Source organism: Tenrec ecaudatus, chromosome 10 (genome assembly GCF_050624435.1).
Source record: "Tenrec ecaudatus isolate mTenEca1 chromosome 10, mTenEca1.hap1, whole genome shotgun sequence".
NCBI classification, from domain to species: domain Eukaryota; kingdom Metazoa; phylum Chordata; class Mammalia; order Afrosoricida; family Tenrecidae; genus Tenrec; species Tenrec ecaudatus.
The window spans coordinates 139,673,004-139,742,796 of NC_134539.1; the positions used below are offsets into that span (position 1 = coordinate 139,673,004).

Below are 69,793 nucleotides of genomic sequence, written 5' to 3' on the forward strand. Positions count from 1 at the left end.
TTACACACTACTCACAAAATGCTAAACACCATTAGCGTGTTTGTTTTCAGAAGCAAAGGTAAACATAGCCCCCCTGTAATTTTGTTGACACGATTCATTCAGCCAACCATGTCTTCATGGAGAACAGGGGGAGACTTGTGTGCAGCGGAGGGCCCTGGGCGCAGGCTATAGGCACAGCCCCAGCTCACACCTGGGACCACCAGAAACTCTCTTTGCGGCAGCTAGACTCCTAGAGGTGCCCGCCACTGCCCCCGAGGGTGCAGCGGTAGAACAGGCCTCTGGCATGCATCCCGGCCTCATGACCACCAGAGGCTGGTTCCCTGACACCTGAGTCACCATTCAGGGATCAGGTTTGGGATGGGGGGTGGGGGGTGGCTGCAGGAGGAGGCAGGGTGGGAGTAATTTCTAAACTCAAAAGGAAGCTTCCTGAGGTTCTTGAGGAATGGAAAGGCCTGGTGATCCCACCAGGTGTACAGAGAGCAACCTCGTGCCGAGGAGGGAGACTGTTTATTGATCATTACAATTATAAAAAATTATAAAAAACTCATATCTTTAATTGTGTATGTGTGTATATATATATATATGCATGTATTTGTATAAAGGCCTGGTGATCCGCTTCGATAAGATTATAGCCAAGAAACGCCCCCGGAGTGCAGTTCTGCTCTGGGACCCGCCACGGCGGGGTTGCCCGGAGGGGAAGCTGACCGACGGCAATGGGTTTTATACATATCTGCGCATGCACGCGCGCACACACACTCACACTGAAATAAAAGAACAGGAAGCAATAAACCCAAGTGTTAGTTAGCAACAGTTATAACTAGGTCTATCATGATAAAAGACAAAAGCAATCTTGCTCTTTTCAGATGGAAACCGCCTCATGACCACCATGGGCCACAGGGAAAAGCCCCGCTGGGACTCCCCCACACCCCCAACCTCATCCCTCCTCCACTGGGCAGAGCCCTCGAGTCTCCAAACTCACTGCCATCCAGTAATTCTAACTCATAGCACCCTGAAGGACAGGGTCCAACTGCCCTCATGGGAGTCTGAGACTCTTCGTTCGTGGGAGTAGACAGTCTCGTCGTTCTCCCGAAGTGCAGCTAGTGGATTCCAACTGCTAACCTTGTGGTCAGCAGCTCAGGGGTGCCCCACTGTGTATGCTCCCAGGGCTCCTGAGGCAGGAGACACAAACAGCCACACAGTCTACTTGCACAGTGAGGATGGGGAAAGACGGCCGTGCTCTTTAAAATAGCAACACATCAACACTTGCCACTGAGTACTATACACACACACACACACACACAGAGCGTACAGGGTACAGATTAATAGGAGGGCAGTAGCAGGCTGAATGGCAGGAGGGATGGCGATGCATGGTTGCTGCATTAATCGCTGCAGGTCAGGACCGAAACTGGGACCCGGGCCGGGTGCAGGCAGGTCCAGGAACCCAGTGGGGCAGCTGGCGGAGGGGCTGGAGGATGTAGACACTTTGGCGATGCAGGTTCCCTAACTCTCTGGTCACCAGAGCTGCGGGGACTCAAGGTGCGCTCTGTAGGCCAGTTGGGTGGTGGGAGGGCAGAGAAGAAGGAGAAGAGTGAGGCTTTGTCCCCCCGCCCCTCTCCACCTCCCACTCTCTCTTCAGGGAAGCTCAGATACTTAGAAAGACGTCAGGCTCCTCCGGGCAAGGTCTTGACCCACCTTGTCCTCCCTAATTCCTACTTTCATCTCCCACCCAGGGCCCAGACCCTCCCTGTCCCCACGGCTGTCACCTGGGATTGCTGGGGCCCCCGCTGGCCTCTTTAGGGTGCTGCTGGGGAGGCGGGCAATGCGACTACGACGGGCGTGGGCCACTCTCAGGGTGGTGACCGAGGAGCTGCGGCAGGGGCAGAGAAGGATCGAGGCTGGCCTCTTGGCTTGGTAGGGTGGGGGGGGGGGGGCAGGGCAAGGCGCTGAGTTGGAGAGCAGGTGGGGGCTGAGGTCCTTGAAGAGGTTTGGTACCCAGGCGAGAAGTCACTGGATGAACAGGGCACCCTGAATGTCTCCCTGGTGCGTCCAGGGCCTGTGGTCCTTCACTTGCGGAGGAGGTAATGACCCCACCCACCCAAGAAGTGGCCACCGCCCTGCTCCCAGACCTCAGTAACCTATGGTGGGCCCCTGCTCCCCAAAGTGCTCCCAAGCTTTACCTCGCTGTGCTGTTCTTCCTAGAGGCGGAGGCTCCGGGGAGGGAAGAGGTTGGCTTGGGACCCTTGGTGGTGAACAGGAAGACGGGCCCACTGTGGAAGGAGGGAACCAGAGGGTGGCATTAGCCCCAGCTCAGTGCAGTGGCGGCAGGGCTGGACAAGATGACCTCGGCGGCGTCTTCAGACTTAGGAGGCGCCCGCACGGGCCAGGGCTGACAACTGAGCGACGGGCTTGTTCTGGGAGCACATCCAGCTGTCAGTTTCTGGGGCGTCCCAGGAGCTGGAGGTCAAACCGCTTCACCTTCCACCTGCGCGGCTAGGAGCTCAGCTCGTTACTGAGGTGGTTAGGAGAAGCGGTGGGAAACAAGGGCCAGAGCTTGTCTTCTCACTAAGACACCTCGGACACAAGCTTTCCGAGGGCCCCATTTGCAGTGTCAGAGGGAACTGGGATTTCCCAGGGGGGCCCAGAACTTGCACGCAATCACACAAAGGGCTAGTTAGTGCCATTGTCCCCTGTGCATCCCACCGGGAGGGGAGGGCGGCTCACCTGGGGACAAAGGGCTGCCCCAGCCTCTTCAGCTCCTGGGGGACACTGTCCCAGCCGAGACATTCAGAGACACCGTGCTGGGAGGGGGGGTCCTCTGAGAGATCAAAGGTGGTGTTGAGGTCCCGCGCAGGCAGAGCCAGCGGGGTAGAGCAGTTCTGCAGGGCGGAAGGGCCCAAGGGCACCCGGCTTTTAATGACTGTGGCTGGGCAGAAGCGGGGGGACCGGCTGGGAGAGGGGGTCCTTCCCCGCGGGGGGGTGCAGGGTCCGAGTGCAGGCTGGGCCTCGGGCAGAGAGCCCCTCCCCAGGCAGGGCAGGAAGGATTGGCGCTGGCGTTTGGCCCCCAGCTTTAGGACTGGGAGGTTGTCTGGCTCCGAAGGGCTCGGTTTCCTCCTCCTCCTCTTCCTCGAAGGCAGCTGGCATGGCTGGGCTGGGGTGCAGTCAGGCTCTGGGGGGACCCCCAGAGGGGGCACCAGGCCACTCAGTTGCTTTGCCATGGTCCGGGTCACAGGGCCACAGTATCCTGGAGACCCTTAAGCACAGAGGAGGAGGATGCTGAGGGGAACCAGGCTGGCCAGGGGGGGGAGGACTTGTCAACTATGGACAGGGAGACATAGGACACAAGGAGGAACCACTAATCCCCAGGCTCCCCATACATCTCCGTTCCCATGGGACCCGTCTCCTACCCTTGCCCCCAGCACCGAGACCCCAGCCGAGCCTTGGAAAAGCACCGATCGGCAGGAGCAGGGAAGTGGGGAGCCTCACTTGACTCTGAACACAGCTCCAGTGTGGCCAAGCCAGGAGTCCCAGAAGCCTCCACCGCAACCTCGGTGGTCTCCTCTCGCACCAGCTGCTGCAGGGCCTCAAATTCTGCAACCATGTCCGGGGTCAGGAGGTTGGCGGATTGGAGCAGGGTGTACTGCCGCTGGGCCAGGCACAGCACCTTCAGGGCCAGCCTGCAACGAAGGGGTGGATCTCCAGGTTGGGGGAGGAGCTCCCAGCTGGGGCCCCTGCTCCTCATATCCTGGCCAAAGGCCAAGGCTGGCAGAGCCTTCGCCCACTAAGCATGCCACACAACACAGCCAGTGACAGGGAAATAGTGACAGGTCTGAAATAAAAGGCCTGACTTCCCTCTCAGCCCCACCACTTGCTAGTGGAGTGAACGTGACTACGGCCACTCACCGGAGGGTCAATGCAACATCCCAGTTAGGAGTCTGGGTTCAAATCCTGACTCTCCAGCTCTGTGATTTGAGAGGTGTGTGTGTGTGTGTGTGTTGGATAAATGCACCTACCTCGTAGGGTTGTGGGAAGATGGCACAAGTGACCTTCTCTGCCCTGTGTTTTAAACGGTGCCTAGCAGGGAGCAAAGGAGTCCTGGTGGCTCAGTGGTTACCCTTTGGGCTGCGATCTACGAGACCGGCGGTTTGAAACCACTGAGAGCTCTGTGAGAGAAAGACCCGGCTTTCCACTCCCATAAGCAGTTACAGGCTCGGAGTCGACGGACGGACTCTTGGCGGAGTGTTGGGCAGGGAGGGCGTGTCCTGAGCGGCCCCGTGTGTTCCAGAGGGGAACTGCTCCGTCCGGTCTATGCGAGCAGGCCTTTCTTCACAGTGCCGTGGGGCGGGGTCCAACGCCAACTCACCACCCAGGTTCCTTAGCACAATCCCAAGCCAGGTGACTAAAGGACAGGACAGAACGGCCCCTGTGGGTTTCCCGAGACGGACGTGCTATGGAAGGAGCTTCATTTTTCTCCCTCAGAGCGGCGGGGTGGTTTCAAACCTCTGGCCTTGAGCTTGGCAGCCCAATGTGTCACCACTAAGCCGCCAGGGCTCCCCTCTACGCACCATAAGGTTAGTTTATTCCTGTGTTTTGTGACCTGGAAGTAGGAGCAGCTCCTTTGTGAGACTGAGAGGAGATTCATGGAGAAAGGCTATGCCTATCTTGATTCAAAGGAGATGCCCAGGGGTGCTTGCAGTCAGTGCCCCCCATTGAGAAGGGAGGGTCCAGGAGATATAGCACCTTTCCACAGGCACTACAGGGCTACTTAAAGAGCCCTGGGAGTGCAGGGGTTAAGCTGCAAGCGGAAAGGACACCCCTCCCCCACCCCACCCCACCCCTTAGGAGAAAGGTGGAGTGATCTGCTTCTAAGGTCCATCGCAGCCAACCGGGCTGTCCTCCTCTGTTGGACTCAGGTCGCTCCGGGTCAGAAGCAACTGATGGCCAATGAGTTTGGGCTTTGGTTTGGGGAGCTTTTTAAAGGCAATTAGGAGGTCATCTGATAATTGATGTTGTAAATTTAGATCTAATAAAGTAAATTTTCTTCCAGTAAGGCACACCTATGAGAAACGAATAAACCCAATTATCTCGGTGGGGATTATTCACGGCAAATAGTGTGTCCTCCGGTAGCTCCAGCTGCCCCGACCCTTCTGAAGCCCCTCCTCGGGCCTCAGTGTGCGCGCAGAGAACCTAAACTCATTTTACAGAACAGTCTCCGGGCCTTTCTGAGGGCAGGATATGAATTACAAAGGACACAAGGAAACAAGCTCATTCTACAGCCACCTGAGCCACACAGGATAAGCAAGATTGGGCTCCTGAGCGTCTGTGACCTGGTGTCAGGTGGCCCTGGGTCTCACCCTGGCCCCCTTGCTGCAGGACTCTGGGCAAATGCTCAATATGACCAACGGGGAGCTGATTTTAACCAGGAGGCTTCAGATTCGAGGTCAAATCAACTGTCAGAGTGCATTGCAGATGGAGCGGCTCTGTCCCGTCTGTCCTCCGCATGAGATTTCAGCATAGAATCTGCTTGCTGAAAGGACTTGAAGGGCAAGGAAAATTCTGACAGACCAGTGAACTGAGAAAGCTAAGCTCTCTGCAGTGCCCGGTGGTCTTAAGATTCCAAATTCAAAAGCCCAAGAGAAACCTGATCTAGAATGTTCTGGGTGCCGCCTGCTACTACCATTTGGCTTCTGTTCCCTTTGGGTGCTCCAGCCCCTAAAGGTGGGGAGAAGAAGGCTACGGCCCGTGTGTCACAGGCAGGGCTGATGCCGCAGTTGGAGGGCACAAGACCACCCCGAGGCCAAGCAGTAATGGAGACCCTGGTGTGTCCTGTCTCCCGCCACGGGGGACTCCAAGCAGAGACCCCTGAGACACAGGTGGGCACCGAGGGGATGTCCTGCCAGAGCGCCCGGTCTCTCCGGGGCCCCGGAGCGGCAGCAGGCATCCGATAATGAGCTGATTATTCAGGCTGTGGCATTTTTTGCTGAGTCAGGAACAGACACTCCCCAACAAGAAATAAAATTAAACAGGCCCTTCTGTCTGGAAGCTTTAAATACACTGCCTAGCGTGAAGTGTGCTTGGGAGGGGGGCGGGGGAGCGGGGTCAGCGGTGGCACAGCCAAGTGGCAGGGGACTTATGTACCAGGGGCCAGGAAAACAAACACCAGCCGCACCTCTCCATTAGAGCCCAGGAAGGGTGGCCCCAGGGCCGCTGCCCTTTGGCTGTGGGTGGTGTTATAGCCACAGTCGGCCTGTTAATGGAGACAGGTGACAACACTCTGGCTCGGGAAGTCCCCTCCCCTACGCCATCCTGATGCCCACCCTCTCTGGGCTGCTCCCCCTTGCTGAGGGGCAAGCTTGGCCCGCCTCGGGCCAGAGAGCAGAACGCCAGCCCAGCACGCCTCCCTGGCCCAAGGAGACAGTGGCTGTGAGTGGTGAGGTGTAAGCAGAGGAGGTGACAGGACCAAGACAGCAGATGACAAAGGGAGACTCCAACCAGAGCTTCTAAGACGCCTGCACTCCCACCCGAGAGGCTCCAGGAGCCTGGTCATCTCCCTCCGGGTCCCAGACTAGAGCAAGAAGGCACCTACTGCTTGAAATGGTCCCCGCCCAGGCCTGGCGGGGGCTGTCGATGCAGGCCAGGGGAGCCGGGGAGTGGGCTTCGGAGGCTGTGCTCTGGCCCCCAGCTTGGAACCTGAAGAAAGAGGAGGCGTCACAGGACAAGCCCTCCCCACCCTCGTCTTGCCGTCTGCACGATGGTACCAAATGCTGCCCGCTCCTGTGCGATGGCACAGCCACATGCCGACCTGCTGCCGTGACCCACAGGGCGTTTCTGGGCTGATTTTTGCCAGCAGATTGCCAGGCCTTTCCTTCGGCAGCCCTGCTGAAAACGCGCTCAGCATCCTGACAATGTGCCAGCAGCATCCACTGACTGAGGGGAGGCAGCTCCCGGAGGCACACTGGCTGGGACTCGAACCCCAGCCTGCTGTGTAGAAGGCAAGTGTTTAACCACAGGGCCAATGTCCTTCCTTGACTTACTAGTCTAGCTCCCAAGAGGGTTGCTGGGAAGGGCTTTCTTCGTCCCAGCCTTCCCCCGCGCCCTTCCTGCTCCCCAGCCAGTGATACCCGATACAGCCCCTCACTTCCAGACACACAGGATCTGACCTAAGGGTTCTCCTTCCTGCACAGGCCCCGAGGGCCTCTGAGTGACGAAGCCAGAAGACAGCCAGGTAGGAAACCTGGGGCTAAAGGGACTCGGAATGGGCGGAGTATTGCTCCAAGCCTTCCAAAGGCCCAGGCCTCAGCCCCCACAGTCCTACCTTCTTGGCTGTGTCTTCATCCTGGGCCTCTGGGGGCTGCTCCTTGTCTCGGGACATCCCTTCCTCAGTCCTCTGGACCCTGGGCATGGCTTCCACGCTCTCCTCCCGAAGGGCTCCCGACCCTGGCTGGAGCTCTGGGGTGTGGGGCTGGCTGGGAAGGTGAGGTGGGGCGGGGGAGCCAGGAAGGCTACAGGGAAACGAATGAGAGAGGCAGGCTGTGGGGACAGATGGAGAAAGAAGGCGGGGAAGGCACCCCAGGGGCACAGAACCTACCAGAGAGGGAGCTTGGGTGTTGGATGGGCGTTAGTAGGGTGGGAGGGGGTGTGTGTTTCCGGTTGAGGCCACAGTGACATCAACCCCTCCCTTCCCCCTTCTCTTGGATGACAGGTACTGCTTAGTTAGGCTGGGCTGGGCCTTCACCTCCCTGCACCCAGGGCTGAGCATGCTCTGGGTGACGACGCTGGGCACTGGGTGGGAACCCTTGACCCTTGGTGTGGGACCAGAAGCAAGGCATCCTAGCCCTGGAGAAGCCAGAGACGGGGTGGGGGGCGGGGAACGGGGCTGGCCAGCTGAAGGCTTTGGGCAGGAGAGTGGTCGAACTCACTGTGCTTGGGACAGGGCCAGTTTGGGGGATGTCGGGAGCTCCTGTTGGGGGGCCCGAGCTCCCGCCTCATACATCTGGAGCTTCTCCTTCAGAGTAGCCACCTGGAACAGAAGCAGCCCAGCCCCTCAGAGCCCGAGGGGAGGGAGGTGAGGGAGGCGAGGGAGGGCGTGGAGCCCTGGTAGGACCCCGGAGCTCCCCGACGGTGCTCACCTCGGCCTGCAGCTGCTGGCAGATGGTGGCGTACTGGCTGATGTGGCAGTCCAGGCTGACCACGTTGCTCTTGAGCTGGGACAAGGGCCAGGGGAAAGGTGTGGGAGTTTAGTCAAAGCCGCCGCCATCAACTGGTTCCAACAGCCAGGCTCTGTCCTGGGCACCTTAACCACCTTGCCGGGCTCCCCTTCATGGCAGGGAAGACAGGCAGAGCTGCTTTTGAACCCCAGAGTCCTGACTGCCTGGGGGACAATTCACGCCTTTGGGCTTTCCCCAGCCGTTCCAGGAGTCCTGTGGCCCCTTGGGGAGGCCATAAAGCTGTCGCCCACACTTCACAGAGGGGGACTAACCAAAACCAAACTCACTGCCACCGAGTGGGTGCCGACTCACGGCGACCCCATAGGACAGGGTGGAACCGCCCCGTGAGTGTCCGAGACTGTCATTCTATGGGTGTAGATGAACGGGAGGTGGTTTCGAACTGCCGACCTGGCCGAGGGCAGGCAGAGCACACCCACCATGCCACCAGGGGTCCTCATGGAGGGGGACTCTGGCGGTTGTATCAGGGAATTTCCTGAGGAGGAGGCCAGCAAGCCTCTTCCTGAGGCCTTAGGAAATTCTTGGCCCAGGGATCTGCGGAAGCTGGTGGGACCCTGCCCTTTCCTCCCGCCTCAGGGGGCTGCCCTGGGCCCAGTTGCCACACACCGAGAGCCTGATCTCCTTGGCCCGGTCAGCGTACTTGAGGGTGTTGTACGTGTCCTCGTAGGTCAGACTGGAGGGGCTGACGGCGGCGATCATCACCGTCCGGCAGTTGCCCCCGATGGAGTCTTTGAGCAGGCGGGTCAGCTTGCTGTCCCGGTAGGGCACGTGAGACTTTCGGCCCTGTGGGGCAGGAGATGGGTGTGGGGTCAGGTTGCTGGGCTAGAGACTACAGGCTGGGCCCCAGAACCGTTGGCACAGGGCTGGAGGGAGACCGTCTACTAGGAGTGGGGTCCAGGCCCTCCGCTGGGGGAACCAACTGCACCTTTGCGTCGGCCAGGGCATTGAGGACGTTAATGAGTGCCAGCAGGGAGCGGTTGATGTTGGCGCCTTCCCGCAGCCGCTCCCCCTTTGCGTGGGTGCTGGACGCCCGCTCGGAGCCGGCCAGGTCGATCAGGCTCATCTTGGCCACCTGCAGGGCCTGGGTCAGTCCTGTAACCCGGTCCTGCTGCTTCACGAAGATCTGGCAGCAGAGGGAGATGCTGAGTGGGGCTGCTGGAGCCTCCTAAGGCCCTGCCCCAGACTGTGTCCCATGTGCCACTCACCTGGAAGATGGCGTGGGAGCGGGACGACGTCGCGTTGGCGTCAGTGGGGTGTTGTGTGCGGTTCCGGTTCCCCCTCGTCAGCATCTCTAGCAGCTGTTCGGCGGAGGTTGGCTACAGAGGAGATGTCCAGGGAGGGGGCTGAGGTCCTCTCCACCAGGACCTTGCCCCTACCAGGAAGGGTTGCTCTTCAGAACCAAAGTCACCCCCACCCAACAGAACCCGAGACTGGCCTCCCCAAACTGCCTTGTGAGAGAACCCCAGGGGACCCCTGAGCCCAACCACACACCTGGTGGAAGGAGAGGCCCGGCACCACCACGCCCTTGTCGGGGTCCTCACGGATGGCAAGGGGTCCCTTGGGCTCCAAGAGGTCGTGGATCTGCTCATTGTACACCTGAGAGGAAGGACACAAAGAGGGGGGGTGTCTGAGGGAGGGGCTCCAGTATACCCCTCCCTGGAGGTCAGTGTGTGTGGGGGGGTGAGTGCTGGGCCAGACTGGTGTTAGTACCACCCTCTCCCAGGGGCGGTCAGTGAACAAGACGGGGCGGGCTGAGTTCTCCTGCAGCCTCGCACTGAGCTGCCTCTACCCGCCTGGCCTTATGCCACTAGTGCCCTCCTTGGGTGGCTGTGACGGGGGGGGGGGCAGGGGGTCAGGGGGGCGGTGGTCAGGGCTGGGCCCTGGAACAACCCTACCTCCTGGTAGCTGATGAGCACCTCGAAACGTTTCTCCTCCTGGCGGGCCTCCAGGCGCCTGTACAGCTCCATGGTGGTCAGGTACATGATGCCGGGGTCGCCCTCGCGGCCCAGCATGGTGTGCGTCTTCCCGGCCCCCGTGGCGCCATAGGCGAACACTGGGAAGGACAGAGTTGGAGGAGGGTGGTGGCGAGGGACCAGACTCGCCTTCTCTAGGGCCTTCCCCTGTTGGTTGCTACCTGCTTGGCCCTTCCTTGCTCCCCCAACCCTCTCCTGTGACCTCTGAGCCCACCATGCCACGGCGTCTGGACACTTGTATCCCCCCTGCAGGTCTGAGTGCTCCAGGCGCCTGTCCTGGTCCTCGACGGGTCTGTGGCTGCTCAGGTAGAGGGCTCCCCATGGCTGAGGGGGACTTAGCTCTTCTACAAGGAAGCCGTCCGCCGTCGAGGTCAGCCTGCTCTGCTGAAGGCTCACACGTCTCTCCTGACCTCAGCTGCCAGCCACCCTCTTGCTGGTGGGATTCTGGGATTAGTGGCGCCTGCTGATCTAGCCTGAGTGCCCCAGGGCAGGAACCCTGCCTGCTCGGTCAGCTAGTTTGTCCTCGCTGCCTGGCACAGTGTAGAAGAATGAATGGGAACCAGCAGGGGCTGAAGGGGCAGAGACCTCCCAGCTGAAGGGGGAGGTGGTTGCCAGCCAGAAGACACTGGCCCGTCTTAGAACAAAGTAGGGAAGTTGGGTCACCAAGCAGGCCCCCTCCCGTTCTCACCGGAGCAGTTGTAACCCTGGAGGAAGCCGTCCAGGAGGCTGTGGGTGGTCCCCTGGAACACGTCTTGTTGGGTGGCCTCTTCACCAAAGACCCGGTCAAAGACAAACTTCAGATCTTTGCCCTTCTTCCTGGGGCCATCGTGGGAGCTGCCCCACTTCACGCCGGGGAAGCCCCCATCAGGCTCTTCGGGGTCGAACACCAGCACCCGATCATCTACCACCTGAACCACACGCCGCCGCTGACTCTCCAGCTCCCGAGGGGTGGGCGGTCGGACACGCACCACAACCTGCACCACGCTGTCCTCCACTGCCATCACTGTGGCTGACACCTGGGCAGAGACACAGTGGAGATGCGGACCCCAGGCCTGACCAGGGGCCCCCCTCCGGGTAGCCTTCAAGGGCCTCCTGGCCAGCCCGCCCTCACACGGGATCTCGGTGTTAGACCGCAAGAGAAACCGTACGGTGGGGAGGCCTGGCTGGAAGCCGAAAACCCACGTCCACCACCCATCAGCCCTTGGGCAGACGGCTCCCGGCCCCGAGGCCTGCTGCTTTGCTGGTAAAAATGAGGGGGCAGCACCCACGTGGTGTGAGCTCTGCCAAGCGACAGCAGCCGCTTCCCCTGCAGACTCGTCCTTCATGGTACCCCTCCCCGTGTAGCTGAGCCTTCATTGATCCTGACTCCGAAGTATAATTGATTTTTCCCATTTTTATTTTGACTTGTCCTCTTATTCGTACATTCTTGCTGTAAAAATGACAAATCGTAAAGATGAAGTGCGAGCCTCCCTAAATGCCCGCCAGGCCCCGAAGCTGTTGCTCTTGGTGGTCTCTCGACTCCCTTTCCGGGAGGGCCGCCCTCCATACACTTGGTTGTTGCTAGCTGCCACCCAGTGGGCTCATGGTGGACCACACGAGACAGCCTGAGCCACTGCCCGGCCCTGGGCCATCTTCACACGGCTGGCAGACGTGGCTTGTGGCTACTGATGGTCTCCATCCTTGGGCTCCTCTCTAGCACGTTCTCGGGGCTTTCACTGGCTAATTGCCATCCGCTGTCAAGCCCTCTGCCTTGTCTTATAGTCTAGTAGTTCTGCTGAAAGCCGACCCACCACAGCAACCCCAGTGGTTACTTTAACAGTGACAGCACGGCGCCCCACTTCAGAGCAGAACAAAAACCCAACTCCCTGCTCCCGAGTGGACGCTGTCTCATAGTGACCCCGTAGTTCAGAGTGAAACTGCCCGTGAGCTGCGGAGACTGTAACTTTAAAAAAGTCATGTTATTGGGGGTCTTATAACATTCCATACATCAATTGTATCAGGCATATTTTTACATAGGTTGCCATCCTCATTTCCGAAACATTTTCTTTCTGTTTGAGCCCTTGGTATCAGCTCCTCATTTCCCCCTTTTCCCTGTACCCTTTCACCATCGTGAATCCTTGATCAGTTATATTATTATTATTTCCTATTTTACTTAAAAATATATAAATTGTAAGACAACAGTGAACACGGCATTTGGTGTTTCAACGTTTTTCATGGGCACACCATTTCAGCAATGGCAGTTCTGTTGATACAGGTAATTTAAATGTTCTCACGTAACCACAGCCCCACTGGCTTTCAGGTGTTATTGTTAATACCTCCGATATGCAACAATGCTGCAGAAGCACCCTCTCCACAGTCCAGAGCACACGTGCACCCTGATCTCTCTAAGGGACCTCACCAAGAAGGGGACCTGCAATGTCATAAGGGGGGAACATTCTCATTTTAGAAGAGACGGCCAAATTACTCTTCGTTCATTAGCACCAGGACTCACAGCCCGTTTCTCTACATCCTTACCCAAACACGGGCCGGAGCAGTTTCTGGCCAATCTGGTGGTCGTTCATTGTCGTCTTTGTTTGAATTTCCCTGGATACTCGCAAGGGCATTTATATTTATTTATTTATTTATTCCCCCTCCACCCCCCCTTTTTTGTATTTCTTTTTATCCGAACTGTACCTCATATTTTATTTTACTCTTCTTTTTATTGCTGGGCTGATTGTTCTTTTGTGACAAATTTCTAAGAGCTCTGGACATTATTTAACATCTATATCACAAATATCTTTGCCCAATTTATCATTTGTCAGTTGGCTTTGTCTAGATCTTTGCCTTATACAATGTTTATATGCCTAAAGAGGCAATATGTCCATCTTTTCTTTTAGGGTTTTTCTTTGTTAAAAAGGTCTGTCTCTTCAATGCCTAGATGGACCACAGTCTCTTAGATTTTTTTCTATGACTTGGTGGGTTTTTTGTTTTTAAATTTAAAAATGTTAAGCTTCCGGGAATTGTTTTAACATGCAGTGAGATGGGCATATAAGTTTATTTTCTCCCAGACAGAAAGGCAGCGGTGTCAGCACCACTTAATAAATAGCCTTTCTCGCTTGACAAATACCACTTTTGTCATATTACTATACTATATTTTCTGAAGTCTATTACTGAGCTTTCTTTAATGTTCTCCTAAGCTATTTGTCTGCTCCTTTGCTTAGTTTCTTTCCCCCTCCTCTGTTTTTCATGCCAAACACTCAGGAGTCCTAGTGGTGCTAGGTGTTAGACTGCAAACTGCAAGGTCAGAGGTTCAAACCCAGCAACTACCCTGTGGGGCAAAGATGAGGCTGTCTGTCCAGTGAGGATTTACAAAGCCTCGGAGACCGTTTAGAGGGTCGCTCTGAGTCGGAATCGATTGGATGGTAGAGTTTGGCTTGGTGCGTGCCAACACCACACTGTTCCCAGTAGGTTACTTTATACTATGCTTTATAGCTAGTAAGTAAAGACTCCCTTCACTACTCTTTTTCATAATTTTCTCGGCTATTTTCAGGTATTATTATTCTATATGACTTTAAGAAAAAAATTATCACTTCCTCCTTGCCCCTCTCTATCACCACCAGAAAATACCGGTTGGGATTCCAAGTAGAATCACATTTAATTTATATATTTATTTTATGATATTTAATCTTCTCATGCAAGACCATGGTTATTGTCTTTCTATTTGTTCAGATTTTTTTATGCCCCTCAATAAGATTTTATAATTTTCTATCTCTTCAGATAGGGTCTATAATTGTCCCGTTAATATAATTCCCCAGTATTTTATGGACTTAATTGCTCTTATGAATAGAACCTCTTCCTTCATTTCTATTTCCAGCTGGTAATTGCTAGTACAGAGAAACACGATTGGTTTTTATATAGTCATCACATCCATCACCCTCTCAAATGCTCTTATTAATTCTGATTCTTTTTATTAGCGCCTATTGGGTATTTTATGTATATAATTATGTCCAAAAAGTTTTATATTTTTTATCTTTTATTTTCTATATTTATACCAAACATTGCATTTCTTATCTTATTGCATTCCCTAGAACCTCCCAACCAATGTTTTTTTTTAAAACTGATATGGATGATAATGGCTATCGTTGCCTTATTCCTACCTTAACGGTAAGGACTTTAGTACTTCATTATTTAGAGATTAGTTTTTGGACCAATAGTCTTTATCACAGTAATTTCTTCTATTTCCCTTGTACTTAAAGTTGTTATTAGGAATGTCTCAAATTTTATCTAATGTTTTTCCAGCAACTCTTGATGTGCTTATGTTTTTTTCCTCCCTTCACTTGATATGGTAAGTTACTTGCTATTATTTCTGATATCAAACCAACCATGCATTCCTTGAAAAAAATCCTACCCTAGCCATGCGACATTTTCTACTTTGAAATGCTCCAACGTCAGTCTTTTCCATGATGGGTTTTCTGTTCTTACCTAAGAAGATACTCCTTCCAAAAGGTACAGAAGGACTTTTTAAAAATATTGTCACATAATCCTCTTTTTTTGCCAGTGGAGTGAGGTGATTTCTAAATATATTCTTTCCAAATGGTCAGCAATTATTTCACGATCATTTACTGAATAGCGAATGATTTCTCCATTCACTTGAAACACTGAATTTACCATAACCAGATCCTCATGAATTTGCTTTGGACTTTTCATCCTGTTCTATTGATGTGTCTAATTCTTTTTCTAGAACCTCATGGATGCAGTTACTAGGGTTAAAAAATTATATTAACTCAAAAGACTAACACAATATTTGACCGCTCTGTGATTTGGTTTCGAACTACTGACCTTGCCTTTAGCGGCCTAATGTGTAACCCACTACGCTACTAGGGCTTACCTAACGATTATGAAGTTAGTATGAAAAAGAGTCCTCAAAAGTCTGGTCCTTTACCTTTACCCATTGTTAGTTAAGAGATAGATCCCTTTCACTGAGAATTTGGAGAAGCAGCTCAGAATCTGCTTCATAAGTCACAAGGCAGTGGTTTTGTTAGACTGCCTGTTGAACACGAAATGAAAGTTGATCAGCAGCTTTAGTTGAGAAACAGAAACAGGCTAACAAAGCTATCATCAAAAACAAGGATGAGATAGGAACTTTTAGGTCTGTGGTTGAGGAAAGCCTCTTGACACGAAAGTACAATATTTATTTTTAATAAAGATTGTATTCCGTAATCTCTTCCCCTCTGATCATAGTTCAATTAGAATCTTTAATCACCATGTTTGTATAATATACTAATGCGTTGCACTTTTTCCTGGCTATTCTTGGGCATCTTTTTAAAAAAAAAATTTTATTGGGGGGTCTTGGGCATCTTATATGTGATCTTAGAACCAGATTTTAAGACCATACGAACAAAATCTACGATTGCAATGGAGTTATTTTTAATTTATAAATTAATTTGAGGGGAACTGGCATCTTTACAATATCAGGCTTTCCCATCTAGGAGCATGGTATCTATTTTCATTCTTAGAATAGGCAGTAAAATTCTCCCGTGAGTTTTACTCACTCCTTGATGGGCACTGATTGTACAGGTCTTGTGAATAGATACATTGACACATTTTGCAAAGACAGCTCATGCACTTAGGCCAGGGTAAAGGACAGCTGCCGATTTCTGTACGCTGCCCTTGCATCTTGGCCACACTCCTGAACTCTTGTTAGTTCTAATGGCTTAGATTTTTCCATTGACACCATGTAGTTTGCAAACAATGACAGCTACTTTCTATTCTCAACATCTACTTCAAGGAGCCCTGAGCACCGTGGTCTATGTTGGGCTACTAAAAGCAAGGTGAGCAGTTCCAAACTAGCAGGCGCTCCTCGGGAGACAGAAGAGGCTTTCTACTCCCATGGGGAGTTACCGTCTCGGAACTCCACAGGAGCAGCTCCAGTTCCACCCTGTGCTATAGGCACGCTCTGCGTTGGGATGGCCTTGGTGGGCGTGAGTTGAGTTACCATATGGAATTCCACCCATCGTCACCATTAAGAATGCCGGTCTGCCTATGTGCTTCACTTTTTTGGCCTTTACTGAGATAAAGGAGTATTTCTCCTTTATTCATGTAGAGGGCAGAGGCAGACACGGGGAAATTTCCTGATGTTGCCCATTTACGCTGAGAGCGCTCCCCAGGGTTTTTCAAATTCTCCTCTGGGCTGGCTTCCCACCGCTAAGAAGGGGCTTTTTGAAATGCTGGAGTCACAGCCACCCTGGCAAAGCTCAGCCCAAATCTAGGGACCTGCGCACAGGGGTAAGGAACAGAGATTGTTCCTGAGGAAGGGGACAGAGGACTGCTTTCCCACTACGGACTGGGGCACAAGGACCAAGGTCATTCAACAAGGAAAAATGGGATTTCTACTAACACTCTAGCAAGCACATGCTTTCCTTGGGGAACGAGGCAGAATTAAGCTGACAGGAAGTATCCGTCGGCTGGCCCCCAAACTTCTTGGGAAAGCTATCTATCAGCAATAATCCTTTCCCATGAGTCTCAGTCTCGTCCTGTCCCGGCGAGCCGACTGCCATAAAAATCAACATCCCCAGCAAGTGTTCACTCTCTCAGTATCTCAGGGACCGGCCCCAGCCCCTCCTCTGACCCGGGGCCACCTATGACAGCCAGACCCCTCAAGGGGTGGCCATCTCTGACCCCTCCCCTCTATTAGGGGAACGCTGGTGTTGTCCTTCTCTGGACAGCTTCCCAACTTAGGCAGGTTCTGGCTTTCCCAGGTTCCCCCTTTGCCGTTCCACAGACAGAAGAGATGCTCTTGTTAAACCCATCTGGCAGTGAGACAATCGGGAGGGCGGAGGGGCGGAGCCACTGGCCTGAGGTCCCTAAGCTAGGGAGGGATGGAGGCACGGCCTGACTGCAGAGCCTGCTCTACGATGGCCTGATGATCCCGCTGTCCCGTCCCTGCGCTGGCATGACAGTCTTAACCAGTCACGTAGCTTCGATCCTTCCAGAGATGGACTCCAGGGGCTTTTCCAGTCCCCAACTCCCCACCCAGGGGGAGCGATGACACAGGGTCTACATGGGCCGCCTGAGGGACAGTCCGGCTCCCCGCTGGGAAGGCTTTCTCTGCGGAGGAGCTCCGGAGCAGCCTCCCATTCTAAGCAGGAAATTAAAAAGGGCAGTGCCAACGGAGTGCACATAACCTTTACCGTTCCCTCCTCCTGCCGCCCAAGGCCGACGAGGCTGACTGTTTGCCTAATGAGATGTTTTCCTTCTTCCAGAGACAGTGCGGGGGGGGGGGGGGGGGCCGGGGAGGGAGGTGACCTTCTGTGCAGCCAGGACGCCTGGGTCCCAGTCGCTGCTCGGCGTCTGAGGCTGGGGGGCTTTCCAGGAGCCACACCACAGCCCCGTCATGTCAGCTCCGCTCTTGGAGTCAGAGAACAGTGAGCGATCTGCTGCCGCCCCAGGGGGCTGGGGAGATTAATGAGAGAACGTTTGTCAAGTTTGCTTTGATCCCCCGTTGGAAAGAGCATTTCTGCCCAAAGTACAAGGGAGATGATTCCTTAATAAGAGCTTCGGGGTTCTGAGCCAGCCGCAGTCACGTCCTCTCCCTAACCCAGGGCAGCTCATTAAAACCCAGAGGCGAGTGCTCGGTCCAGCTGAGACAGGGAAGCCAAATTCGCTTGTTTTCAGGGTGGCCTCCTTTGCCCAGCCCAGAAGGGACAGGTCAAGCCAGCCCCAGCTCCTGAGAAGCTTATGGAGAAGAATTAGAGGGGATTCTCTCTGTGGACCAGTGGTTCTCAACCTGTGGGTTGCGACCCCTTTGGGGGTAGAACGACCCTTTCACAGGGGTTGCCCGATTCATCACAGTAGCTAAGTGACAGTGATGAAGTAGCAACGAAAACAATGTTATGGCTGGGGGACCGTTACATGAGGACCTGTATGCAAGGTGCGCGGCATCAGGCACATGGAGAGCCACTGGTGTAGCCGCTGGGAGCTGGGGAGGCGGGAAGAACCCTAGCTTCAGGATGGAGTTCTGTATCTAGTCACCCCCAGAGCCACCTTCACTGCTCCGCCAACCCTTCCCTCACTAGGGCTGTTTGTCTGTAAACTCCATGAGAGCAGGGCCCTCTTCTGCCCCAGTCGTGGGTCCCAGGTAGCTGGGCATCATGACGTCAGCACGCAGCAGACGTCATCTGAATGACACACCAACGGGGGAGCAGACTCTAAGCTCCAAAGTCTCACAATAAATACTCATTATTATTCAGCTGACTGGTACGCTTACTGTGGGTCAGGCTCTGTGCTAAATATTCTACAAGTGTTCTCATTTCATTTTCACAATGACCTCACGAAGGGATGGACGCACCGATACAATTGTTCCATCTCCACTTTACAAGGAAACCAAGACTAATGTCACATAGAGGGGAGACAGCCAGGGTAGAACTTGACCTTGGTCCACCTGTGCCCAGGGGCACTGCCCTTTATCACTGGGCTATTGTGCCCGAAGGAGCCCTGGTGGCACAGTGGTTACTCATCCAGCTGCTACCTGCAAGGTCAGCAGTTCAAAACTACCAGCTGCTCCTTAGGAGAAAGACAGGGCTTGCTACTCCCATAAAGAGTTACAGTCTCGGGGCTCAAATAGAAAGTAAATGTTTAGAAAATGATGATGGCAACATATGGACAAATGTTTGATGTATGGAATGTTATAAGAGCTGTAAGAGCCCCCAATAAAATGATTTTTAAAAAGTTACAGTATCCGCAGCTCACAGGGGCAGTTTTACCCTGTCCTATGGAGTCACTGAGACAGCGTCAACTCGAAAGCAGGGGGCCTGGTGTTTATTCTGCCCTGGAGTGGGGTCTTCCTAGGATCCAGAGGAGCAACATCACAGGACCGCCTTTGGACCCGAGTCCTCCTGACAGCATTCTCCCTGTGGAGTTAGGCAGGAATTCCAATACCAACACAGTCGCCCATGGAGGATCGGTTTCAGCAGCGCTTCCAGACTGAGACAGACCAGGAAGAGAGGCCTCATCTGGGATCCCAATAGATCACTGTCCTGGGCAGTGCTGGAAGACGAGTTCCCTAGGGTTGAAAGGAACTCAAAATACACGCGTTCCAACAGTGGACTCAGCATAGCAGCGAACGTGAACGCGGTGGATGACAGGATGCAGGGCAGGACAATGCTTGGTTCTGACGATGACTCACTGCTGCTGGTGTGTAAAAATAACAACTGTTTGGGGGTGGGGGTGCATTTTATCGTGGTTTGGGCGAAAGCCGACCGAGTAAATTCATTTCCCATTCAAAGAGCCGCACGTATTTCGCTGCATGGCATTAGTTGCAAACCACTGAGGTCACGACCCTCGCCTCACTTCTCCCCCCCCCCCCCCCCCCCCCCCCCCCCGGTTCCCAGTTGCCATTCGCCCACCTGTTCTGCCCCTTCCTGCCCAGTGTCGGCGTTCACTTTCGGGGCCTGTTGACTGATTGGCTGAAAGGTCTTCTCTGGGAGTAGGCTCAGTCCAAAATTGAAAAGTGCCCAAGGGCCATAGTCGCGAGGGTTCCGTGGTCTCTCCCAGACTAGGAAGTCTGGTCTTTCTGTGACAGTTACTTCAGAGCTATGTTTAACTCCCGTTCTGCCCAAGACCTTCCATTGTGACCCCAGCAGCGTGGTGGTCGGGAACCATTACTGATTTTCGTCTCAGCATTTCAGTCCTTTGGGCGAATGGTTTCCGACTTTCTTTATTCTTCGGTGCTTTGGAGAAACCAATAGTCGCATTTTAGACGGCTGTTCACAAGCTCCCTATTCAACGAGGCAACAGAGAGTGTCTTTAGGGGCTATGTTTTACCGTTGATCAGGACGTCCCAAGTCTTCAAACCCAGTGACGCAGTTCTTCGAGTGCTTGGTTACGGCCAAGTCGACATGACTTTACCCTCTGTATGCTCTACCATGAGCCGGAATATGTTTGCAGCCTACCTAAATATGTATGGAGAAATATCTTCTGGCAAAACTATATACAATTGCGGGCGCACTCCCATATGGCACCCTACACCTATTCCCCTAAGGTGCTAACCCGTGTAGCTACTCGGACATGATGGTTTGTGTTCCCGTCGATGCAGGACGGTATAGTTCAACCTGCCGTTGTTGCTGTTTACGCTTGCCCATCTCACAGGGTCTCCCATTGCATCGTCGCTCACGCTGGGCTGAGCTCCCCTTTCTTGTGACATGACGACTCAATGATTTGCCCTCCCTTCTCCCCTCATTCCTGGTAACCATCAACTGCTTCTTTCTGCACGTAAACCTTCCCTTGACTTTCCCTATCAGTGGTCTCATTTGTCCTTTTGGAGCCGACTTATTTCACTCAGCAGAATGCCATCCCGGCTCTCCCGTGCTGCAAGATGGTACGCAGCCCCATCGGAATTCCGACAGCAGTGCTGTTGGGGTTCCAATCTCCCCCTGCCCTTGCCAGCCTCGCTCCTTTCCTTGTCTGTGTTTTTGGATCATTGCTATTATTGCTGGGCCCAGCGCTCCATTGTTTGGACTTGCACCTCCCAATTGGCTAAGGGTTCCAAGCGTCCCTTGACGTCTTTGTTGGCTGCCTGAATGCCTTCCTTTGGTGAAGTGTCTGTTCGTGTCCTCTGTCCATTTGTAAATTGGATTGCTTGTCTTTTTAGTTGTTGGCGTGTTATGTTAAAGTGCTCTATAAATTGTAGAGAGCAGTTCCTTGTCAAACACGGCGGCGCTGCCAGGTATTTCTTCTCTAGTCGGTAGGTTCTTTTTACTTTTTTTTTTTTTTTTGGTTCTTTTTACTCTTGGAAAGTCTTCCGGTGCACCGAAACAAGCAACAACCAAACCCCGAAAATTTCTGCTTCTCAAGTGGATCCCAGCTCCTAGTGACCCTAGGTATGCACACCATACGTGCTTTACTTTTGGGAGATGCCAGTCATGCAAATAAATTTTACACATTGATCTCATACTTAGCAACTGTATTGAATGCTCTTGATGCTAATAATTTAGTCATCTAATGATTTATAGGTATGTTTTTTAAAGGAAATAATCATGGCTTGTTAAGTAAATAATCTTACGGCAACTCCTGATAGTTCTGTGTCTTATAATTCATTTTGCTTGTCCGGTGGTTCCAGCCGGCGCTCTGGCACTGCGAATGAAAAAGTCTGCGACTTGATCTCTCCAGCGGCTCCCCCAAGAAAGGAAGAGCCTTCCGTGAAGAGTGCGGCTTCGGAAACCCTCTGGGGAGGTTCTGCAGTGTCCTCAAGGGTCACTGAGCTGGAATCGACTCAATGGGTTTTTATTATTACGGCTGGGATTTCCCACAACATAGTAAATGGAAGCAGAAATTGTTTGAGCCAGTTTGTTTTTCCTTGAGTTTAGCTGGAACACCATTAAATGTGATGCTTGTTATTATTTTTATAGACCTCCTTTGTCAATTTATGGAAATTTACATCTATGTCTAACTTATCTATTTAAAATAATCATAAACAAAGACTACATTTTACCACATGCTATTTCTGTATCTACTGGATTATATTCTCTTCTTACTCTATGAATATGTAAATTAATAAATTTTCTAATGTTAATCATCTTCCTGTTTATAGGATCTGCCCTAATTGGTCACAATATATATACATGGAGGTTTTAGAAAATTCATAGAAAAATTGGTACAATCATATTCTTTGTCCATGAACTTTTTGAAGGCCCCCCCCACACACACATATAGCTTGGCTTCTGATTGCTAATATTTTACATAGGAAATCTGCAGCTACATATATAAAATAAACTGACCTGTAATTCTTTGGGTGGGGTGTGGGAGGTGTCTGGGTTTAGTATCATAAAATAGGTTGGCATAAGATTGGAACGGTCTCTTAATTACCTGTAAATTTCTGGTGGGGTTGGGTGAAATTTTGTGAGTGGTGTGAGGGTAGGTTATAAATGCACTTAATTTCCTCAGCGGTCCTATTCTAAAATCCACAACCTCTAGAGTGATTTTTGGTAAGTTGTGCTTTTCTGAAAATGTGTCTAAAGGCACTAGCAAAAAGGGTGTCCTTTTTTCATTCTCTCTTACTGCCTCAAACTGAAATCATCTACCTATTTTCAGTTCTAATACAATTTGTGTGCTTCCTCTCTTCATTTCTAAAAGGTTTGACTTATTAGTCTTTGCAAAGACACCGCTTTGGGCTAAACTAACCCTCTATTCATTTACTAAAATGCTCTTCTGCTCGTTTTTGCTCTTACTGTATATATGGGGCTGCGTTTGATACTATAGAGACGGACAAATGGAGTTATCTTAAAATAGCTCTCAGGAGCTGGGAGTAGGGGGAAGGAATAATAAACAACGCAGGACGGTCTGGACATGTTGGCAGTTGCTAACATGCAGGCTATGGGGATGGAGGAGGAACTACAAGTAGGATGAAACTGAAGAAAGCCCTTTCTCTATAAAGAAAAGAAGCTCTTTCCGAGAATTCTTGTGCACATTTTCCCTGAGCTAGGTTTTTCCAGCATGGACATTGCAATAAGTAACATTAAGTATCTACCTCATTGGGTTTGTTGCGAAGATGTAATGAGTTAACTCAAGCCTGATACGTGTTCAGTACAAAATGCCTTTCCTCACAATGCCGTAAGAACCAAGGTCTTCAATAAAGCCCCCCAATAAAATCCGGTGGCATAGACCACAGCCAAAGGGCCCCAGCTAAGAAAGCACCTCGGAGCAGTAACAGAAAGTCTGGTTTGGGGTCACATAGATTCCGTCCTTTCTTCATCCAATCCACCGTTCGCCAGCGCAGATGTGGGGTAGGGGCCTAACCACACCACACAGTTGTGCAGGCTCTCCTGCTCTGGGACCTCCGGTGTGCAGGCAGACCCCGCGCTCCCACGCCTGGCCAGCAGGTCAGCTCCCGTTCCCAGACACGAAGATGGGCGGGAGATGCCGGGGTACTCTACCGAGAAGCCCAGAGGTCGCGATGCCCCCCGCCCCCGTGCAGAAGCACAAGGAAGCGCTCCGAGCTCTGCACCGCTCCCCGCCTGCTCCGGAGACGGCCATGCAGGACCTGCCTCCGGGGCCCGGGAGCTCGGTCTCTGGGCTCCACGCTCACGGCCCGCACGAAGCAGCCGGTCCGCGCGCCCCAGACCTCCGTGCTGGAGCCCGCTGGGCCAGGGCTTACCTTGCGTGGTTCCCTGCCGCTGGGGTCACCGATGGCTCCCGGGTTCCTCGGGCCGCAGGCAAGGGGCCCCGCCACCTCCCCCACCCACGCCAACCTCCGTCCGGCGCCGCGCGTTCAAATAAGCCCGTCTGAGTTTCCGCGCTTCCCATTGGTCACTGCCCGAGTCGCTGATTGGCTGTTTCCTAAGTAACACCGAGCCGCGGGGAGCTGGCGGGCGCTCCCAACAGCGCGCTTGCGCAGTTGCCTTTTCTACTCGCCCCGGGTCTCGCGACGGGCGTGGCGTTTCCCGAACAGCTGCAACTAAACACATGGCCAGCAGTTCGAAACTACCAGCCGCTCCCTGGGAGAAAGACGAGGCTTTCTGTTTCGGAAAAGACTTACAGTCTTGGAAACCCACGGGGACAGTTCTACTCTGTCCCAAAGAGGCGCTAGGAGTCGGAATCGACTTGATAGTAGTGAGTTTCATTTTGGTCTTCAAGGTCCGAAGGACCGGAGTGATGACAGAAACAGGAATGGGATTTGGAAGCCGAGGTCGCGTCTCGTCTTGATCCTCCGGTTCATGATCAGCTACAACTACCCAACATCCTGCTTTTTCTGTAGGTCGGCATCCATGATCAGGGAGGACAGGGTCTCATCCTGCTTCGTGACTCTGCCAACAATGTACTTCAATAGCTGCCCTGATGAAGCCATTACACCAGTCGTCCTTGACAGCACCAGGATTTTCCCCTCTCCTTCCCCTCTCCCCCCTCCCTCATGAGCCCTTGATAATTTATAGATTATTATTTTGTCATATCTTGCCCTATCCGGCATCTCCCTTCACCCCCTTCTCTGTTGTCCGTCCCCCAGGGAGGAGGTCACATGTAGATCCTTGTAATCGGTTCCCCCTTTCCAACCCACTCACCCTCTACTCACCCAGTATCGCCCCTCACACCCCTGGTCCTGAAGGTATCATCCACCCTGGGTTCCCTGTGCCTCCAGCTCCTATATACACCAGTGTACAACCTCTGCTCTATCCAGACTTGCAAGGTAGAATTCGGACCATGGTAGTTGGCAGGGAGGAAGCATCCAGGATCTGGGGGAAAGCTGTACTCTTCATCAGTGCTACATCGTACCCTGACTGACCCATCTCCTCTCCTAAACCCCTCTATGAGGGGATCTCCAGTGGCCAACACTTGGGCCTTGGGTCTCCACTCTGCACTTCCCTCTTCATTCACTGTGGTAAGATTTTTTTGTTCTGATGATGCCTTATACCTGATCCCTTTGGCACCTTGTGATCGCACAGACTGTTGTGCTTCTTCCATGTGGGCTTTGTTGCTTCTGAGCTAGATGGCCATCATAAAAATCTGCTAAAAACATGTATCACAGCTTTATAGACAGTCATTTTTGTGGCCACCTGTCCAATCCAACTTCCTCTCCTTTCTCTTCCACATACTGATCTTCATCTCAAATCCCCTGGTGCTGTCTGCATATTGTCCCCCTGTGGTGATGCCACTGTGTTTTCTGAGAATCAGTTGTCCTAATCTATTTAAACAACAAGAACCAGCACATTGTGTGGATTGTGTGGAGTGATTTCAGCCCAGTTCTGCAGGACAGATTGGAACTGCCCCAAAGGGTTTCCACGGCTGTGATCTTTACAGACACAGACTGGCACACCTTTCTCCATCAGAGCTGAGGTCTTCAGCAAGCAGGTGGCACAGGGTACCTGGCTTAGTTCTCTAGTGTGATCACAGAAACACCATAGGTGGGTGGCTTTAATCCAGAGATGTTTATTTTCTTACTGTTTAGAAGGTTAGATGTCCAAATTCAGGGAGCTGGCTACTGGGGAGGTCTCTCTCTCTCTCTCTCTCTCTCTCTCTCTCTCTCTCTCTCTCTCTCTCTGTCTGTCTGTCTCTCTCTCTCTCTCCTCCAGAGGAAGATCCTTGTCTCTTCTAGATTTCTGTTCCTGGATGGTCTTCATGTAGCTTGGCATCTCTCTTCTCCCCTTACTTGTTCAATCTCTCAAAAGAGATTGGCTCAGGATGTACCCTATCCTACAGCCCCACTGGCTGAGTGGATTGTGCGTTGGTTGCTAACCACAAGGCCCGCAGGTCTAAAGGAATAGCCTGCTCCACAGGAGAAACATGAGGCTTTCTACTCCCTTAGCGAGTTAGAGGCTTGGAAAACCACAGGTACAAATCTACTTTGTCCTATCGGGTGGCTGTGACTCAGAAGAGACTGGATGGCAGAGGGTGAGAGTGAGAATCGTGTCTCATGCACATGACAAAGACAACCCCTTCCTAAATGGGATCCTAACCACAGGATCAGATCCTAGGGGTTAGGATTGACAGCACAGGTTTTTGACCCAATTCAGTCCATAATGGTACCCAGACTCTGAGATAAGGAAGGGAAGGGGGAGAAAGCAGGATTGGACAGAGGAGGCACTGGATTGAGTTCTGAAGCTAGGAAGACCTTTCAGAGTTGTCCTGAGTAAGGGTAGGGGAGCTGAGCCTTTAACCCCTCCATGGAGATCAGTCTTTGGAAGAGGAATGTGATATTGAGTGAGCAGCTCTGGCCCACAGAGCGGATCCCAGAAGGGCCCGGTAGCTGAGAGCCATCTGCTGGCAGCATTCCCAGCAACTGGGGGAACAGAATCCTTCAGGCTGGACAGAGACCTGGGCTGCACAGTGCAGCACCCACCACCGGGAGGTAGGGTGGGAGTTTAAGGAGCGGGATATTTGAAATCGCTGCTAGTACAGTGGAAACGGTTCTGATGAGGCAGGCCTGGCAGTTGGTGCGGACTGAGACTCTGTGCCTCTTGGAAGATGCTCGCAGTCTTGGCTGGGGGGAGTTCAGGAAATCTTCCTGGAAGGGCAGCCAGTGTACCTGGGCTTTCCATGATGGGCAGTTGTTCAGCAGGCAGCTGAAGTGGTCTTGGGCTTCGCAGTCCTACCCCTGGTTCTGGGAAGGCAACGAGAAGTCTGTAACTTTTCTGGCCCAGGCAGCGGTCTGAGCCCCAGCTGGGGCTCCTCAGGGTCCTGTGCCCCAAAGTTTGGGAAGGAGCTCTTGAATTTGCCCGTGAGACATCAGCTCAGCTTCTGGGAAGAGGCAGAGGCTCAGGGAGAAGCACAAGCTGCCAGGGCAGTAGGCGTTGTGGGAGGAGTGCCCAGTGATTTAGGGCACGAATGAGATTCCGTTTTTCCCTTTACTCGAGGGAAGAAAGGGCTGTGTGAGGCGTGGGACCCTGAGCCAGTTCTTCACTTCTCGGTGTCTCGGTTTTGTCCTCTGGAATATGGGGGTGAGGATCATAACTAGATTGTGGGATCATTATAAGGCTTACAGGAATGAATGTGTGTAAACTTATTAGAGCAGTGGAATATAAGCTACCATTACACCTTCGCTGTTGGTCCAGAGAGGAGGGTGTATGTTTTTCTCCGCCACCCTCTGCTCCAATATTCACAGGCCTCTGGGCAAGGAAGGAAGAAACTTACGTGCCAGGGTCCTAGCCCTGTACCCCAAGTCCCAAGAAGACAACGTCATCACAAAAGTCTGGTCAGGGGACCTTGGAGGGATAGACAAAGGTAAGTCCAAAAATATTGCTACAAAATCAGAGAAACCATTATTAGACAGAAATGTCAAAATGTGGGAGTCCTGGTAGCGAAATGGTTGCACGCTGAGCTGTTAACGTTCAAAACCACCAGGCAGCTCTGTGGTAGAAAGATGCCGCGTTCTCCTCCCATGAGCAGTTGAAGTCTGGGAAAGCCCAGGGCCAGTTCTGCCCTGACTTATAGGGTCACCATGAGTCAGAATTGACTGGACGGCAGCGAGTTGCCATCAAAATGTGCCGCTGTTGTTTCTCAACATACCTTCCACTGAAGTCTGCGACGGGGTTTTTGGTTGTTTGTTTTTTTTTAACCTCTCTCCTGCCTAGCCCTCCCCTGAGTAGATCTGTACTCGTTGATTTACACCTTGTCAAAAGACAGCTCGAGCACCCACCAGGGGATGCTCTTTTCTGTGTTCTTGTGAGTTGGGATTTGGGGACACACACACACACACACACACACACACACACACACAAAGGAGTGTGAAGGGGCAAGAGCAGGGATTTAGGGTGGATGGAGTCAGGTTTCCCAATTAAATTTTCCCAGCATAGCCCTTGCTAACCTGGAAGAGTGAGCAGGTGGATGGCTGTGGTCGGGGGAAAATTCCCAGCACCACTTTCCTGGCCCTTTCCCTCCCCAGTGCAGTTCTCTGTTTTCTTACAACTTCTCCCTAACAAGCCCTCCAACGGTTGTCCTGTGTCCTTCGAGAAATTCTATCAGATTGCCCCCCAGGAGGCCCCTTACCCAGTCACCATGACTTTCTGAGTTGCCCTCTCTGCCTTGAATTTAAGTGGCCTGGCAAATTCCCTCGCAAGCCACTCGTTAGATTGGACCCTGAACCATTTTTGTTTGTTTGTTTAAGGCACCGTCATGAGACTCAAGCAGGTGTATGACTGAGAGAACTTGTCTGCAGCCATCTACATCACAGCGATGTGTCGACAGGTTTTGTTTGGAATCAACCAGGGCCTGTCTGAACCGGAATCCGACTCTCCCTCCCCTTCGCGTGCTTTTCAGAAAGCCTTTCTGAACACGTGGCTCTGGTTGGGTGGTGGCTGCCTTGGGCAGCCTGGGTGGCATTTTAGAATGGCCCCAGAGGTTTCCTTGTCTGGGGATTGTTTTTCAGAGGCAGGTGGTCAGGTCTTTGGCTCTCAACGCTGCTGGGTGGGTTTGAGCTGCCAGCCTCTCTCGTGAGCAGCCAGGAGCGGTCCCGCTTCCATCACCAGGTCACCTTTCTTGACATCACATAAGTAAAAGAAGGAAGCCCCCCACCTCCACCAGCTGCCTCAGAAGTAACACCTGCTGATAGTTTGGGGAGCCCTCCTTGCCACCCCCTTCTCGCTAATGCCACCATGCCCTGGGACTATTTGTAGGAGGGGGCTTCCCAATCCCATTACTTTTCATTCCATTTGTCCATAAGCTTTTGAAGTAACCCCCCTCATAGATTAAATCTCTGCGTGGATTCTGAGATGTCTCTGGATCCTTGTGGCACCGTGGCTGAGCCGGGCCCAGAGAAGAGGTGCAGTAATGTTATTTAAACTGAATGGAACAAGGACAGAGGGGAGCAGACGGCTGGGCCAGGGTCTCAGTGGCAGCCCTGGGCTCTCTTGTCCCAAGCTGGAGGCCACAGAGTAGAAGGGTGCAAAAAGTCACAGGGATAACCAGGGGTCTTCGGGCACTTCATTCCCAGGACACAGCCCCACATTACCTGCTCCTCGAATGCTCCACGCTCACTTGCGAGTTGCCAGGTGGGGAAACAACCCGGATGTCTTGATCCTGCAGGGATTATCTCCATCTCAGTCTCCAGCAATTTGGATTGTAATAATAATCAATCTGCATTTGCTTCATAACCTAGAAAATAAGATCTCACTAGATGCTGGGTAAACACACAGGCCGAAGAAGTGTGGGAAGGAGAGTGGAAATATGCACCAATAAATACATGTTTGACAGAGGCTATATATGAGGTAGTACACCCCCCCAATGGAATTTTTTCCCAAAGCTATGTATTAAATTTGTTAACAAAACAACCTTATCACCTTCGAAGTACTCTCCATTATACTTTTGTCAAATCTGCAATTCCATTCTTGGAAACATTTTTCAAACTCATCTGTTTGGATCGCTGGCAGCACCTCCCTGTTTACTTCACCTCTTCTATGTCATCAAATCGCTGTCCTTTCATGTCCCTCTTCATTTGCAGAAACAAAAAGAGGCGTCATGGAGTGGAGTCAGGTGTGTCAGGGGCCTGGCATGGGGCAAGAGAGGTATGCTATATATTTTTTTTTTTGCCAATAACCAGTGCTCTGAGATGGCTGTGTGAGCAGGTGCACTGTCGTGGTGGCAAAACCAGTCCCCCATCTGCACAATCCTTTCAGAACCTCTAAAAAGAAAGTTTGGTGAACAGTCTGACCTGGTGGAACAAACTCCAAATGCACTGTCCCCCTCACATCCAAAAAACAAATGAGCATCGTCTTGATCTTTGGTTTCACTTGACGAGCTTTTTTGGGGGTGAGGGGACGATGGGGTCTTCCACTGATGTTTGCTTTCAGGGCCGTAAGAATACCACTGTGTCTCATCATCTTGGGGGGAAAGCCTGTGTCGATTCAAAGCTGTTGGTTCAAGGCATTGCATGTTTCCCTGCAAAGCTCTTTTTCCTGGTCAGTCAGAACCCAAGGCACAGATTTTTTTTAAATTAATTAATTATAACAATTTATTGGGGCTCATACAATTCTTTTCACAGTTCATACATATACATACATCAATTGTATAAAGCACATCTGTACAGTCTTTGCCCTAATCATTTTTTTCTCTTTTCTTCTTTTACATTTTATTAGGGACTCATACAACTCTTACCACAATCCATACATACACATACATCAATTGTATAAAGCACATCCATACATTCCCTGCCCCAATCATTCTCAAGGCATTTGCTCTCCACTTAAGCCCCTTGCATCAGGTCCTCTTTTTTTTTTTCCCCTCCCTCCCCATTCCCCCCTCCCTCATGTGCCCTTGGTAATTTATACATCGTTATTTTGTCATATCTTGCCCTATCCGGAGTCTCCCTTCCAGCCTTCTCTGCTGTCCCTCTCCCAGGGAAGAGGTCACATGTGGATCCTTGTAATCAGTTCCCCCTTTCCAACCCACTCACCCTCCACTCTCCCAGCATCGTCCCTCCCACCCTTGGTCCTGAAGGTATCATCCACCCTGGATTCCCTGTACCTCCAACCCTCATATGTACCAGTGTACAGCCTCTGTCCTATCCAGCCCTGCAAGGTAGAATTCGGATCATGGTAGTTGGGGGGAGGAAGCATCCAAGATCTGGGGGAAAGCTGTGTTCTTCATCGATACTACCTCACACCCTAATTAACCCATCTCCTCTCCTAAACCCCTCTATGAGGGGATCTCCATTGGCCGACACTTGGGCCTTGGGTCTCCACTCTGCACTTCCCCCTTCATTTAATATGATACATATACATATATACATATACACATATATACACATACATACACACACTTATATCTTTTTTTTTTTTTTTGCATGATGCCTTATACCTGGTCCCTTGGGCACCTCGTGATCGCACTGGCCGGTGTGCTTCTTCCATGTGGGCTTATTTGCTTCTGAGCTAGATGGCCGCTTGTTCACCTTTAAGCCTTTAAGACCCCAGACACTATCTCTTTTGATAGCCGGGCACCATCAGCTTTCTTCACCACATTTGCTTATGCACCCATTTGTCTTCAGCGATCCTATCATGGAGGTGTGCAGTCAATGATATGATTTTTTGTTCTTTGATGCCTGGTAACTGATCCCTTTGGGACCACTCGATCACACAGGCTGGTGTGTTCTTCCATGTGGACTTTGTTGCTTCTGAGCTAGATGGCCGCTTGTTTATCTTCAAGCCTTTAAGACCCCAGTCACTATCTCTTTGGATAGCCGGGCACCATCAGCTTTCTTCACCACATTTACTTGTTCACCCACTTTGGCTCCAGCCGTTGTGTCGGGAGAGCCAAGGCACAGATTTTGAAGTGACCCTTCTCATTCCCAAATCTTCCATTAAAATTCCCTGAACTGAGCTTCAGGATAGACCAGGTAACTTCCCTATCTTTTCAATGGTCTGTCGTCGGTCTTTGAGCACAATTGCATGAATTTTGGCGACATTTTCATCCATTCTGGAAGATGACAAATGTCCAGAATGATATTTGTCATCGGTCAATATTTCAACTCCACGTGTACACTGGATTTTTTTCCCATAGCACTATCCTCATAAGCTGTGTTCGACATCACAACAGTTTCTATGGCATTTTTCCTGAGCAGGACACAAAATTTCACGGGCCGGACATTGTTCTCTTAAATCGACCATCACAAAAATGAGGTGCTAGCGAAACTGCTTTTACAAAAAAATTCACTGTGACCAGGGAGAACCTTCCCAGGCAGCACCAACAGGGTACATTAACTCAGAGTGAGCTGCTGGATGCTCGCCTAGCAGGAAAAATTCGTACTATGAAAGCTCTTCCCAGCAGAGCTTTTTCTGTTTTGTTTTTATTGTTACCTATATATACACCTATGCTGCAAATATATCCATAGATATGGTGGAACATACAGGGGACAAAGTTATGAAAAATTCTTGGACATAACCAAATACCTTGAGGAAATGAGTCAGGGGGCCGGGGAGGATCAGGGCCATTGTCTTGGGGGACACCAAGGTCAATTGACAGAACATAGTTCACAAAGACACACTCATTTTGGTGAGTACCAACTAGATTCTTAAAAACTCCTGTGCAGCTGCCTAAGTTGCAGATATTGGTCTCTCCTCATCTGGAAGGAAAACAAGTCATGAAAATGGAAAGACGCAGGGAGACAATTAGTCCAGTGACCAAGAAAACTAACATCCGTCTCCACATCCCGAGACCATAGGAAGGAGATGGTGCCCAATGACCAGCACGGACCCTTCTGAGAAGGATCACACTAGAAGGTCCTGGATAGAATGGAAGAAAGATGTGGAACAAAATTCAAAATCATAAAAGATAGCAGGCTTGGGGAGAGGGTGAACCGATCACAATGATCATAACACATAACCACTACCACCCGCTCCCCCCACACACCAGGAGGATGAACAACAGAAACTGGGGGGAGGGGGGAGACAGCAGTTGGTGTAAGATATGAAAATAATAATCATTTATAACTTATCAAGGGGTCATGAGGGTGGGGGGTGTAAAAAGAGGAGCTGATACCAAGGGCTCAATAGAAAGCATTTAGAAAATAATGTTGGCAACATATATACAAATGTGCTTGATATAATTGATGTATGGATTGTTTGTTATAAGAGCTGTAAATTCCTCCAATAAAATGAGGATTTAAAATAATTTTAAAAATTAAATTAAAGTGTTACAGCTCTTTTAGAATTTGTCTAACAGGTTTTCTGGAAACCCGCGCCCCCCCAAAAAAATAAATAAATAAAGATAGCAGGCTTTGGGCAGATAGAAACTGGTGAGCTCCACCCCCACCCTCAAACATACATACCTGCAAGACTGTATGGCCCTTAGTGACCCTTCAGGTCTGGAAGTGAGCTCTCCTGTGTTAGCATAATCATCCACTTCAGATCAAAGGGGCAGGATTGACCCAGGAGGAGAAGGTTGGTGAAGCAGGAATGGAATGGAAGCAGGGAACCGAGAGGGAATCAGTATACAGGGAACACACAGGGAGGTATGGGTGGGCACCTTGAGAGCGTGGAAATAAATGAGTTTATATTATTGCTTGTAGAACTGATCATTTGTTTTGTAAACCTGGATCTAATTCACAGTAACAAATTCAGCACACACACACATGAGCACACGCACACATGATACACACAGGGTTCACAGCCTGATCATGGGCCTGCAAGTTATTTGCAGTTATCCAGACCAATTTTACAGATGGGGAAATCAAGGCTGAGAGAGGTAGCGTGTCTTCTCCCAAAACCCTAGCATGGAAATGGCGAAACCAGGACCCGAGTCCCGTTCTTCTGCCCCCAGTTATTGCAATTCTATTGGGTCCACCGTCTCAGATTCCAGCTCAGCCTCTGCCTTGAGCCGACCCCAGAGACCTTGGGTTTCTCGTTGGCCCACAGTTTTCAACTGTTTAATGGGGGTTTATCAGGAGCCCTGGTGGCACAAGGGTTATTCATTGGGTTGCCATCCAAATAGTCAGCAGTTCAAAACCACCAGCAGCTCCACAGGAGAAAGACAAGGCTCTCTACTCTTGCAAACAGTAACAGTCTTAGAAATTCCTGGGGCAGTTCTTCCCTGTCCTATAGGGTTGCTAAGAGTGGGCCTCGCCTCCATGGCAGGAAGCTTGAGTGTGGGTCTGAATGGGGTTTGCTTCGCCGTTTGGGAGGCTGGGACAAGTGGATAGCAAACGGAGGCATGGATTTGACTCTGTCACAGGTCCGTTTTCCGCTCTCCGTCCCCAGCTGCCACCTCTCATAACCCTCCCACGCCCTCCAAATTCCAAACATGTGTAGATTTTTCACAGCCACTTTATTATCACCTCATTTGTAGGGTTTTAAGGTTTGCTACCTGGACGGGAGCGAGGAGTCAGTCACACCTCCAGTTCCGCTTTGCAAATATACCTTCACCACTTGTGAAAATAACCTTATGAACAGCATCTTACCTGCTACAGATTGTGGGGACACCCAGATTAATAAATGCGGGAGGAACCAGGCCAGGGGAAGCAACCCAGAGAGCTGGGGCAGGATGACCTCTGGGCCCCTGGATTTTTCTCCCAGCCCCGGGGGGTCCTGGAGCTGCTGTCTCAGCAGAACATGGGGTAGGTCCACAGTGGCGCTGGCCTCCTTGTCTGGATGGCTCCTCCTCCCCCAGGACGCAGCCATCCTCCTAGAAATGGTTCCTGCCTCCCCAACTCCCTGTCCCCGGGATGCCTGTCCAGGATTGATCCTCTGGGCAGCTCCCCCTCCGAGCAGTAAATGAAATATCGGTTACCAAGAGTGAGGCGGGAGGCAATTAACCCCGAGACCTCGCCACTGCAGATGTGTTTGTAGCAAGCTGAAGCGCAGAGCCGAGCGCACCTGCCTGGCCTCCCTGCAAAGTCATCCAATTAGGGCAGCCCCCAGCAGTGGGTCCTGCTGCCCCCTCTGGGTCTCATAACCCCAGTAACCAGGACAGCACTGGTCCCGAGGCCTGACAGCTGTTTGGGCACAGGATGGTCTGCCGGTCCCCCCGTGGGGGAGCTCCAGGGGCACCTCTGTCCTCCTTCACACTTCTCCTGGCAGGGACATTATTCCTTAATTAATCATCCATCTTTTTAAAGGGAAGGCAGCCTGGGGAGGCGTCTTGTTTCTTTCCTCCGGAGCGGATCCCTCATTCTGTCCATCCAGTCTCCCTCCCACCACCCACTCAGTCCTGCCCCTGGGAATGGACGCTCGTGTGACAGGAGAGCCCCTGTCTGAGCTGCGGGTGGGGGAGCGGGTGACTGCCTGCAGGGAGCCACCAGTCTGAAGGGAGAGTCAGGCGAGACAGAGGCTCGTGCTAAAGGCCACCCCTGGTCTCAGAAAGTTCTGGTTTAATCGGAAAATACAGATCTATCTTCCAAGCCTGTCTGTGCCTGTAGGAGACCCCCAAATCCCTGGCGTCAGGGCAGGCACAGGCCCTCCCCTCAGGGAGGTGACCATCAGAGGAGATAACCCAGTCTTTGTCTCTGAGGACCCCTGTGATGAGTTGAATTGAACCTCACCCCCCCTAAAATTCACGTCTATTTGGTGAAGAAGCCAGAAGAAGCCCAGTATACTTAGTGGTCACTATCCTCAGTCTGTGAGCTGATGTAATTTTCCAACGTGCTGCATGGAAACCCTCACCTCTGTGATGTCAGTGAGGCAGGATGTCATCTCCAGGGTGAGGGTGGATCTGGAGTGGATCTTTTTTTAAGTCATTTTATTGGGGGCTCACACAACTCTTATCACAATCCATCCATCCATCCATTGTGTCAAGCACATTTGTCCATTCGTTGCCCTCATCATTCTCAAAACATTTGCCCTCCACTTAAGTCCTTGGTATCCGCTCCTCATTTCCCCCCCCCCGCCCCCGCTCCCTCCTTGCTCACCCCTCCCTTGGAGTGAATCTTTTTGAGATATAGGAAAAAGAGCAGGATCAAGGGGGGTCTCCGGTGCACCAAGACACAAGTGTCAGGTGCCTAGCGTGTCCTTTGGAGCTGGGTTACCTCCACTGAGAAGCTCCTAGTGGATGGAGCTCATGGGGGATGGAGGAACCTGCAGGTCTCAGAGCAACACCAGACCCACAGACACTGAAAGGAGAAGAGGAGCATCCTCCACAACCGTGGGCCATCCGAGGCCCTTCCCAACCTGGCGCCCTGGGTGGAAACAGCTAGCCTCCCAAACGACGAAGATCCGTTTCTGTTGGTGAGAGTCACCCACTGGTGCGATGTTCCAGCAACACTAGATCGCTAACACGACCCCTGTCAGAGGAGACACGGGCTCACCCTTGGAGAGTCTCAGCTAAAGAAAACCAACCTCCCAGATATTACCCCGGGGAGACACTTCTCCAGTAAGTTCCCCTGCAGCTGGGTTGCTGTCTGAGTGACAAGCAGCTGGCAGCTGGCACCGCAGGCCACTCCTGGTACCCTGCAAAGGCTTCAGCCCAGGCCCAGCTGTGGTGCAAACTTGCTGCATGACCGCGGGCAAGTCGTGCATCCTCTGCAGACTCTGAGTTCTTCATTCTTTGTCGGCAAAATGGAGATTTGTGTCCCGGGTCGCAAAGCAGTATGGAGATGCTCAGGTCATCAATAGATGGATAGATAGATAGATAGATAGATAGATAGATAGATAGATAGATAGATAGATAGATAGATAGATAGATAGATAAAAAGAAAAACCAGCCAGTGAGCCAAAGAAGCAGACCCTCCCTACAAAAACAATGATCGTGCTTTTTCTGTTGCACCTGAACTAGGTCCTGGACCAGGCGCCCTGGTCTCTGGGGAGTGTGATTCCAGACTCTGGCTATGGAAAGTCACAGGAGGCTGTGTGGGGGTGCTGGGGAGCAGAGAGGAGCAGAAGGGTGGAGTGCCTTCTAATCTAATTGCTCTTCCCACCAAGACTCTAGTTCCAGCCAGACCTGCCCAGGGGTTTTATTGGGTTTGTGGGGACCCGCAGATTTCAATCTTCAGACCCCACAGGGAAGGAACAAGCATTAAGCTAATTTTATTAAATGGCCACAGCTGGCAATGGGGGTGGGGGGGTCAGCGGGGGGATAGAAAGGAAGATAAAGGAAGTCATTCACGTCTGCCAGTCATGACAAGGGGTCCATACATGGGGCTGAGCAGGGCCCGGAGGGAGGCAGCCCCCCCCTTCCTGTCTGTTCAGCTGAGCCAGACTGTGGAGGGGAGGCCAAATGGAACCTTCCCTCAATGGAGAGCCCTGGGAGCCCCCAAGAGCCTCACCCCATGGCTGCAGCCCAGGGCAGATGCTTGGCTCAGCCAGTGAGGGGGGCTGAGATGCCCCAAAGCTGGCCTGCCTTCATCTGCTCAGAGATCCCCTGTCTTTATGAACTGTGGGGTCACGGCTGGGCGTGGCTTGTCTCTTCCTCTCTCTGTGATCCTGGCTAGTTCCCTAACGTTTCTGAGTCTCCGTTTCCTCATCTAAAACGAGCGGAGTCCCAGCCTCCGGATCAGAGGGCACGAGAGCATTCCCTGCCACAGGCTCTCCCCGGAGACCCATTTATCAAGGTCTTACATGGTTTCTGCCTCAGAGTGGCTGCTTTCTAAATATTAGCTGTTATGATGACAGCATTAGGACAGCCCGTGACTGTCATGGCCCCGGTGACGGAAGTAAGGGAGGCAGTGGCAGGCCAAGGAAACACAGCATGTTGTCAGCAAAGAGAGGGCTTCTTGGATTCGAATGTTAACTACAGAACTGAGCAGCGGTGCCATATTAAGCAACGATTTAAGGTCCTAGAAGGAGGGGGAGCTGGTACTTCTGTGAAGACTGGCAGTCTCGGGAACTCCTCCCAGGGGTGGTTCTATTCTGTCTTGTAGGGTCTTACAGGGTCCCTGTGGGTTGGAATCGGCTCAGTGACAGCGAGTTTTGGAGAAGAAGGGAATCTGGGTGGTGCGAAGGTTGGCGTGGCTCATCCCCCCTGAGGTGCCTGGCACGGGGGCCTTACGCTCTACTTGTGAAAAGCCAGCCACTGGAAGCCCTACGAGGCACACTTCTCTGACACACATGGGGTTGCCACGTGCCAACGGCAGCTGGCTGGTTTGCTAGAGGGACCCTAACGTTGGCCCATCCGGCAGCCCAGGGTGGCTGGGCGCCGTGAGGGATGACGCACCTGTAGGCCCTTTGCAAACTTGAAAATGATTTATAAACAGTGAATGCTCTACGTAGGAAGCAGACATGTAGACTTTGACTCGTAGAGACCCTGTGGGACGGACGAGACCTGCCCCCACAGGGCTTCCTAGGTTAGCATCATTATGAAAACGGACTGCTAGGTCTTTACTCTGAGGGGCTGGGGGCTGAGTACCAACCGCCAACCCTTTGGTCAGCAGCCGAACACTCCCCGTGGCCCCCCAGGGCTGCTCAGCACAGCCACTACATCAGTGCAATTTCCAGTCAAGGGAGATCAGTCTGGTTAACTTCCCTCATCTGGATGAGAAAACCAGGGCACAGAGGTGAGGTCCTGGGCCAAGGGCAACCCGGCTGAGTGCACAGTGTGTTCCTTTCAATGGTACCACTAACCTGGAAGAACTGGCCACCCCAAGATCACCACACACACATACACACACACACACACACACACGCGTGTACGCACGGATGAGAATCTTGGTTTCCTGCTTTAATGCAGGCCATGCGTTTGGAATGCTGAAGTCACTCTCAGGGGTAAAAATGGAAATGTTCCACTCTGGAAGATGAGAGAACTGGGCTGCTTTCCACTCCACTTGCCCAAGACCACTTTGATCTACGCTGGGCTTTGGGTCCTAATACTGGTTAAATTGGGTTCCCTACAAAGATAGCTGGACGTCCTAACTCTGATTCCTGAGAAGTTGACCTTGTTTGGAAATAGGGTCTTTAAAGATGTTATCAATTAAATCAAATTGAGACTGCATTGGGCCAATCCTAATCCAATATAACTAACGCCCTTATAAAACGTAACGAAGAAAAAAAAAACGTGACGAAGAGACACTGAGGAAGGACGGTCACGTGAAGGCAGAGGTAGAGATGGGAGAAACAGATCAACAGGGAATACCAAGGAATGAACCTCTCAGAAGCTAGGAAAAGGCCGGGGGGGGGTTGCTGTTGCCTCCAGAATTGTGACAGTACATTTCCATGGGTTTAATACTCCCAGAAGGAGCCCTGGTGACATAGTGGTTACCTGTTGGGCTGCTAACTACAAGGTCAACAGTTTGAAACCACCAGCGGCTCTGTGGGAAAAAGACTTTCTACTCCAGTAAAGAGTTTCTGGGTGTCACCTCAGTCCACATGGAAGATGTTCATCAGTCTGTGTGACCCAAGGATTGTAAATAAGATCATCCAAATCTAAAGGAGGGAACGGTATCGGAGCTTAAATTGTGAACACCTGGTTTATAGAGGTCGTGGTTGATGTTGGGAACCCAAATTCCATTTGCAGGATCCACACATGGATTAAGCCTCTGGACAATCCCCTCTGATCACAGGTGAGGAATGTGAATAGCTATGTTATCGGACAGAGAGCACCATAAAGTGGATTTGACCTGACGTAGTCAGTCATTTGATATCCCTTTTGACCCATTTTAAAGCTATTTCGGTAAAAAAAAAAAAAGGAAAGGGAAATGCATGTAGATTAAGTCCCTGGTGAAGCCCCTGTGCCACGAACCAGGGACGTGAAGAGCCTGGCCAGCCTGCAGAACACACTGCAGTCATGTGCTCTCCTTTATGATTCATTTACATTTGTTCTAGTTTTAAATATTTTCTGCTTTCTTTTCTATGGAGTTTTAAAAAAATCTGTCTTACTGTGTCATATTGTTAACTAGTGTTTTAAAACGTATATATTTTTCCGTGTATCAAACCCAGGATAGGTAAATCTATAGAGTCATTAACAAGTCATGGTTCCTTGGGGTGTGTGGTAGGGGAGGTTGAAGGGAAATGGAGAACCAATAACGAGGAGGACAAGAAAGAAGAGAATGTTCTAAAACAGATTGTGGGGATGAGTGTACAATTCTTGATGTGATTGAACTATCGAGCTGTATGATTTGGTGAATTCTGTGCCAACAAAACTGCTGGGGAAACCACTGGGAAACTCACAGGGGCAGTTCTGCCCTGCCCCGAGGGTTGCTCTGAGCCGCATGGTCTCGATAGCAAGGAAAACTCCGAGTTTTAGAAGCCTCGCAGATTGTGGTGCTTTGTCAGGAAAGCAAACACAGGCCCCTTGACCCACATCCTCCTGAAGCAGCTCTCTCTGGCCCCTGGCTCCCCCCAGATTCTCCAGTTTCCATTTGCCCAGTGGTTCTCCACCTTCCTCATGCTGCGACCCTTTCATACAGTTCCTCATGTGGTGGTGACCCCCAACCATCAAATTACTTTCCTTGCTACTTCATCACTGTTATTTTGCTACTGTTATGAATCAGGCAATTCATGTGAAAGGGTCATTTGACACCCCCCCCAAAGGGGTCTCGACCCACAGGTTGAGAACTGCTGCATTAGACCTCAGCTCAGGAGGTAGGGGGGATGCTATGAGACCTTGGGGAAAATCACAGGTCCACTCTGGGCCTCAGTTCTCCATCTGAGCAACGGAGCAGCTAGAGCACCGGAGCACCAACCTTCATCACGGGGTGGGGGGTGGGTCCACAGGGGACAGTCGGGGTTTCAAAGAATGGGTCTCAGCCAGCATCTGAATGCCATGCTACATCCGCCTCCTCCATTTCAGACACAGCCAGTGAATTATCCCCCCGGCAAATTCTTCAATCTGAAGGTGTAACCTCTTGCTGTCAGAGAGTTCAGGCACTGCAAATGCACTTTAACGTTGTTCTGAACAAACTGAATATGGAGGGGAATTTAGAGCCAACTATTATTGATCCCTTTTTAAAAGCAACGGACATCCTTTGACATCTGGGGCTTAGCTGGGCTTTCTGATGATCATCCCCGCCCCTAGCCTGGGTACCCCACCTCAGGTAAGTCATCTCTACCTTGCGGCAACTTTTGCTACCCTGCGCTCTCCTACTGCCTTCTGAGTGGAGGATGGCTTTTCTTCCCAGGACAAATGTACATCCCAAAGAGAACTGGGCTCAGGGGCAGCTTAGTTCCGTGTCCTCTTCCTCAACTCCTCCAGATACCTCTTCCTTTCTGGACTCTGCTCCCCCTTTCCAGTCCAGACCTGGCCTTTTGGTGGGCACTGTTGCACCTGCAGCCATGAAGGTCTGGAGTGGACTGCTGAGGTCAATAGACTACCTTCCTTCTAGTCCTAGTAAGGTGTGTGGAGCAGGTGGGCCGGGAGTCAGCCAAGCCTGGAAATGGTGTCAGAGGGGCCCTTGGGGAGACATCCAGGGTCTGTCTGGGTCTCACCTGGTACGGGCTTTCCTGATCTGGACATTCCTACCAACTTCCAGTCTCTTGGGTTCTGAGCGAATGCATCACGAACTTGGTTCAGAAGGTCGTGGAGTAGGGTGGGAGGGGTGATGTGGAGCCCACTAGGGATGGAGAGGGTCAGGGGCCAGCAGAACAGGACAAGAGGATCACTAGCCTCAGGTCTTGTTCCTTGTCTGATTACCAAGCCAACCCGGGGGGTGATCCTACCTTAGGCCCAAGCAGAGGCCTGCTTCTCTGTTCTCCTTTCTGCCCTTGCTTCCAAAGCCATCCTTTCCCAGGACAAGGGTGGGCTCCGCAGCCTGCCCCTGCCTCGGGGGAGTCCCAGTGCCCTCTCCGACAACCCTCCCAGGGCACAGACTCAACAGGGCAGAAATGTTTTTATTATAGCTTTGGTCAGACGGGGCACAACGGAGCTGGGCAGGAGCTTTAAGGGGTACTGGCAAGCTCTCCAGCCCCCAAACCACCTCTCCCCAGGTGACGCCACCCCTGAGCTAGGTGGTCAGCACATCCTAGTGCGAGAAGCGACCTGCTGCCGTGACTTCGACCCCCATGAGGGCAGGTGGGTGGGGCAGAGATGGCCAGTGAATAGTCAGTCCTATTGTACAAATATACAGCACAGGCAGGAGGGGGGTCAACGCCACCCCAGGGACCAGGTGGGGTGTGCCAGGCCAGGCTCGGCCTCAAGGACGTTGGTGGTGACATGAGCCAGGGTGTTAGCGCCAGGATGGCCCGCAGAGGAGGCCAGGCAGCGAGAGTGGGCGGGGGAGGGGTCATCCTCTGGCCCCCAGCTGGCAGGCAGCTCAGTCGGAGTAGATGATGAAGCCGGAGAACGTGCTGTATTTGTTGCTGTTGCCGCCGTGCGCCTTGCCCCCGTCCAGCTTGATGAAGACCTCATCGCCGGCGTCCAGGTGCAGTATCACGCTGTTGCTGGCATAGTCGTAGTTCTGGTCCGCGTCCTGAGCGATGGCGCTGGCCCGCACCTGCGCGGGGTGGGTGCGGGCGGGAGTGAGGGGCGGGAGGAGGGGGAGAAAGCCAGGTAGGTCAGAGGTGAGGTGACCAGGAGATGGACCAGAGACCCTAAGATCCGGCCAACCCCACCCACGTCCTTTCTCCACCCACCCCCCAACCCTTGCCAATCATCACGGTGGGGAGGAGGTGGGGCCAAGGGGAGGCCCTGGATTTGGAGTCTACCTGAAATCTTCCTCAAGTCCTCTAAGGCTTGCCCTCTGACCTCTAGGAGCTCCTAACCAGCCAGATCTGCCCTCCTGGCAGAGAGGGATTCTTAGGACCCCCTCCCCCCAGGGAATGGGAAACCAGACCCTCGGTCAGCAGTCTTTTCTTTTTGCCCCCCACTGGCCCCCTCTTTGCCCATGGATGGACACAAGGACTAGGGGTCCACACTGAGAGGGCAGTGAGTGAGGGTCCCGTCATTCCTCCTTCCTCTCCCCAGGTTCAGATGAGGCCTGTCGGTGGGCCTGCAAGGAGCCCAAACAGACCCCACACCAAAGGACACACGCTCCGCTGTCAGGTAGCTTCTGCCTCGCCGTCACCCTGCAGGGCAGAGCCCAGCGGAGGCGTTTCATGAAAGCAGACTGTCACAGCTTTCTCCCAAGGAGCGGCTGGTGGGTTCGAAGCAATAGCCTGTCAATGAGCAGCCACGGGCTTAAATCCCTGCATTTCCGGGGGTCCACCCTGGATTATTATCCCACGCTCATCCACAGTGGATTCCTAGCTCCTCCTGTCTCACCCGAGGTGGGGGCAAGGAAGTGGGTGAGCGGAAGGGAATGCAGGAAAGCCTTCTATGATCTCATGTGGTACTCTTGCTGGTCCTGGTCCTGGAGGGGTGGGTGGGGTGGGGTGGTAGGGACAGAAAATGAGGCAGTGAGCATGATGCCTGCCATCACTTTGGGAGTCCTGACTCTAATCTAAGATAAGGAGTCAGGGTGTGCGTTGTTGGTGGGTGAATTCCCTCCCAGCAGTCCTCTCTCATAGCTCACCCACCCGATGCCTGAGTCTTCGGATCGGGGACTGCCCTAGAAGATCCTGAGCGGAGAGTGGAAGGGAGGTGCCATGGCTGGGGTTCCTTGTGGAGAAAGCAAGCATTGAACTGGGTCCTTTTTGCGCTTGCCTCAAAGGCCCCTCTCCTGAGGCAGCTCCCCCCAGGACTAGACCAGGCCATATGAAGGGAGGGGCCCAGCCTTCCTGCCTGGTGGCAGCCAGTGCTGCTGACTCAGCAGCAAAGATACTGGGAAGAAACCCCAACATATTTGCATGCAGCCTGTCATTTAAAGGCCAAACCTGTCTGGTCCCTGACTCTTCCGTCAACCTCTTCTTCCCCAGCCTGGGAAGGATCTGTTTGGTCACTGAGCGGTGAAAACGCTGGTCTAGCTAAGCAGGGGTGGGGTGTATAATGTGAGGGGACGAGACTCTGTATTAATGAGCTCAGTTTCTCAATCTGGCAAATGGAACAGGACACCCTGCCTCACCACGGCCACTTTTATGAAAGCCTTTGATGATGAAGGAAAAAAACCCCAAAAAACAAAATAAAAACTTGGTGGAGCTTTGAGTTGCTAGGAATGAGCTTCAAGCAAGCAGCCCATTTTGGTATTGTTCCCTGGGCCCTAATCATGGTAGTATTTATTATTACACATGCATTCCATTATCTCTGTTAATAAATTACTACTAATAGCAATTATTTTTATTACCCAGATTAATTTAGCCTTAACTCATTAAAACAGTGTGCTCTCTAATAGCCAACCTCATTAGAATACAGTCATTTGTCATCAGGAATTTCCCAGTGATGTGACAGGCATCAGAACTGTTATGCTTCTGTTTATTATTTATTCATCACCATGATTGTTGCTGTAATTATCCTCATTATCTACAGAAGCGGGGAGAATGTATGCCCTCCCGTTCTTACACGGTGGGGGATTCCGGAAGGAAACCCAGGGGTCCTGATTCTCTGCTTGAAACTGGAAGTAGTGGAGGCATGCTGCTCTTGGTGGGGGCCAAGGGGATGTTTGAGGAACTGAGGTTGCTATTGAAGCAGGACAGCAAGTCTGGGATCTGTCAGGAGGGGGCACCCTAGAGTCACTTCCTGAAGGGTTGCCAGGGGAAACTGAGGCCATAGTCTGGTCCGGGGCCCAGAATGGGGCGAACATGCAGGGCCTGACAGAGCCTGCAGCTCAGTGCTGAGTGTTGGGTGTACAGGTATGGTCCCCAGGGCAGCCAGCCTGGCCCACGAGGATGCTGAAGCTTTCACACACTTACTGGGCTCCTGCCATGTCAGCTGGCGTCCCTGGCTGGGGCTCGGCTGCTAACTGTACGCTAACACCCACGGGTTCACCATGAGTCCAATCAACAATTGGTTTGGCTCCTCGTCCAGGTGCAGCATGAGGGGTCAGAAGGATATTTGGGGAGCCCTCTTTCAATTGGAGAAAGATGAGGCCGTTGGCTCCTGTAGGGATTTACGGTCTCAGAAACCCTATATCAAGGGTTCTCAATCTTCCTCATGCCGTGACCCTTTCATACAGGGCCTCATGTTGTGATGACCCCCAACCATAACATGATTTTCATGGCTGCTTCATCACTGTCATTTTGCTACTGTGATGAATCAGGTGACCCTGGTGAAAGGGTCGTGCAACCCCCAAATGGGTTGCGACCCACAGTTTGAGAACTGCTGCCCCATATAGTGTTGCTATAAGTCGAAATCAACCTAATATCAGTTAGTTAGCTAGTTAGTTCTCCCATCTCAGGTGAGAACCTGATCTCCAGTCAGGTCTTTCTAGCACTCATCTGGGGACCTCTCCTCTTACTGCCTCTGCTGTCCAACCTCTGGCCATTTTTTGTCAGGGAGGTGTTGTGATTTGGGTGAAAGTGTACAGGGGAGCTTAGTTTCCCCTTCAATGGCTTCCACACACGTGGTTTCAACCACCTTAGTGCAGTAGCGCATTTCCCACGCCCCTGTACCCCCACCCCAGGGCCCGTTCCCATTCGTCCATCCTGTCTGCCTTTTGAAGCTGTGTTTGGAAAAATGCTGGTCTTTTGGTCTCCTCTGGTGGACTGCTCTGAGTAGCACGCTCCTTCTGGGGTTCACGGTGCATTTTATAGGTCTGCCTATCATTTTCCTGAAAGAGGCATTCTGGAGGGGCTTCACCCCCTTGCCATTTTTAACACTCCCCTTCCCGAAGAGGACGCTAGCTTTAGATCCTGGTCTATGTCCACTCTGTCCTCCTGCCCACTTTATCAAGCTGTGCCCTCCCTCACCCATCTCAACTGCAGGCAGCTCACTTGGCTCAGGGCACTGCTCTAACCAAGCACCCCTTCCTCAGACACCCCCCTCCCCTGGTTCCCCAAGACCTCATGACCAGGGCTAAGGCCAGCAGACTCGGGGGTGGTGATTCAAAGCTGCCCCCAGGGAGAAGGTGGATAAGGAGGGCAGGCTGCAGACAAGGAGAGGAGGTGGGGCACAGCACCACACACGATCCCCAAAGATCTTGCTCAGGGAAGAGCCCGGGCCAGTTGTGTCTTCCTGCAGAAGCACTGGAAGCCTCACTGCAGGCAGAAAGCAGGGTGGGAAAGCAGAGCTCAGGGTCTCGCCGCCACTCCCCGGCAAGCCCCTCTGCTCCATTCCTGTCACTCAGCCTGGCCTCCTCTGCTCACTGGAACCAATGTCCTCTTCCACCTGAGCCTGCCTTTCTGACCTACCCGTGGGATCCAGGCCCACCATCCTGGGCCCACCCCCATCCTCAGGCATAGGGTTCAGCCCCACGGAACCGCTGCCCTCCAGTCAAGACATCCGTGGGCAGGAATTGCTGTTGGGCCCGAGGCCACCTTTGGTGTGGCACTCATTAGAGCAGCGGTTCTCAACCTGTGGGTTGTGACCCCTTTGGGGGTCAAACGACCCTTTCACAGGGGTCCCCTGATTCATAACAGTAGCAAAATGACAGTGATGAAGTAGCAACAAAAATAGCTTTACGGTTGGGGGGGCCACCACCACATGAGGACCTGTATGAAAGGGTGCGGCATTACTGCGTTAGAGGGTTTTATTGTCTGATTACCACTGTTCCCCACACAGGCCAGTCGATTGACCAGCACCCTGCCTCAGACCTGGCTCCTAGGAGGAGTTCAAACCAAATGTGCGGAACGACTAGTGGGACTGAGTCTCTCGGGCCATCTGGAAGAAGTCACACGGATGGGGGTGGACTGGCTTCTCTTGAGTTTGCTTTTTTGGTGGGGTGGTGGTGAAAGACCTAAGTAAACACTGAGTCTTTGGAACCCCTGGTTAAAATGACCTCCTTTTTTTCCCTCTTGACCTGTGGCCCCATTTGCAATGAGCAGCCTTGGCCAAAGCCCTGCCCTTCCTCTCCCACCCCCATTGGTGGCGAAAGAAGGGTTCTGAGGCAGTTTCACCTTGAATCAAGTGCCCCAAACCACCACAACCACACACACACGGCTGTCTTTAAGACCTGACCTCCTGAGGGCATACAGGACCTAGGACCCCCAGATGGGCTGGTGACAGCCCTCACTACCCAGGCAGGCTGGGCTTCCAGCCCCCTGAAGGCTCAGCTTGGTGCCAGCTCAAACTTTGCTGGGGAGAGGAAGACGTTCTATTGATGAAGGTGACATTGCAGCTTCCCTTATTGGTGATTAATAATGAGGACCATGGGACTGTCTGCAGAGTGCTCCCATGAAGGTTCCTGGGGCCTCCCCTTAGGTCAGGAACCAAGGACAAAGAGGAGAGACAAGCAGAAGCCTGAGAGGCCCGAATTGGAGATACACAACACACACACACACACACACACACACACACACGACTAGAGTGAGGGGGTTTAAACTCGGGTGGGGTAAGGGGAGGGCAGGAACCCAGGAAGAGACAACAGCAAAGGTAGACACAGGGCAGAGAGAGACAGGGAGAGGCAGGAACCAGAGAGCAGCAGGCAGGGGGACTAGAAGAGGGGCAGACCCATGACAAGCAGTTAGGGGGCTTTTGCTGACTCCTCAAGGTCTGCCCCCACCCCACCCTCGCCCCTCTTCTCTGCCATGAAGACCCTCAGCCCAGCAGAGCCCCGGGGCTAGTGCTGGGGCGAAAAAGGTCCTAACAGGGTCTTGCATTTAGGTCAGACCAGCTCAATTTAAGTTCTGACCCATGAAAACACCCCTTATTTCACGAGAATGCTTGACCTGATCACACCCCCCGGGTGGGATCCAGACTGCCAGTCAACAGCTGAGAGGTGTCCAGGGAGCTGGAGCCCCGCAAAGTTGCTTCTATGTAATACGATTGGGCAGAGGGTTAGTTCTCCTGCTGGCTGCTCAAGGAGAGTGATTGTGAACGACCAGTTCTCACCAGGCTCCCGGCTCTCGCCTGCCAGTTCCTACCCCTGGGATCCGGGCTGAGAATCCAGAGATTTCTCTGGTATGCCAGCCATCAGGAAGGGTTGGATCTGGGAGACTCTGAAGAGGGAGGGGTTCCTCCTCTTCATCCCGCCTCTGGAGAAAAACTTTTCCCCCAGGCAGCCCCCTTGCTGGGTAGCTCCGGCACAGACAGAGAGAGGGTGCGCAGTCCCGGCTTTTGCCAAGGGTGTCAGATTGGCGCAGCTGGCCCTTCCGGAGGACGAAGGATGTACAGCTCGCCGGGCTTTCTCTTCCTTTGTGCCCCAAACCTCTCCCACCACCCACCTTCTCCGCTGCTTGTGCGCACAGCCCTGAGCCCAGGCACCCGCCGGCACCAAGGTTGCTTCCCCTACCTGCTGCCCTAGAGCCCATGTTTGCCTTCTCTATTGTCTGCTGGCACTAACCGGAACCCCAGTTCCCAGATGCCACTTCCCCAGGGTCAAGCCCCCAAGGGGCAGCCCGCGTGCCCGCCCAGGGACCCTTACATCAAAGCATTTCCGTGCTGCCCCGTATCAGCAGTGTCTGCCTTGAAGCCGGCGCCCAGGGAACCCAGGAGTTAGGAGTGCTGGCTGGGTCTGCCCATCCCCAAATAGGTTGTCCACCTGCGCCCTCCTAGAGCAGCCTCCAACTGTGACCCAGTGCCTGTCCGCCCTGGGCTGCCTGCCCCCAGGCCAGCCCCGTGCCCACCTGGCCGTTCTTGCAGAGGTCCGCCCACATACTGGTGCCGTCGCCGCCGCGCATGAGGACGTGGTAGGTGAAAAAGTAGGTGCCGGGAATGTTGCACGTAAACTTGCCGCTGGCTGCGTCATAATTGTTGCCTAGGTTGGTGACCACGTCGTCGAACTTGAGCACCTCGTAACCCTCGTGGGGGTTCTTGAGGCCGGCGTAGAAGGCCACCCGCGGCACCGTGGTGTAAGTGGCCGTGCTGATGGCGCCGCCGCCTCCCGCGCCTGGCAGCCCGGGGGGCCCTGGCTTGCCGGGTTCACCCTTTTCCCCCGGCGGCCCCACGGGGCCCGGAGGACCCTGGTCCCCGGGGGGACCAGGGGGACCGGGCTTGCCGGTGCGGCCCGGCTTCCCCTGGGGGCCCTGCACCAGCGTGGAGGGCGGGGGCGCACCGCTCTGCTCGCTCAGGGCGTCGCCGCCGTCGGGCCGCGCGCCAGCGCTGGGGCCCCGCGCCGGGTAGGGGTCGCACACCATGCGGCAGGTGCCCAGCATCTCATAGTGGCCGTCCGGGCCGCCCGAGCTCACCAGCACCGGGATGAGCACCACGAGCACCAGCAGCATCACCACGCCCGCGGCGGCTGCCAGCAGGGTCTTCCGGCCGGCGCGGAGCCTGGGGAGCGCCGGGCCGCCCGGCCGCGCCGTCGGGGCAATGGTGCCGGCGGGAGGGGGCGCGGCAGGGCGCCCGCGCTCAGGGGCGGTCCGGCGGGGCTGCGGGCATGGGGCCGGGCCAGGGGCGCCGCGCGGTGTGGGCTGCGCTGCGGAGCCCAGCCGCCGACTCCTGCCTCGCGCCTCCCTCCCGCTGCGCGGCCGGACTGAGCGCCGCGGCCGCCGCCTCCCGCCTCGTTCCTCCCGCCTCCCAGCGCCCGGGCCACCGCCCCCTCGGCCGCGCGGGCCCGGCCCGGCCCCGCCCCTCCGCGCGGCTCGGAGCGCTCGGGGGTGGGGCTGTGGGCGGGGCTGGAGCCCAATTGGGCCGCGGGCGGCAGGGCCCCGCCCACCGCGCGGGGAGGGACGGAGAAGGGGCGGGGCTCGGCGGCTGGGGTCTGAGCCGTGGGAAGCCGAGGGAGACTGAGAGAGCGAGACCGAAACCGGGGATTTGGAGGAGGCTAGAAGCTGAAAAGCAGGGAGAGGCTCCCAGAAGAAAAGGAAGAGTAGAGACCCAGGAGGGCACGGAGGAGAGGGCCACAGGGAGAGCTAGAGAGCGCCGAGGAGGACCGAGAGAGGTTTAGGACCGAGAGAGGTTGCAAAGGTTCGTCGCGAGGAAGGCCGAGAGGGATGGAGGGAGACGTCTCGCAGGCGGGGGGCGGAGGCGAGGAGGGGTGGCCTGGTCTGCTGGGGACAAAGAGCGATTGAGGGGAGGACAGAGCTGGAAGGGGTAAGGGAAGGCTGTGAGAAGTTAGAAGAGAGACGAGATGGCCAAAGGAGGCGAGGTTCGGGGGGCCATCAGGCACCCTGGCCCTGCAGATCACCTGTCCACCTGTCAGGGTGCCCAGCGGGTTACCCAGTGAACCCATCCCTCCTCCTCTTCTGGCTCCTTACTGTTCTCTCAGACCCACCTTTCCCCCAGAAGGGCCAGGATCTTGGGTCCCCATTGAGCTCCAGGCCAGACCAGACAGCTTTTTCTCCAGGTCCCTTCCACCATCATCCTCTGATTACCCCCCTTCACCCCTCATTCAGCCCAGGGCAAACAGGGATCCGAAGAAAACGAGCGCCTCCACATCTGCTCTCCTTCTGAGACTAAGAAGACGTCTCTGGATTGCAGGCCCCTCTGCCAGTCACCAGGACAGGTTCACCCCATCCATCTCCTCAGCCCTCTTCCCTCAGCCTCCTGGCTGGGGGTAGGGGCTCCCTTACTCCTCTCCCCGTGTTGTTGTGTGAGGCGCTTCACCTCAAATGCAGCAAACTGTGTAGGTTGCATAAACTGGGATGTGTCTGCTTCCATCAAAATATTTGTCACATTACTTGAGGCCCGGCTTCTGCTGGTCCACTGTGCACCTTCACCTCCCTTGATTCAGCGCACCACACGGAGCAGGGCTGGCTGCTGCAGCAACACCCAGCCTCTACCTACCCTCCTGCTCACACACTCCCCTTGCTGGCCCAAGTGAAGTTCATAGAATTTTCTGGACTCTCCTAGTCAAAGATGACCTCTTTAGCCCTGCTGAGCGCTGGCAGAGGAACTCTGGGGGGTTAAGTTGCACTACCAACCAGAATTAGAGGGTCGGAACCAGCTGTCCCCAACATGGGAGAAACCTGTGGCCGTTTGCTTCTGTCCACATTCACAGTCCGGGAAACCCTCGGAGCAGCTCGCCTCTGTCCTGTAGGGTCACTTGAGTTGGATGGACTAGGTGGCATTGGGGGAGGGGTAGGAGGAAGAAAGAGGGTAACCAGGAGGGCACCCCCAAGGGGGCCAGGAGCAAAGACTTTCCAAGCTGAAGATTGAGCTCAGGTTACTGTCCCCTGCCACCAGAGAGGGAGCTTAAAATGCAATAGATGGCATCTAGTCGAAGCTTACTGTGTGCCAGACTGAGTTGAACGCTTTACATCCGTGATCATGCTTGATCTTCATACTCCAAAAAGAGGATGCTCATCATTGTTCTTTTTACAGGTAGAGAACCGAGGCTCTGGGACCATCAGGGACTTGCCTCAAGTCACACAACTGGTAAGTGACAGAGCCAGGGCTCAAACGGGCCCGCCTGGCACCAGCTCTTCCAGCTCCATCTCACCTGGGGTCTAGGCAATGGTTACCGCGCAGAGCCAGGAGGCTATTCCGAGCACAGGGTGGGGGGCTCAGACTTGGGAAGAGCAGCCCTTGTCTCTCAGGCCGGCCCCCTGTCCTCCACGCACTCTCCCCAGTACATCTTCCGCAGGGAGCGACAGGACTGGTGACCCGAGGGACTCGTGCGCGGGCTTAGCGTGGGGTTTGTACCGTCGCCCCCTCCCCTAGTACACAGGCATGTGGCCCAGCGTCCGCCCCCCCCCCAACCCGCCGGGGTCCGCCGCGGGCAGCCGGCCGGGCGGGCGGGGCGGGGCGGGGCGGGGCAGGGGCCGCCACCCCGCGCTCGCTCGCTGCTCCTAGCGAAGGCGCGCGGCGGCCCGCGCCCCAGCCCGCCCGCCGGCACCCGCTCCCCCGGCGCTGCGTGGCGTCTCTGTCGGCCCAGCCGGATTCTCCCCGCTTCGCTGGAGTGGAAAATAACGGCTTCAAACTTTGCAGAGAGGAGCTGGTGCCAGCACTTTAATTAACAGCCATCTTGGCCTGCGAGCCTGGGCCACCGGCTCCGCGCCTCCGGAGGGGGGGGCCGCAGGGCCCCGCCCCGGCCCCGAAGGCGACACCCCCACTTCCCGCAGATATGGGGGCCCTCCCCTCTACGGGGTGGGGGTGGGGAATAAGGTCGTGCTGGTCGGTGAATGGGGCTTCCTTTGCGGGGCGACTCCCCACCTTAATTCTTGAAGACCACCCCACCATGCTCCTCACCCCAAACTCGAAAGCCTGGCAGTTGAAGATTCTTAGTCCAGCGGGTGCTTTCTGCCCCGTCACCTGACCTCCGAGGGTCCAGTGTCCTCCTGTGAGGATTAAATCTGAGAGAATGTACGAAAACCCCGGCTGGCTCCGCACTGCATCTGGCCTTCAGCAAAGGGCGGCTAGTGCAGTGTCTCCACTGAGCCTCCGGAGGCCTCCGTCTCCTGGTCCTGCCACCTCCCTGCGGCCCACAGCGAGCCTGCCCTTCCAGGGTCAGAGAGGAACTGGATGAGTGAGGAAGGGACCCTGGGGTCCTAGCCCCCAGGCCAACCACTGAAGAAGACCCAGGACCCGGGTTTTCAGAAAGGAGGGGGGGGCAAGTGTGCGTCCCGCGTCCCCTGTCCCCCGTGTGTGTACATGGCGGTGCGGAGTCCCTCGCTGTGGCTCCGGCTGGGATGCCCAGGGTTTGGGTTTACCTTCCTCTCTGCCCCTGGGAAGGCCCTTCCCAACCACAGGCACCAGCCCTCAGGTGCGGATGCCGCTTTATTTGGGTACGGCTGACTAGGAAAGTGGGTGGCTGTTCCCAGTTATTTTGGGGTTCTTTGAATGAATAGGGGTGGGAGTGGATGTGTAAGAGACTGCTTTGTGTTCCTGTGTGTCTGGGCTGGTGAGTGACAAAAGGGGGTGCTGTGTCGTGACTCATCCTCAGGGCCTAGCATGCGTGGATTCATTGGTGCATCCAGTCAGTGTTCACAGAGAGCACAGCACCAAGTCAGGCAGGCGGGCAAGGGTGTCCAAGCGGCCATGTGTCTGAATGTGAGTGACTCAGACCTCACGGGCAGCAGCTCCGGGAGCCCAGTGCTGAGAGGGGCACAGGGGCAGAAAGAATCGATAAAGGCTCTGACAATTAGTCTAGGTGAATTTTTTTTGTTTGCACTTATTTAGTGCAACGTCCTGTTCTGAGCACTTTATGCATATTCTCTCCTTTGGCTGTAGCAACCTGCTATAATGGGTTAAAAAGTAGAACATCACTTTGATCATTTAATGTCAATAATCGCCTGAGGTAACTACTATCTTCCACCCCACCCTAATCCACCCCGCCCCGTCACCATTTTATAGGGGGAGATGCTGGCCTGGGGGAGAGGTTTGCACCTGGTGCTCTGAGGCGCGGGTGAAGAACTCATTTGGGGGAGCCCAGGAAGACTTTACAGAGGTGGTGTACTGCTTCCGTCACTCATTGGTCCATCCAGCCGCCAGTCATTGACCCTTGTTAGCGCGGGACATCCTGAGAAGGCGCTGTTCCATTGGGGTTTGCAGCGTACTGCAGGAAGCTGGACGACTGAATAAGCAATGGCTGTCCAGCCTGACAAGGGCCCTGCCTGGGACCGTGTACAGTGCTTTGGGAACGTGGCACTTGGAATCAGGGAACCCACCCAGGAGACTTCCTGAGGAAGGAGCTATTTTAAATTGTGCCCTTTGGAAGAAGAGGAGTTAGCAAGGTGAAGAGGATGACCTCCTGAGGGGGAGGAGGGAGGGAGCCAGAGAAGAGTGTACCAGGCAAGAGGAGCAGCATGTACTAGGCCAGGTCTTACTGGGCCTTGTGGGCTGTGACTAGAGTTTATCATTTGTCTTCAGGGCAATTGGAAACGACTGGAAGTTTTTACGTGAGTGGATGATAGAACCAGAGTTTTCAGATGAGAAGGATCATTCTACTGGTGGTGAGGAAGAGGCTTAAGCAGTGGGTATACGAGATGGAAGGAGACGAGTCAGAAGGCAGCTGCAGTGGTCCAGGTGAGAGCCGATGGTGGCCTAACCTGGGAACGCAGGAGGCAAGGCTGACTGACTTGGGTGTGGGAGAAAGGGGAGAGGCAGGAGAGTCCAGGCTTCTGAAAGGCTTATTAAATGAATGAAGCATGGATGGGTTTTGCTGCTGTTACCTGAGCGCCTGATAGAAGTCAGACCATTACATACTCCAAGGAGCTCTGCTGGTGTAGTGGATATGGGTTGGACTCCTAAGTGCAAGGTCAGCAGTTTGAAACCACCAGCCGCTCCACGGGAGAAAAGGGGAGACTCTATTCCCATGAAGAATTATTGTTCTGTTGTTAGGTGCTGTCGAGCCCGTTCCATCTCACAGCCGCCGTATGTCCTGCTCGTGTGCTAGCCTCCCAGCTGCTCCTATAGCTGAGCCCATTGTGTCAATCCATCTTCTTAAAGGTCTTTTTCTTTCTCGCCGCCCCCACTGCTTTACCAAGCAGGATGCCCTTTTCCAGAGACTGGTCCCTCCTATACAGAGAGACAGTCTCCGAAGCCCACAGGGCCAGTTCTCCCCTGCCCTACAGGGTCCCTCCGAGTTGGAAATGACTCGATGGCGATGCGTTTGGTGTTTGGTACATACTGTTTTATTTAATCCTCACTAGAGGCCTAAGGAAGAGGTATGATCCTTTCCACTCGTCGATGAGGAGGCGAGGCTCTAATCCAGTGCTTCTCCACCTTCCTCAGGCCAAGACCCTTTCATACAATTCCTCATGTGATGGTGACCCCCTAACTGTAACATTATTTTCATTGCTACTTCATCCCTGTCATTTTGCTACTGAATCGGGCGACCCCTGTGAAAGGGTCCTTCCAACCCCAGAGGGGTCACGACCCACAGGTTGAGAACCAACTGCTGCTCTAATCCAAGAGGTTGTGACTTGCTGAGAATCTCCTAGCTAGTAGCTCCTAGAAGGCAAGATTAGCACCCAGATTCGCTCTTGGATCCCAGATGGGAGCTCTTCCTCCAAGGACCATTTGGTCCAGCAGGCACGCCATTGGAGGTGGGGGGCAGGGAGGGGCAGGGGAAGGTTCCTCAGGTGGAAAAGAACCGTTTGGGTCAAGGTCCAGGAGTATAAAAGGCATTGGGGAGTGGGGCTCTGGTCAAGCCCCTGCTCACAGCTGGCTCTGGCAGAGTGGGGATATGGGCTCCAGCAGGCAGACACTGGCTCTGAAGTCCCTCAGGTCACCTAGAGAGTTTGAGATGGTCTCAACACATCTGGACCTTCCAGTTCCTCTTCTAGCCTGGAAGAGTGTCCCCGGCCGCTCAGAGATAAAGACAAACCCCACTGGCGTCCATTGTCATGTCTCAAACGCCATGATGATGTTTTATTTAACCCAGCTCCTTTCAGATCCTCTATGGGAAAAACCCCTGTCATTTTCCATCCTTCTTTAGAAAGAAGGCAGTTTGTCAGAAGGTAGGACGATGAAACTGCATTGTGGGCTGGGAAGGGGGCTCCCCGACATCTTAGCAGCCCAAACCAGGGAAACAGGCCCGGGTCTCAGAACCTCTGAGTCCTCATGAGGGTCCAGGGTGGTGAGGGTCTTTCTCCAGGATCCCCTCCTCCAATTTCTTGAGGAGGACCACATGGGACAGAGCGGGCAGAGCCCAAGCACCCAGGTGGAAGGCAGGCTCTCTCATGCCTCCTTCATTGGAGGACTCGGGGCTTTATAAGCCTGGGCATTCAGGGCCTCCCCAGACAGGTCCTCAGGACCCCTCTCTGACTAGTGTGCACCTGCCACCCCCCCAACCTAGTTCCAGGGAGACGGTTTCTGAAAAGACCCCTGCTGCAGAGGGGGGCCGTCTCCCCTCAGCCCAGCTTGCCTCTCCGGCTGCATGTATAAGTAATGAGACTCTGCAGACCCAACAGGAACTAATATAATGGTGGGTGCGTGGGGTCAGCGGTGAGACAGATAGTGGGATGCAGGAGTGACAGGCAGTGCAATTATGCGGTGCCTCCTGCACGGGCAGCAGGGAGAGCCCCATCTCCACCCTAGCCTGGTCTGTGAGGTCCACATGCACCCTGCCCCCAATAGGACCCTTCCAGCCCCACTGCTCAGTCCCAAGGCAAGTGAGGGAGGTTGGGAGGCCAGCCGGTGGAGGGGCGCTGGGGCTGGTGGGGAGCAGCTGGCTTTCCTGGGTTCTGGAGGTCTGAGGACTGGGGAGGGTCTCCTGTTGGAGATCCCTGTCCCTTCTAGAAGAAATCTTCCCTCTCACCCCCACCCCAAGAGACCAGAGCACAGAGGGTCTGGACAGGTCTTAAAGACCCCTTCCCTTGACTGACTGGGAAACTGAGGCTCAGAGCGGGGAATGGCTCAGCCACAGCCACAGCTTGAACGGGAGCCTGGGCTTCCTTTTAGGATCTCTGGTGGGAGATCAGGGGGTGAGGAAGGAGGGGCTGATCATGACCGCTACATTGGATGTTCCCCACCACAGAACCCCTGCGGGTAGTAGTGGGAGGTGGGGCTCAGAGAGGCCTGGCCTGGACCTGAGTAGTTGCAGCAGCGTCCTTAGAGGGCCCTAGCCAGGGTGTGGGGGCCCTAGCACCCTGCCATGGTCGGAGAGGCCACTGGGGACCTCATCTATTTCACCTGGGGGCTAGGGGGCTGACAGGGCACCTCAAAAGTCACAGAACCCTGCCCATAGTAGGTGCTTAGTGAATGCCCATTAAAATGAACCCCTGTCGAGTCTGCCTGGTCATGTGACAGGTGCGGTCACACAGGGTCTGTCCTCCCCACAAGGCCCCCACGCTTGGTGTAAAGCTCTGGCTGTCACCAGCTGGTAATTCTTAATCCTTTTTGACAAAAGACTCCACATTCATTTCCATTGGACACCAGGCCCTGCGAATTGCTGATCCTGGCCCTGAGGCAGCAGAGGTGTGGCTTGTTCTCCGGGGAGGGGCTCCCGACCCCTCCCTGCCTCACACACCTTACTTAAGATGCTCCAAGTGGAGGTAGGGAGGAGTTGGCATTTGATGAGCTTCTTGGGGGCAGTGGTGTTGGTGGGGGGCGGGGGAAGTTCCTGCTACAGAGACTGACCATGGCTCTGTAGAGCTGGGGAGCTGGGGGGCTTTGTTCTGCCACTCTCAACCTCATCCACCTGGCCAGGCCTTTGTCTGGCTGTCACTCTGTGCACCCCTCCCTGACCCAGGCCAGGCTTACATCTGGAAGAGGGCATGTCAAGTAGGTCACCAGTCCCGGGGTCTTCCCTGCAGTTTCTTGTCCTTTGGGGAAACAGGGTCCCTCGGCTAACCGTAAGCTGCCACCTCAGCTAGGGCAGGAGGTGCTAGTGGGGGGGGGGGATGAGAGGTCAGTGGGGGGCCCAGAGCAGGGTGCAGGGTGGGATGGGAGGTGGAGGAAGCAGAGCACAGACTGACTTTTCCTCACTATAGATCCTTCTCCGGGAGAGGCTCTGGCTCTGGCTCAGCTATTTTAGAAATAGATTTAACCCTTCCCACACCTGCACCATGGCTGCCCCTCTCTCCCAGCACTTGCAGGGGACAGGCGGTACCCTTCTGTCCAGTTCCTCCTCTTCCTCCCTGGCAGCCTGAGAAGATCCTAGTTTATACCGTGGGTGGGACACGTTGACTTTCACGAAGCCCCCATCCCTGGCCCCAGAGCCCCCTCATCACAGCTCTGGACGTAGGAAATGGGCAAAGCCCCAGCTCCTTCTCAGCTTGGGACACTGAGATAAGTATCCTCCTGGCCCTGGTGGAACTGCCAGCCTCGGGGATGGAGGTGCAGGGGGAAGCCTCCTCTTGACCTCCACCTGTGGCTGAGCAGTCATCCCTGCCGGTGTGACTGTAATGTCCCCTGGGGCCCAGTGTCCAGCAGGATGTCCCACACAGCTAGTCAGAACCCCATTTGCCACAGGGTTTCATTTGCTTGGCATTTTCTCTCATTCCCTCTTCTTTCTGGCATCTCTCCTGGGCCAAGGCTGGGCCAGGATGTGGCCATTCCCTGGGCCAGGCCAAGGGGAGTCCCCAGAGGGGCCAGGCAGGTTCAGCATTAGAAAATCTGCATGTTGTCACCAGGCAGAGGTTCCTGTGCCCTTTCTGTGCTGGCCTGAGCTGGGAGGCCCAGGACCCCCAAGACCCTAGATTCCTTCCTTGGCCACATGCCCCCTGGAACTAGGAATGAGAAATTGCCACCAGCAGCTATGGGGAAAGCTTGATTCAGAGATCAGGCACATGGCCAAGACTCCACATAGACGCAGAACCTGCACCGCAAGCCTGCACCAGTCAGCCCGCAGGCTGGGCTGGCCCTGGGGCAGGGGAGCAGTCACCCATCGCTGGTCTCTGCTTGAGAAGGGGCTCTGTAGTCGGACCACTCTTCTGGGCACAGTGCGTGGGAGAAGGCAAGTGACCCTCCCTCAGGCCCCTTCTGATGTCCCCTAGCCAGAACCGGAAGTGGTAAGGCTGGGGAGGGCGGGGGGCAGAGGGTGAGGCCAGAGAAAATGCATTTGCCCCCCTCTGGGGCTGGGGCTGCAGAAGGGGCTCTCTGATGGGTGTCACTGAGCTCGTGTCCTCCAGTCTCCAATCTAGAAGGATCCAGATGGATTTATCTGGGTGCCCTAGGGAGACAAGCCAGTACCCTCCAAGGACTCAGGAAGAATCCTGGGTGCCTTTCAAAGAGTCAGAAGACCCCTACTGTACTCTGTACTGAAGTGGTCTGGAAAAGAAGGACCCCACCCCACCCACCCTGAGACACACACACACACACACACACACACACACACACACACCCTTTCCCCTGGTAGGGCTGACATGGCCTCCCACAAAACTAGGAGCTGTCCTCAGAGGTCAGCCCTGCTTCCCTCCCCCCTTACTCCTCTTCTGCAAGTTCCCTCCCAGCCTTGCCTGCTTCCAGGCGGGGAGCCCCAGCTGCTAGTGGATGTCTTGCTCCTCAGCAGCTGGGATTTGTAAATATTTATAGGAACACGGAACAGATCAGTGACTGACAGGCCTGGGGAGCGGGCAGCTTCACGCCCCTCTTCCCGCACCCTGACCTGATTTGAGGAAGGTCTGTCAGCGTGACATGGACCTAGGCCACCAGCCAGGTCCACTCTACCCTGTGCCTCCGGATTCAGCCCCTCCCTCACCCCCACCCACTCACCATAAGCCGGGCCCACACTCCCCCCTCCCCCACCGAGACACGTTCTTTCTGCCCTTGTCACACTCACACGTGTGCACAGATGCTCCCTCACTCCCCGTGAGCACGGGGTTCTCTTGCATGCACATGCATGCACACAACCTCACACCGTCCCGACTCACACCACAAGCTTGTGAGGGGCCTAGAGCGGTCACACGCCCCTGTCAGCCGATCACACAGCTTCATCACAGGGCCTGTTCGTGTCTGAGGCTGTGATTGTGTGCCAGTGTGTGTGTAGGGGCAGGGGGTGGTTGCCGGGGGCGAGGGGGGAGATAGAAGTGTGAGGTAAGGGCCAATCCAAGCCCATATCTGCCCAGCGTAGAGGCAGAGGCAAGGCAGACAAAGACAGGGGCGGGCAGGAGGGGGACAGACAAGGGTCAAGGCAGAGGAGAGCAGACAGGAGCTGGGGACAGAGGAACCCACCCCCCATCCCCCATGAGAAGCTGTCACATTGCTGCTCCAGTGGCCTGTGAGACCCTCATCCCCCCTCCCCTCCTTCCCCCCAGCTGGAGCCTCTCCCCTCTGGATCTTGTCACTGTGGCTTGGCTTTGCTGCTTGGGCAGCCGGGAGTGGTGACAAGTAGGGAAGACAGGGCCCAGGGCGGCTGGCTCTGCCACTCTGGCCCAGCTGCCCACTCACCCATCAGTGTTCATCTCATCACCCACAGAGGCCCAGAGGAAACCAGTGATGAGCCTGGCTGCCCTTGTCTCCCTGGGCCCCAGCCAGGGGGAGGGCAAACCTTGCCCATGCCCCTGGGTCCTGAGGCTGGGTGTGGGGGAACAAAGCCCACCTCTCTGCTCCCAGGCAGCCAGACGTGGGCAGGAAGTAGTGCCCGGAGACAAAGGCTCGAGGCAGAAAACCACCAGGAGGAAGCAGAAGCTTGGCTTCATCGTCAGGCACAGGAGGCCACCGCTTCCTCAGGCCGTGCCCTTGGGGGCTGTGTGAAATCATCTCCCTCCTCGCCTCGGGTCTGGCTCAGGGTGATTGGTTCTGAGGCATCCGTCTGTCTGTTTGTATGCTGCCATCTGGGAACCACCCATTTCTAGAAATTCAGAGGCATCAAAAGACTAGCCCTGGATGCCTGGGCCACTGCCTTACCGACTGCGTTTCCCTCGTCTCTGCAGCTTGCCACCCAGCGTGGACGTGCTGATTGATTTGTACTCTCACAGGTTCATTCATGTATTTACTCACCCACCATCGCTCATCCAGGTGCCAGGCCCTGGGCTGGCACGGGAACCAATGAGAAGCTAGACAAGGTGGTTGCCTGCCCCAGTGTCTAGAGTAGATTGAAGATGAATCAAAGCCCTGTCACTGAAGTGATTCCCACCCTGGGACCTGGGAGCCATGTCTGGGGCCCAGCCCGGAGCCCTAGACATCCTGGACCATTGCGAATGCCCCAGAATCCTTCTCCACTTCCCAGATCTTCTCCCCTCTCTACCTCTCGAGGTTTGTTCTCTCCGGCAGCTGGGTGGCTCGGGAAAGGTGGAAGGAATGTGGGTTTGACCCTCAGCAGGATGCTTAGCGGCTGGATGAGCTTGGGTAAACCGTTTAATCTCTTTGAGACAGGTTTCTTGTCGGTACGATGCGGTACCTAGTAGCCATCTCAGAGGGCGAGAAGGATATAAAGCAGCCGAGGTGGTGCTGGCCACACAGTGGAGCGTCACCTAATTCTGGCCCCTTCCCTGGGTCTTTGCCAGGGGTGTAGGCTGTATGTCTCCTCACCGCAGGGGATGCTGGGGGGCTCAGAGAACCTGCACTTGGTTTTTGTTTTTATTGTTATTATTTGTTTTTTAATCATTTTATTGGGGGCTCATTCAACTCTTACCACAATCCATACACACATCCATTGTGTCAAGCATATTTGTACATTTGTTGCCATCATCATTCTCAAAACATTTGCTTTCTACTTGAGCCCTTGGTATCTGCTCCTCATTTTTTCCCTCCCTCCCTGCTCCCCATCAGTCATGAACCATTGATAATTTATAAATTATTATTGTTTTGCCATATCTTACACTGTCTGACGTCTCCCTTCACCCACTTTTCTGTTGTCTGACCCGCAGGGAGGAGATTATAAGTACATCCTTGTAATAGGTTCCCCCTTTCCATCCCACCTTCCTTCCACCCTCCCAGTATCACCACTCACACCACTGGTCCTGAAGGGATCCTCCGCCCTGGATTCCCTGTGTTTCTAGTTCCTATCTGTGCCAGTGTACATCCTCTGGTCTAGGCAGATTTGTAAGGTAGAATTGGGATCATGGTAGTGGTGGAGGAGGAAGCATTTAGGAACTAGAGGAACGTTGTATGTTTCATTGTTGCTACATCACACTCTGACTGGCTCACCTCCTCCCCGAGACCCTTCTGTAAGGGTTGTCCAGTTGCCTACAGATGGGTCTTGGGTCCTCAGTCTGAACTCCCCCTCAGTCACAATGATTTGATGCTTTGTTCCGCACTCACTTGGTTTACAGTCACCCTGCACTGTACATGGGGATGGGTCCCAGGACCCCTGCGGGATGCCCAGATCTGCGGGCGCTCCAGTCTCACAGACAATGGCATCCTATGAGGATCTGCATATAACCTCCCACATACTTTAAATCGTCTCGAGATTACCCCTCATACCAAATACAATGCAGAGACTATGCAAATCGCACTTTCTGCACCCCCCACCCTTCCAGAGATTGTGTTCAGCACTTCATTGTATACCCAGTCCCCCCAAAATTATTTTCAATCTGAGCTTGGTTGAAACTGCAGATGCAGAACCTGTGGATTCCAAGTCCGGGATAAGGAAGGCGGGCCATGGTGCGGCTCTGCTTCGGGCCATTCTCCCAGCAGCCTGCTTCTCCCCAGATAAGAGGACAAGGCGGGGCAGGTGGGGAGACCTGGCTTTACCTCCCAGACCATGTGAGCTCTCCAGAAAATGGCTTTTTTCTTCCCACTGTCTCCCCTCTCTCTGCTCTCAAGCTAACAAGGAAAAGTAAAGTGTGTGTGTGTGTGTGTGTGTGTGTGTGTGTGTATTATGGTGCAAGAATGGTGAATGTGATGGTGGAGGTGGTAATGGTAGTGGTGGAGGTGGTGATGATGGTGGTGGTTGTAGAGGTGGTGATGGTGGTGGTGGAGGTAGATATGATGTTGATGGTAGACAGATATGATGGTGGTGGAGGTGGTGGTGGTGGTAGATATGATGGTGATGGTAGACGTAGATATGGTGGTGGAGGTGGTGATGATGGTGGTGGAGGTGATGTGGTGGAGGTGGTGGTGGAGGTGGTGGTGGTGGAGGTGGTGGTGGTGGTGGAAGTGGTGGTGGAGGTGGTGGTGGTGGTGGTGGTGGTGGTGGTGGTGGTGGTGGTGATGAGGTTGGTGTTGGTTGTGAACATCCTGGTGGTGGTGGTGGTGGAGGTGGATATGATGGTGGTGGAGGTGGTGATGGTGGTGGTGGTGAAGGTAGATATGATGGTGATGGAGGTGGTGATGGTGGTGGTGGTGGAGGTAGATATGATGGTGGTGGAGGTGGTGATGGTGGTGGTGGTGGAGGTGGTGATGATGGTGATGATGATAGTGATGGTGGTGGTGGAGGTGGAGGTGGTGGTGGTGGTGATGGTGGTGGTGAAGGTGGTGGTGGTGGAGGTGGTGTTGGTGGTGGTGGTGGTGGTGGTGGTGGTGGTGGTGATGAGGTTGGTGTTGGTTGTGAACATCCTGGTGGTGGTGGTGGTGGTGGTGGAGGTGGATATGATGGTGGTGGAGGTGGTGATGGTGGTGGTGGTGAAGGTAGATATGATGGTGATGGAGGTGGTGATGGTGGTGGTGGTGGAGGTAGATATGATGGTGGTGGAGGTGGTGGTGGCGGTGGAGGTGGTGATGATGGTGATGATGATAGTGATGGTGGTGGTGGAGGTGGAGGTGGTGGTGGTGGTGATGGTGGTGGTGAAGGTGGTGGTGGTGGAGGTGGTGATGATGGTGATGATGATAGTGATGGTGGTGGTGGAGGTGGAGGTGGTGGTGGTGGTGATGGTGGTGGTGAAGGTGGTGGTGGTGGAGGTGGTGTTGGTGGTGGTGGTGGTGGTGGTGGTGGTGGTGGTGATGGTGGTGGTGGTGGTGGTGGAGGTGGTGGTGGTGGTGGTGGTGAAGGTGGTGGTGATGGTGGTGGAGGTAGTGGTGGTGGTGGTGGTGGTGGTGGTGATGGTGGTGGTGGTGGTAGAGGTGGTGGTGGTGGTGGTGGTGGTGGTGGTGGTGGTGGTGGAGGTGGTGGTGGTGGTGGTGGTGGTGGTGGTGAAGGTGGTGGTGATGGTGGTGGAGGTAGTGGTGGTGGTGGTGGTGGTGATGGTGGTGGTGGTGGTAGAGGTGGTGGTGGTGGTGGTGGTGGTGGTGGTGGTGGAGGTGGTGGTGGTGGTGGTGGTGGTGGTGAAGGTGGTGGTGATGGTGGTGGAGGTAGTGGTGGTGGTGGTGGTGGTGGTGGTGGTGGTGATGGTGGTGGTGGTGGTAGAGGTGGTGGTGGTGGTGGTGGTGGTGGTGGTGGTGGTGGTGGTGGAGGGGGTGGTGGCGGAGGTGGTGGTGGTAGTGGAGGTGGTGGTGATGATGAGGTTGGTGTTGGTTGTGAACATCCTGGTGGTGGTGGTGGTGATGATGACAATGGTAATGGTGGAGGGGATGGTGATGATGCTCACAGTGGAGGTGGAGGTGGAAGTGGTAATGGTGGTGATGGGAGTCCATTTTCCCCCAACAGGTTGGTGACGTGTAACTCACATGTCATCTACTTCAGTCGTTCAGCGCCATCAAGAAGAGTTGTACCGACAACACCACAGTCAGTTGTAGAACGTTTTCTTCTTTCTGGTACTCATCGTTATTAGCTCTCCATTTCCCCCCACCTCCCTGCCACCCCCCAAGACACCGTTAACTCAGTTACTGTCTCTATACATTTACCTCTCCTGGATTTCATATACAGAAAAAAGAAATTTTAAACAAAACAACAACAACACAAAACCCTGGCAAGAAGAACAAGATAAAATGATGAACACCTTCCTCAAAAAGAAAGAAGAAAACATGAAAAGCTGGAGCAGACCTCAGTGGCTCGGAGGGAGATTACATGGTAGGGTGCTCCGGCCATCACCTGGGGAGTCTGGGTGAGAAGACTTCGAGATTCCCCTTTTGGGAGCCGGAAGGCAGTTCGGTTGCAGGAATTCGTTAATGCGCTGTGATGTGCCAGGCCCTGTGGCGCCCACTCCGTTTTCACACCAGTGCACTACGATCACTATTTCCTTTTGCAGGGAAAGACGCCAAAGTGATCTAGAGACAGACTCACAGCTAGTAAAGGTGTGGTGAACTGTGTAACCCCTCGGTCCTTGAACTCTTCGCCCAGGCTCCCCCGTCATGCCATCGCGGTGTCAGCCGTGTTTCACAGGCGGGAGAAGGAGATCCAGGGACGTTAAGTGATGTGCCCCAGGGCACAACGCAGTAAGAAAGCCAAACCTGACCATTTCCTCTGCACGTCCAGGCCTCAGGGGCTGGGGCCTAGCTGAGGACGGAGCTCTGTTAGCACCTGATTCCTTCACGGACCCAGGAGCCCGGGCCTCCTCAGGCTGAGGGAGCAGGCTCCATCTCTACTGCCCTCCCAACTCTGTACACTGTCAACTCCTATCTCCCCCTGCTGCCTTCGAGTGAGCATGACAGACAGCCCAGCCAGCTGCTACTTGGGCCATTACACTTGATATTCCTACCCCCTTTCTGACCTAGGACCTCTCTTGGCCTGGGTATTACGTGGCAACTGCAATGACTGGCATGGTGGTGGAAGGATGGGTTGATCCCCCTGTACCCTTACCCCGAATGAGCTCTGAGGTGGTCAGCTGGGGGAGGAGGCCAAGTGTCTTGCTTTCAGAGCTTTAGTTCTTCGTTTCCTGCTCAGAAGAGTGGGTAGCTCTACACCTGACTCAGGCCAGGGTATTTTCACAGGCACCTGCCTCATCTGCAGGTGAAAGTTGGACCCTGAAGAAGGAAGACCAATCAAGACCTTGGCCTGGCGATGCCGGTGAAGAATCTTGGAAGTACCATGGACGGATAGAGGACAGAGCTGTACGGCCAGCATGCTCCTTAGAGGCAAGGATGGCAAGACTTGGTCTTACCTACTTTGGACATGGAGAGACCAGTCCATGGAAAAGTAGGGGGGCAGCGATAAAAGGGGAAGGCCCTCAAGGAGATGGATTGACACAGGGGCTGCAACCATGAGCTCAAGCAGGGGAACCAGGGTGAGGACAGGGCAGGGCCTGAGCATGTTTCCTTCTGCTGTGCCTGGGGCCACTGTGTTCATCTGGGTGGACTAGAGAAACAAATTCATAGACACTCACATGTGTATAAGAAAGAGCTTTATATACAAGAGCAATTGAATGTTGAGAAAATAGCCCAGCCCAGGTCAAGTCCATAAGTCTGATATTAGCCCATATGTCCAATACCAATCTATAAAGTCCCCTTCAGACTCACGAAACACATGCAATGATGCCGAATGCAGGAAGATCACAGGCCAGTGGGTGGAAAGTCTTGTGGAAGCAACTCAGCGCTGGCATGGGTCTCCATGTGGCCCCTCCAGGTCCAGGGCTCTTGCTGCCATCACCATAGCCCATGTGTCTTGTCAGTAGAGAGTCTCTCAGGAAGTGAGCAGAGAGAGAATCCCCCGCCTCCAAGGAGGAAACACAGGAGTTCCCAGAATCCTCAGGAGAAGGTCATGCCCACACAGAGGCCTCATTGACTATGACCTGATTGACAGGCTAGACGCCACCCCTTCGCTGTTAATGCTCTCAAACTGACCAGTGATTACATAACTACCACAGGTTGCTATGAGTTGAAACGAACTCAATCATACCTGACACCATTAGGCCTCCGGGAGCTACTGAAAAAGGGAGGACGAGGAGAACCGTGCCCAGCTAGTACACGGCCACGAGCTTCCCCTCCCAGGACACCTACGGGACGCTTCCCACCCAGTTCCACGTCCTCTGCGCCCCTCGGTACCTTTCCTTTCAATCTGAAACCTATGTGTCTGAGCCATTTTCATGGTGCTGGTGATGGGGTGGTGATGGTGGAGGTGGTTGTGGTGGAGGTGGTTGTGGTGATGGTTATGGTCTTGGGGGGGAGTTGCGATGGAGGAGGTAATGGTGGTAGTGTTGATGGTCATTGTGGTAGCTCTTGGGTGGTAAGAGTAGGGCTGGTCTTCTTGCTAAGAAGGAGGTTGACTAATCACTCCCTCCTTCTCCATCTGCCTCCTCTCCTTAAGATTAGTCATTATTTGCTGAGTGTCATCCACAAAATCAGGTGTGTGCTACATACTTATTAAACAATAGCTCATTTCAGCCAAGAAGCTCATGAAGTTGTCGGTAGGGGCTATTGATTCAGTTCTAACCCCTAATGACCCTGCACACAACAGAAGGAAGCCCTGCCTGGTCTGCACCCTCTTCACAGTCGTCCCCAGGCTTGAGCCCCTTGTGGCAGTCACTGTGTCAACCCGGCTCGTTGAGGGACGTCCTCTTTTCTTTTTTTTTTTAGTTCAATAGTTTTAGAAAATATTAAAATCTTTTTCAAGATCTTTAAGTAACTTTTTGATTTGAAATTAAGTTAATATTCTTGATAACTTTTAAAAAAGTAATTTAAGAGATTTTAATTAATTTTTTGGAAAACTATAATTCTATGAGATTATTTCTCATAATAAATTTGAATTTGATATTGCTTCACACTTCCTTTTTCTTTTTTTTATACTCATTTTATTGGGGACTGTTATAAACCATACATCAATGGTATCCAACATATTGGTACATATATTCCATTGTTCTTTTCTAGACATTTACTTTCCAAGGAACCGGTGGGATCAGCTCCTCTTTTCTCTTCCCCCACCCCACAGCCCTTATGGCCCCCTGGTAGATTGTAAATTGTTCATTGTTTTCAAACTTCACAAGGACTGATGTCTCCCTTCCCCTCTGGTTTCTGTTATTTTTCCCCTTGACTGGGGTGTGTGGTTATGTGCTATTCATTGCGATTGGTGCCCCCCTCTCTCCACACCTCTTCCCCCCTCTTCTCCCCATCCTTTTGGGATCTCTATTCCCATTCCTGGGTTCCATGTGTTGTCAGTTTTATCTCTTGCCTACACCTATGCACATGCTCCCGTCTAGTCTAGATTGGAAGGAGGCCCTGACGTTGTGATAGCAGGGGGTAGGGGTGGGAGGTGGGGGTGAGGAGCTCTCCAGGGAACAGAGTTATATTCCGTGACCCATTAGTGCTCTACTGCACCCTGATTGACTCACCCTTGCCCTGCAACCCCTCTGTGGGGGGATGTTCCATTGTCCAAAGATGGGCTTTGGGCCTCCGCTCCAACCCTCCTCCATTTTCACCAATGCATTTTTGTTTGTTTGTTTACTGTTTGTTGTGAATCTTCTGATGCCCTTTGCCCAGTCTCAATGACACCTCACAATCACACTGGCTGGTGTGCTTCTTCCATGTGGCCTTGTTGCTTCACTGTTGGATGGCTGCTTGTTTAACCTCAAACTTTTAAGGCTCCAGACGCTATATCTTTTAATAGCCGGGCACCATCCTCTGTCTTCACCATATCTGCTTATGCACCCATTTTGTCTTCAGCGATAGTGTGTGGGTGGGTGTGGAGCTGGGGTGGCGGGGGGGGGGGATAAAAATCACAGACTGCCAATTTATTAGAGCACAGTGTTCTTGTCTTGAGGGAAGTTATGAACCGAGAAGCTCTAGGCCTATGTGCAGCCTCAGTGTATTGCCTTATAAATATATGTACACGGGCCAATGCCACTATTGTTATGGATTAATATATTTGCATAAGAGCACACCTCTGTTAATCTCCCTATCTATGCCTCTGCTTCCTAGAGCTTGCCTCTGTTTCCTTTTGCCGCCTCCTGCCCCGCCATCACTTTCTCTAATACTGTAATGCTCACAGGATCTCTACTTTCTCCTAGATGCTGGCTCCACTTCCCCAGTTGTTCCCCTGTCCGTGACACCGGCCGCTTGCCACCCTTCCTCTTTTTCCCAATGTCGCTCTACTTTACCAAGCATGATGTCCTTCTTCAGAGACTGGTCTCTCATTGGTACTGTGATAATTCTCGTTTCAGAGATGAGGAAACTGAGGTGAAGTACATCACCCTGCGTCCTACAGCTAGCAAGTAACAGGACCTAGAGTCAGCCACAGAGGCCAGTCTGTGTGTGTGTTGGGGGAGGGGGGCTTGGCTGTTTTGGAGTTCCTAGGGTCCATAGAACCATTCGGCCTTCTTGCTTCCACCCAGGCCCTGGGCACTAGGGGGTCCTTGTGCCCGCCCCCCCCAGGTAGCTCTTGTCTGCTGGTGCTCCCCGCCCTCGCCCTTGGGGAGCTCCACCATTCTGCCTCCCTCCCTCCCTCCCTCCCAGGATCTCATTATATCCCTAAGAGAAACTGACAGCCTCAATATCTTACTTTGCAAATATAGTTTATTCCTTCAATAAAGCCGCCTGCGCAGGGGAATGTTTAAACCCTGTGCTCCCCTGAGAGCTTCATTTGAATTTCTAAAGTCTTTAGTCAGTTCCTCCAATGGGGCTGCTGGGTAATGAAAACACAGCCACTGTGAGGGCATTCATTTCCTGTCTGGGTCTCCTCAGCTGGTGGAGGCGTGGGACTGGCTTGGGGGAGAGCCTCTGGCCACCTGGATGGGAAACTGTGGCCTGCGCCTCAGTGCCCAGGACCCCCCACCTCCAGCCCTCCAGCCCAGGAGACTCCATGGGGACTCTACTCTGCCCAGGGCCCTGTCAGCCCCTGGTCTCTCTAGGGTCCCCCATCCTGCATCCTTCTGAAATGGGGCTCCCCTACAAAGCTCTCCATGGGGTCCCCTCCCCAGTTTCTCCTGGGGCTCCTTCCCCAAACCTCTCTCTATGGGGTCCCCATCCCCAAACTTCTCCATGGGAGTCCCTGGCCCAAAGCTCTCTGTGGGGGTCTCTGCTCCAAATTTCTTTCCATGGGGACCCCTGCTCCAAACATCTCTTTCAAGGGGTCCCTGCCCCAAAGCCCCCCATGGGACACTCCCTGCTCAAGATTTCTGCCTGGGGTCCCTGACCTAAACCTCTCCATGGGGGCTCTTGCTCAAGGCTCCCGAGGCCCCTGGACAGCATCTTGAAGGGCCAGACCCTGCCCATACCCTCTCACTCCAGGACAGCCCCTATCCCAGACCCCCATGGGAGCCTCTAATTAAAGGGCCAGCACGCCCCTTGGGGACTCATTAGGCCCGCTGTGCAGAGAACATTTAATCATTGCTCAGAGCATCGATTGGAAAATCAATTTCTTTGTCTCTGCGCACGCGGCGCTGACGAAGTGGGGGGAGCGCTGACCTCCTTCTGCGGCCATGTAAAGTGGTGCCCATTTAATCAGGGAACAGAAATCAATTAGCCACTTACGAGACTGGCTTTAGTTACCGAGTTGGCAGGGCCCTCACCACCACTCAGCCGCTGACAGAGGCGAATCCCCGGCCCCCCGGCCCCGCTGGCCAGCTCTGGCCTCCTAGCTCTCCAGCCCTTCCCCCTGAATCCCTGCCACCGCCACCCCCACAAACACACCCAGGCATTTCTGTTTTAGGCAGACCCCCGTGGCACCCCAAAAAAAGCCCAGGGGGAGGGGCCCAGGCCCCACGATCTTGTGGATCCCTTCCTTTCCCACATCCTGCTCAACCGCCCTCCACCATCACACACACAGACAACTGCCAACTCTGAACCCACCTGGAGGCTCAGCGGGACTCGCCTGGAACCACAGCTGTGCTTCCTCCTGGCTCCTGGGGTGTTGAGAAGCCACTTCACTGCCAGCCTGTTACCCCGCAAACGCACGCCTCAAAAAAAAAAAGCCAAAACGGGGTCAAGAATACTGCCTGCCTGCCTGCCTGCTGGGGTGCTTGCTGGGCTGCCACAAGTCAATAAAACCATCATGGTGGAAACCAAGCCAGTTGGCACTGAGTCTGCTCTGATCCCTGCCGCCTCCCGGGCGGCAGAGCGGGACTGCTCCACGGGACTTTCAGAGAGACCAACTTGTGGGTCTGGATCGCTGGGGCCATCTTCCCAGGCCCCTCCAGGTGGATTAGAACCACCAACCGCTCGGTCAGTAGCTGAGCGCTACTAACCACCCTGCAGCGTCCACCAAGTAGTTGGAGCGGAGTGAAGAGAATGTAGAACTCAAACCAGTGGGTTAATGTGCGTCTGACCCCCTAGGCAGCTGGACCAGGCAAGGGACAATGTAGGGACCAGCGGAGGGGGCCTTTGGCTACTGTTCCCCACATTCCTCTGCTCAGCGCATCCTCCACCCTCTCCCCACTTCCCTGTCATCTTCTGGGGTGACTGAACCACTTGGCACCCGCTTCCTCCTGCCCCACTTGGGCAACCCCTCGCAGTTCCCTGGGCACCAGCTTCCTGTGCTGTCTCCCGTACCCAGCGTTATGCACACCCAATTACCCGGCGTCGTACACACTCTGCATGCCCCATTACACACTGCGTGCACTCGCGAGCCCACTTACATCGCCGCGGCGCCCTCCGCACACGCAGTCGCCCCCACAGCCCACCGCTGAGCTCACACAGCCTGGCCCAGGGTCATACCCGGGGCTCACCCCTGCCACCTGCGGGCCCACCCCCAGGATAGCCCCTGGAGCCACACGCACACGTGTGCACTCTCCCCCCCCCCACCTCCCGTGGGTAATAATATTAGACATGCCATTTCTTCTGCCTGACAGTTTCGGTAGGGACGCTCAGAGCTGTCACTTGGATGAAAAATAATGCACAATCCTCGTCTTCCTCCTTCCCTTCTCT

At 53.8% G+C, this 69,793-nt stretch overlaps 2 protein-coding genes and 1 pseudogene across 2 annotated transcripts; 1 reads left to right on the forward strand and 2 right to left on the reverse strand.

Annotated features, from left to right (window-relative positions):
- Positions 1 to 419: 419 nt before the first annotated feature.
- On the reverse strand, positions 420 to 23,421 carry KIF18B (kinesin family member 18B). Its single transcript, XM_075561972.1, has 16 exons — positions 23,325 to 23,421; positions 10,884 to 11,211; positions 10,118 to 10,275; positions 9,714 to 9,818; positions 9,428 to 9,538; positions 9,148 to 9,345; positions 8,829 to 9,005; positions 8,127 to 8,201; positions 7,917 to 8,017; positions 7,313 to 7,499; positions 6,584 to 6,687; positions 3,484 to 3,674; positions 2,722 to 3,250; positions 2,178 to 2,267; positions 1,764 to 1,867; positions 420 to 1,543 (listed from the first exon to the last, which is right to left on the reverse strand). Exons 2-16 carry the CDS (start codon positions 11,194 to 11,196, stop codon positions 1,380 to 1,382), a joined length of 2,607 nt encoding a protein of 868 aa, XP_075418087.1. The 5' UTR covers positions 11,197 to 11,211; positions 23,325 to 23,421; the 3' UTR covers positions 420 to 1,379.
- Positions 23,422 to 32,277: 8,856 nt separating this feature from the next.
- On the forward strand, positions 32,278 to 32,328 carry LOC142460474 (U7 small nuclear RNA; annotated as a pseudogene).
- An 8,862-nt stretch (positions 32,329 to 41,190) lies between these two features.
- On the reverse strand, positions 41,191 to 48,138 carry C1QL1 (complement C1q like 1). The gene is made up of 2 exons (XM_075559394.1): positions 47,542 to 48,138; positions 41,191 to 41,441 (listed from the first exon to the last, which is right to left on the reverse strand). Exons 1-2 carry the CDS (start codon positions 48,136 to 48,138, stop codon positions 41,262 to 41,264), a joined length of 777 nt encoding a protein of 258 aa, XP_075415509.1. The 3' UTR covers positions 41,191 to 41,261.
- Between the last annotated feature and the right edge of the window lie 21,655 nt (positions 48,139 to 69,793).

Coding starts and splice junctions, on each gene's coding strand:
- KIF18B (XM_075561972.1), bottom strand. CDS start 11,196: ATGGCAGTGGAGGACAGCGTGGTGCAGGTTGTGGTGCGTGTCCGACCG. Junction 9,006..9,147: donor ATGCCCTGGCCGACGCAAAG/GTGCAGTTGGTT, acceptor CCTGCCCCACAG/GGCCGAAAGTCTCACGTGCC. Junction 1,868..2,177: donor AGGAAGAACAGCACAGCGAG/GTAAAGCTTGGG, acceptor CCCCTGCCGCAG/CTCCTCGGTCACCACCCTGA.
- C1QL1 (XM_075559394.1), bottom strand. CDS start 48,138: ATGCTGCTGGTGCTCGTGGTGCTCATCCCGGTGCTGGTGAGCTCGGGC. Junction 41,442..47,541: donor ACCTCTGCAAGAACGGCCAG/GTGGGCACGGGG, acceptor CACCCCGCGCAG/GTGCGGGCCAGCGCCATCGC.